The sequence below is a fragment of the Diadema setosum genome, chromosome 6, assembly GCF_964275005.1.
Source record: "Diadema setosum chromosome 6, eeDiaSeto1, whole genome shotgun sequence".
NCBI classification, from domain to species: Eukaryota; Metazoa; Echinodermata; class Echinoidea; order Diadematoida; family Diadematidae; genus Diadema; species Diadema setosum.
Genome location: NC_092690.1, coordinates 12,271,451 through 12,343,539, shown reverse-complemented (window position 1 = coordinate 12,343,539; position 72,089 = coordinate 12,271,451). Strand labels below are relative to the sequence as shown.

The 72,089-nt window shown below is 36.0% G+C and overlaps 1 protein-coding gene across 1 annotated transcript; it reads right to left on the bottom strand.

Annotated features, from left to right (window-relative positions):
* Positions 1 to 30,304: 30,304 nt before the first annotated feature.
* LOC140229532 (asparagine--tRNA ligase, cytoplasmic-like) lies at positions 30,305 to 44,007 on the bottom strand. The gene is made up of 14 exons (XM_072309781.1): positions 43,973 to 44,007; positions 43,285 to 43,372; positions 41,354 to 41,440; positions 40,612 to 40,664; positions 39,854 to 39,898; positions 38,352 to 38,388; positions 37,284 to 37,361; positions 35,624 to 35,745; positions 35,095 to 35,230; positions 34,237 to 34,350; positions 32,997 to 33,044; positions 32,230 to 32,313; positions 31,760 to 31,891; positions 30,305 to 30,436 (listed from the first exon to the last, which is right to left on the bottom strand). Exons 1-14 carry the CDS (start codon positions 44,005 to 44,007, stop codon positions 30,305 to 30,307), a joined length of 1,191 nt encoding a protein of 396 aa, XP_072165882.1.
* Positions 44,008 to 72,089: the final 28,082 nt, after the last annotated feature.

The following is a 72,089-nucleotide window of genomic DNA, read 5'->3' as shown; positions in this document are numbered from 1 at the left end:
AGGATATTTTATACTCTTTTATTTGTTATTGCCATTTTTTGTGCTATTTTGTGGCCTGTTTGATGTCGTTTGCTTTGATTTATTCACTGGTTTCGCCGTCCCTGATTCACCCGTTACTTCGTCACTTGAATGACACTTTTTTACGTATAGTCGCGTCAAACGATCAGCCTTATGTCAAGGATTATCTGTATTAAATTGTGATTATTTTACCCCTCCTTACCCGACCCTTCGTATATTAGGGCACCTGATCTACGAAATGTCGGGTAACGCGACCACCCGACGCGAGCGCGAACACCCGAAGGAACGAAGTAAGCCCTGCAGCACGATGTACAAAACACGAGGCAGCACAGCAGCGAGCACCGTACCGCGATTGATCTGAATGTAGCTATCTCACAGTGACCCGTGGTTGAATATGATACTTATACTTCAAACAACAGGAAGAATTCACGGCGCTAGTGTACTTTCGCACCTGCTTGTCAAACGACCTCCAAACAACCACAAACTCACCCTGGTTTTTCAGTAACCTAAAATACTTCCATCTGAGTCTCAAATTTAAGTCCACTCTTAGCGGTTACAAGTGTCGAACAATCGTTGGCAATTCTTGATCGCTATCGCTGGAATTGCTGCTCGGTGCACAAGCACAATTACGAATTGGTCTGACTGTAGCGACACAGCGGCTTTTTTTTTTTTTTCTATGGTGTCGTTGAAAAGCTAAAATGTATTTTTTCCTTGCAATCGGCCAAGTTTTCCGTTAGCGGTTGTAGATTTATGGCAGCGGTTGAGCATGTGCGCAAGTGTATGCTGCCACTTATATCATTCTCTTTCTTTTCTTCTTTTATTTTCAGGTAGAATCTATTCCCCCTTCCTAGCTTCTACCTAGAAATCATTTCTTTGTGATTTCTCTCTTCTCTATCTTTCTCAATTTCCTTATTGATCTACTTTCTGCCTGTTTTTTGTTTCCTTCATAGGTGGTTTTTCCCTCTAATTACAAGAGTCTTTCTTTTCTGTCCTCTCCAATCTTCTTCTTACATGTCGTTCTAATGATTCTTTTTTTCCCTTTATTTCCTCTTCAATATGTACAATTCTTTCTTGCCTTCATATTCATCTTTGCTTTCATCCAGATTTGGTTCATCTTTTTTGTTGTATTCAGTTTGTGTATCGTTATAGTAATGGCTTTCCTCTTTTCTTTTCAAAGTTATCCATCTCTCCCTTGTTTTCCTTTATGATGCATGTTTCTCTTCTTTCTTCCCTTCCATCATCTTCTATTGAATGCTTTATTTTACAAACTTTTTGTTTCATTGTTTGTTTTGTGGGGTTTAACTGCTTGAAAACAGTGTATCTTTTCTTTTATTTCCTTTCCCCCTTTTCTTAGCCTTTCTCTTATATTCTTCACCCTTGTCTTATCACCACATTTTCACAATCTTCTTTCATTCACACCAATAATTAACATACACACGCACATACACACACACTTTCCTGTCTTTGTTAATCTTTTATTTTTCTTTCTTTTTCATAAAAACAATATACAAATTATTTCATTGCAAAATAACAATAATTATGCTAATTTATATCAACATAAATCCTACATTGTCAATATCAAATACAAAATTTTTGATTTACCTTGAATCAACATCACAGTAAATTAACGTATATCAAGAATTTTGTACATTTATATATAACACAACACACACACACACAAACACACACACAATATAACCAACCCCAATCCTAAATCGCTACTAATATTCCGCGACTCGGTAGAAGCCAAGAGAAAAATGGAAATAACATTTTCTCTTTAAAGACACCATAGAAGAACTTCACTGTGAGATAGCTACATTCAGATCAATCGCGGTACTCGCTGCTGTGCTGTCGTATGTTTTGTACATCGTGCTGCGCTGTCTGCTCCTGTGCAACGCAGTTATCGCTGAGCGAGTAGCTGCGATCGAGATTATTCCGAGAAGTAGATAAATGACAAAATGGTGAAAATTCCATTTCTACTGGACTTGAATCTCGCTCAGATGCAAGTATTTAGGTTACTGAATAACTAAGGTGAGTTTTTGCATGTTTGGAGGTCATTTGACAAACAGGTGCGAAAGTACATTAGCGGCGAATTCACTAGCTTCTCTTTGTTTAGCAAATAACAACACACCACTTACATGAACTACATGTACAACTAAGTGCATCACACAGGTCTGTAAAACTAGACTAGTATTTAGATTTGTAATTTTTGCGAAGTTCGCAAAAATTAGTCAAATCTTAACGGTCAATTTAACTATACAAATAAAGACCCACTTGAGTTCAAAATTTACAGGTTTCCAAATAGTGTTTTCTTCAATACCTAAGTGTTCTCGCCAATTTTTCAAAAATTTGCATGCAAAAGGGATTTACTGTCTTTAGGGCGTTGTCATTATTGTAATGATTTGCTGATTGCTACTTTATCTCTTATTAAAGAATCAATACGTGATCCCATGGTGATCCATTCTTATTCAGCCAAGCAATTTCCATGTGTCTCTATAGAGTTGGTGGTCCTACCCGAGACCAGGTTCACAGTTCAGCTAGGAGGAGAAGTCGCAATTCCGTGCAGATTTAATGAGACAACAGCAAATGTTCGGTGGATGAAAAACGGACGTCAAATAGACGACGGCGATCGCTACCAGTCTTTACGAGAATACTACACTCTTTTAATTCGTCAAGTGACTGTGACGGACGGGGGGAAGTATGTTTGTGAATACTTTGACTCCATCAACAAAACTCGATATCAACTTGCAGCACACGTAACAGTGAGAGGTAAGAATTTCAGTGTTCTGTGATTTGTGTTTGTGATTATGTTTTATGTCACTGCCTCTTCCCTCTCTCTCTCTCTCTCGCAACATACAGTGTACAATACCCACACAGACACGCACACACTCAAAGACTCTCCGTCCGTTTATTGATATAACAGTTCTAATTCAAGGGTTTGTTCCTAGAATTAGAAAAAAAAAATCATGATAACCGTTTTATGCTAACAACACAAACATTTCATGTGATATTTTACATTAAAGAGATTAATGAGCTTATGTAGGACATGTCAGTCAGACCGCAGCACCCGATAATTCGCTCGTATTTATTCAACTCGTATGCAAGCCCGCTCGAGGCTCGCACGTAATGAGCTGCGTAAGGGGATTTTGTCCTTTGGCTTTCGGCAACAAAAATACACTTCATATTCACAAATTTTGTATCAAATTCAAAGAAAATATGTAAACTATCGTCACATGTTACTCAAATTATTGTAAATTAAAAAATATTATAGCGTAATTTGAGCTTGAAAAATTATGAAAAAAGTAATTCGTGCAGTACACGTTCAAGACATCAAAAAAACAAAAAGCAAATTCACCTTGCGTCTAAATGAAAATTCTTTATTTGGTAGTCCATCTCCTAATCTTTGTATCCATGCAAATTTCTTGACAATTTGTTGCGTAATCCGGTCAGGAACCAGTAAAAAATACATCGATGTCAGTGCTGATCAGCTTGAAACCGTGCAATCTCAAGAGTAAGCTCTCTCATTGGACAACGCTTGCATTCAGCGCTTGCATTACGTCTTACGCTGCTACATAACGGTTTCATGTCACTTGCGGTTTCTTGGCAAGCGTGTAGTTCAAGCGCAGAATGCAAGCACTGTCCAATGAGAGAACTCTTTCGCGCCACTGTACACTTTGTGTGGAGCATACTTCCGGCTTAGGAGTGAATTTTACAGACATTTCAAAACGGAAAAAACTAGTATATATCATGCTTGCGTCTCCTTGACTCCAATATATGATGAGCATTCAAGTTTCCTCTCTACGAAAAAGCCAAAATCAGAAACAACAGTTTCTTAATCCGGTCAGGAACCAAAAGCGAACTTTAGACGACAAAATCTTCCGTGAAAGCAGGTAAAATTTACGCAAATTCCACTGATTATATAGTCATGATAAGATCCGATGTTTTACGCAAATTTAGTATCAAAATAAAGATCAAAGTCTGGAGAACAGTTTACCGTGACTTGTAGCCATGACGAATGTATGTAAAAGTCACTACACTGTGAAAACCATAGCCCTATCAAAGTCTCACAAAATCTCGCACGACGAGACACCTTTCGAACGCAAAGATCGTCAACGAGAGTGCTGAAAAAATCTTGCCGGATCGGCTCATTAGCATACGTGCTGCGGACTGACTGATATATCTCCTGACACAATGAACTTCATAGAAGAGTCAAACAACGAACGATGAGGCAGCATTGACACTTGGCTCCCATTGGCCAGCCCCCCCTCCCCCCCTCTCTCTCTCTTAATTATAACGGATTATACATTGTCACATTCGCAACGAAGTATCACTGAAAAATCACAAACATTACCTAGTCAAAATCCAATGGTATCTTTACAATTATCAGTAATAGGTAGAGCGGTAAAGCCCTCAAAATCGGCGGAATTGTGCAAAATTTGACTAAAGCATGAAACTTTCACCAGTGTTAGTATATACCATAAGATTTATTTTAAGATCGGGAGGTAAGTCTGATTTGACCTTTGATGACCTCCAGAGGTCAATGAACTTTAGATACCAGAAATAAATTTGAAACATTTGTGAATGATATATGTGGTTATGATGAACTAAACATGGATCTATACTTCAGGGAATTCATTTTCTGCCTCCACAGAGCATGGATAGATTTGAACCTTTGACCTCTGATGACCTTTAGAGGTCAATGACCTCAAAATGTAAGAAAAATGATATTTTGCGTCATTCATTAATGATATACACAGTAATAATGTACTAAAACTTAATTTTCCTCAAGATGAAATTGTCTTCGTGTTCAACAGAGCCTTGACAGGTTTCTACCTTCAACCTCTGACGACCTTGAGAGGTCAAGGACATTAACAATGTAAGAAAATTGAAATTTTAATGCGTCACTCGTTACTGATACATGGTAATTATGTACTAACAACTCATTTTTGTAAGTGGAATTGCCTTAATGTTTCACAGAGTCTTTGTAGCCAGGTTTCTATCTTTGACCTCTGATGACCTCAAATGACCTCTGATGAGGTCAATGACCTCAAAATATCAGAATATTGATATTTGGTGCATTTGGTTGATGACAAACATGATTAAGATGTCATATTCATTCGTATTACAATTGAATTATTTTCCTACTCCACAGAGCAAGAGAAATTACTCACGTGTCTCTACCTTTGACCTCTGAGGGCTCTGACATTTCAATGACCTCAAAATATCATAATATTCATCTGTGATGTCATTGGTTAATGGGAAACATTGATAAGATAAACAAAACATGCAAATATATCTTTCTTACAATGAAATTGTCTTCATATTCTAAAGAGCAGACAGGCTTCTACCTTTGACCTCTAATGACCTTGAGAGGTCAATGACCTCAGAATATCGTAATATTGAGCTATGACATCATTGGTTAGTGATAAACATGGTAAAGATGTACAAAACAAGCGTATTTGTTTTACAGTGATATTGTCTTCCTATTCCAAGGCACACAGACGAATTTCTGCCTTTGACCTCTGATGATCTCGAGAGTTCTATGACCTCAAAATATCAGAATAGTTTGGTAATATTGATTAATGATAAACATGATGATATTCTAGAGCGCATTCATAGGCCCTGTTTAGTAACGAGCCATTACCTTTCACCTATGAAAATCGCACATGGTCAAAGACCTCAAATGAAATGTGAGGATATTAATATTGGTATTGCAATAGCTAACAGTTAATTGTTTATGATGTAGGGCTTACAAACCATGCATTTCTGTGACAAAAAAAAAAGGATGCTCTTACCGCAGAACTTTCCAGGTAATCATCTACATCGGCTGTGTGCACAAAGCAGGGGTGTGGATCTGTTTTCAGTCGGGAGGGGGGACTTGGAAAATATGTGTAATCATAAGTCCATGGTGCAAAGGAGTGGAACAGAGGGGGGGGGTATTGGTCGGGGATGGGATTTTTCCAGTTTTAGACCTGAAATCAGTGATTTAGTGGAGCTCTGCTTGATGTGTGCGTCATCACTTACACAAGCAAATATGTCACTTAATGGGGTGTTGGCGCATCTCACCACCCCCCCCCCTCCCCTGAATACGTGATGCATATGTTTTGTGAACCATTTTTGAAAATCATGGATCGCCAAAGTGTACCAAGTCGATATGGGGGGGGGGGACCCAGCAAGGACAGCGTTAGAGAAGGTAGGGTATTCCACTCCCATTCCAGAGAGCTCTTGTCTTTTGAGAAATGAGATTCAACGATCTGGCACCATAGAGGAATTATCTCGAAATTGGTATCAGAGCGGTATCGTAAGTCGGCCATCGATGGAGGGAGACGATTCAAGGGAAGGATGTGGGTGAAGGTATCCCCCTCTACATTATAGAGCTATTGCATACTTTTGTTTTCAATTTAATGATCTCGTGCCACTCTGGGTTGAACTACCCATTTGAAAAAGAAAAATATCCATCCCAAAATGTGTAGCCATAATCAATGCATTGTTGATGTAGCGAGAGGAGGGTATGAAAGGGGCTGTCCCCAACCCTTCCCGTGCGAGGGAACTTTTGAAACAGAAATTTAAAAAAAAATCCTATGTGTCAACACATTTCTGATTGAATATTTGGGGAAACTATCAGTAAAAGTAGTATGCACTTCTGAATCTAAGGGTAGAAACCGGGGCAGTTTTCTGTAAAAGAAAAGCATAAATTAAAACAAAACAAAACAAAACATGGTCCACATATCAGAATTTATTGGGGTGGGGGTCAGCTTTCCTACCACCACCCCACCCCTCCTCCAATCTGATGCCCTGGTATATGCATGTATTTTTTCCACTTGTTGAAAATAAGAGAGAATTGTAAGAAACAAAATTGTTCAGTGGTCGCTATCCAAGTCTAAGTAAATTGTTTATCAATTTCACCTGTTTACCTTGAGATGATGTACAAATTGTATGCATGGTATTTGCCTTGCACAATATTACATCTATTTCAATTTTAGTATTCTCGCTTATATTTTGATGTGAAAGTTGTTCACTTTGACATAATTTTATTTGTACATGTAGAAAATAATTTATAATACAAGATTGAAAATGAAATCGCACATTACTCAATGACTGATATGATGCACATAATGGGTATTTCTATAGCAATAAAAGTGAGCAACTCAAAGGGCGTGTACTCATTTAACATGAACAACAGCGATTTTCCTCTGAACTCTGCAATTAAAAAGAAATAAAAGGGAAAAAATGTCTTTGCGAGAAGGCCTACATTGTGTTCTTGCAAATGATGCCTGACATTTCTGGCCATTGGCCCTTTTTGAAGAATGCAGCAACAGAGCCACAACTTCCTGCGGAGTGGATATTGTTGAGTTCTTCATGCAGAACATCATCGCTGAATTTGCCTGTGGTGTACTTGCAGGGATTGCATATCTTCTCTGGAACATTCCAAGCTTCATGATGTTTGCTTGGGTGAATGGATCCCAGATGATTCGTGCATATTCCAGGACAGTCCTGAGCAGTGTGGAGTAGCAAAGCACCTGAACTTTATGATATCTTCGTCTGGAAAGAGTCTTTGGTTGAAGTACATGTATAGCCTTTTTAGACTGCTATGGCGATGTGATTCCAGCTGAGCCCCCTGTGTCAGTAGACTCCAAAATATTTTTATAATCCGCTTTTTCCATAGTTTGCCATAAATGCTAATCTATTTCCTCGGTAGGTCTCCGATCTGACCGATGGCAGTAGCTAGTTACAAAACACATGAATGCTTCATGTTGAATGCATGTCTTGGACCTCACAGTATCTTGAAGTTTTAAAGATGATCCAATGTCAAGGCGTGATTTGTACATGATTAAGCATTTACGATTAAACCAATGAAGCCAAACATCAATGTAGGTAAGCCTACACAAATTTTGATATTCTAAAAGGTCAGTGACCTCTCATTGTCACGAGAGGTCAAAGTTGGATATGATACACAGGGTAATGACCAATGTTCCATGGAATAACAAGATTCTTCTATTATAGCATAAATGCTAACAGCATAATGCATGATTGTACGCAGTGGCTGATCCAGAGGGGGCGCAAGAGGCGCACGCCCCCCTTTATGTATCGTTAAAAACAAAAGAAATAAAGAGGAAAGTGAAATGAAACCGAAATGAAACCCGGAAGTGACACCAGAAATATTAATTGCGCCCCCGCCCCCACCCCCCTTTACAGAATTCGTGGATCCGCCCCTGCATGGTGTATGAGGTTACCATTGACTAAAATTAAAATAATTCTGACATTTTGAGGTCAATGAAATGTCACAGCCCTCAGAGGTCAAAGGTGGAGACACGTGAGTAATTTCTCTTGCTCTGTGGAGTAGGAAAATAATTCAATTGTAATACAAATGAATATGACATCTTAATCATGTTTGTCATCAACCAAATGCACAAAATATCAATGTTCCGATATTTTTAGGTCATTGACCTCATCAGAGGTCATCTGAGGTCATCAGAGGTCAAATATAGAAACCTGGCTACAAAGACTCTGTGGAACTTTGAGGCAATTCCACTTACAAAAATGAGTTGTCAGTATATAATTACCATGTATCAGTAACGAGTGACGCATTAAAATATCAATTTTCTATCATTTTTAACGTCCTTGAACTCTCGAGGTCATCAGAGGTCGAAGGTAGAAACCTGAAAGTCTCTGTTGAACATGAAGACAATTTCACAAGTTTTAGTACATTATCTCTGTGTATATCGTTAATGAGTGATGCAAAATATCAATTTTCTTACATTTTGAGGTCATTGACCTCTAAAGGTCATCAGAGGTCAAAGGTTCAAACCTGTCCATGCTCTGCGTAGTCAGAAAATGGATTCCCTGAAGTATAGATGCATGTTTAGTGCATCAAAACCACAAATATCATTCACAAATATCTCAAAACATCGATATTCTGGTATCTAAAGTTCATTGACCTCTGGAGGTCATCAGAGGTCAATTCCGACTTACCTCCCGATCTTAAAATAAATTTTAGGGTATGTACTAACACTGGTGAAAGTTTCATGCTTTAGTCAAAGTTTGCACGATTCTCATGATTTTGAGGGCTTAACCGTTCTAATATACTGTGTATATCGTTAATGAGTGATGCAAAATATCAATTTTCTTACATTTTGAGGTCATTGACCTCTAAAGGTCATCATATGTCAAAGGTTCAAACCTGTCCATGCTCTGTGGAGTCAGAAAATGGATTCCCTGAAGTATGGTTGCATGTTCAGTGCATCATAACCACATATATCATTCACAACTGTCTCAAAACATCGATATTCTTGGATCCAAAGTTCATTGACCTCTGGAGGTCATCAGAGGTCAATTCCGACTTACCTACCGATCTTAAAATTAATATTTTAGCATGTACTACCAATGGTGAAAGTTTCATGCTTTAGTCAAATTTTGCACAATTCTTCGGCTTAACCGCTCTACTATAATAAAGTGCGTATGACAGGAATATCTTTATCTAGACTTGACAGAAATTCTGATTTCCATATCACCCATCTTTCCCCCAAGACTTGTCGGAGTAGTGTGAGTAAAGTCAGAGAGGATATTAAAGTCACATCTTGCTGCACAGATAAAGTCATCAATGATTTTTTTATAATCATATGCATAGGCTAATTATAATGGATTGTACATTGTCACATTCACAACAAAGTGTCACTTAAAAAAAAAAATTACCTAGTCAAAATCCAGTGTATCTCTACAATTAACAATGGCAAAGTGCATAGGAGATGACTATCTTAATGATTATATAATTATGAGAGGACGTCATATCGCTGTGTGTTTTGTTTTGCACGCCTAATGAGAATGAACAAAATGAAATGGCAAGACTCTATTAAAGTGATAATTACATCAGAATATATTTCATATGAGAAACTGATAATTTCATTTTATGTAATCTGATGCATATGTTAGGTCAGTTGTATCACAAAACATCCTACCGTAATTAAGTAACTGCAGAAATTTCGCAATAAAGCCTAAAATATAAGAACATAATTATCACTTTATTTCCTCGATAACCATTACTGTAGACGGTTTAGTCTAGAAACATCTTTATTATAACTATTGTTCACATTTTGTATATCTAACACTTACTTAACATTAATTATACTGCTTAAGATTTTTGCATTGGTTGTTTCCATCCATGACTCACATTTTAGAACTATATTAAAGCATTAAAGCTGGATTTTTGTTTCAGCTGCAAATGATAAATGATGCCTGAAATGTACTGCAAATAAAAGTACGATTTTACCGATAATTTTTGTACACCCTACACATATCAGATGTACAAACCGGGAAAAATAGTCAAAAAAGTGTCATCCACACACTGCTAGGAGTGCTGTGTCACTCACTCTTGATCATTAGCAAAGTTCTAATCACACCATGGGTTGTTACTGAGTATGTAAACCACGTTGTGTTCAGTTTAAATTTTCCTAGTATTAACGCAGGGTCGTAATTTATTACACTGGATATTTAAAACCCATTGAAATAAATGGTAGAAAACAAAAGAATGGCTCCTTTTGAGAAAAGTTGAAGTTCAGGCGCTACTTAAAAGTAGAGTACTACATGATTGTCGCTGTGAACCGATTTTCAAAATTACATTCATTAGAACATCATTCCATAATTATGACTATGTTAGTGTACCAAGCCTCCTCCCGAGTGCAGAAGTTCTTTATGGTATGGTTTCAAGCGCACACTTTCACAGGGGGATGGCAAAAAGTAGCTCTATACATTCAAAAGCAAAAGTTAAATGGACCTGCAAAAATCTTGCTAGAATACTTGTAGCGCATACAATGGTATAGTTGGATAAATATTGGTTTATTTCGTCAAGACAAGAATAGAACATAGGAGCCAAAGTGACTGAATTGAGTGCCATTAATAATCCAAATTTTGAAGTTTAAAATAAGTGATTACAAATCTGTTTATGAACAGTAGTCCACAAATCAGCCAAGTTGATCCAAAATGTATAATGCAATGCTTTATACCAGAAAATGACACAGTGATTTTTTTTTTTGTTATATGTAATATATGTATAATTGCTTTATATGTAAATATCGTCGGCGGTAATCCAAGCCGTCGTATGTGCATTTCTTTTTCTTGCGTACGAATGGCATTTCGAGATAATCGCATTTGTAGTTTACCCATTTTCTTTTCGATCATGATTGCTACGCTTATAGCATTTGCAATTACTTTTATAACACGTAAGTGTTTAATCCTTACTCTAACGTGTGATGTATTCGTCGAATTGAATTGTTAGAAATTATGCGAGAAAGCACAAGAGATCTACAGGTATTTTTTTGTTCGGTTTCCAAAGACCGTTGTGATGACGAATTGTACCATGCATATGACAGTTTTGTTGACTGCGGGCACTGAACTTGAGGTCAACAAACCGTCCTACACATCACTTTTAAAGATCATTTTATATTCGACGGTTCGTTGACCGCGCGCACTAGTTTGCGGTCATCCGAACCGTCGTGTGTTGGAGAGGACGGCGCGCCGCGGCGTATCGCTGTGTTTTAACACGCGCGCCTATGAGACAATGAGCAAAATGAAATGTCATGATATAAAAGTGATAATTACATAAAAAATTACATCAAGTTAAGAACTGAAAATATCACAATATGTATAAAAGAATGTCTACTGAAAATCTCAAAATCGAAACTTTGACTAAAATCGGGATATACAACGGTTCGGATGACTGCTGACGATATATATATATATATATATATATATATATATATATATGAAGAGTTTGTTTGCAAAAACCGATAAGTCCATATTTGTCAAATGGAGATATTTGCGATTAAAGGTCAAGAAAAATAAAGGGAATAATAAGAAATTTTTTGCTTCTTTTGACCATAACTTCAAAAATATACCTTTATATGTAGTGACCAATATATCATTTGAAAGGTATTATTTTGTACTTTATGACAGAGACCGTGCATCACAAAACGAACAAAAAGTCGCACACAATGATTTTGCGTAACGACTGAAAATAAGTGAATTGGGTCAACCTAGCCGATCTTGACTTTTTTATATTTTCTGAAAGAACAAGTCTTCTTTTACATTATGCTAAGATTTGAGGTCATAAAACGGGCAGGAAAGTGTGTTTTTTAGCTGTTTATCATGAACATTTTTGGTAGGAATAGTGTGATTAGATGCGTCTTTAGAATCCCTTTTTCTTTTCTGAAAAACCTTGTCCACACTCTTCACTTTCAACTCTAGAAACTTTTAAAAGAATTGCGCTACTGCTCTAAAAGTTGGCATTAATTATGGACAGAATGTGTTAATGAGGCATATTTAATTTCACTTTAATCTGATAATCTCTTCATTGTTGTTACACGGGTGGTTTACTTCCTGTCTTTTGTCCCATTCAATACACAGCCAGCACGGTTTGGTAAAGACTACGCGCGTGAACAGACACTTCAGAGCCTCTTTTCTCAGTTCACACTTTTCCTGACTTTGTGCTTTCTTTCCAATATTTAGATAGGTTAGGAGAGTCCATTTGATTTGAGTCATACATCATTTTAAAGCTTTAAGCCTTCTCTTTCAGAATATGGTCGTAACTAAAAATTCAGGTCTGGCGACTTTTTGATTGTTTTGTGGTGCAGGGTCACATATATATTGTATATTACATATATATATATATATATATATATATATATATACAGTATATATACATATGTATAATACACAGTGCATCATTTCTTTTATAATATCATATGTTTTATTACTATAGAAATATTCGACAGCATTTTTTTTTTTGTTAAACTCTTTTAATCGTGGCTTTCCATGGTATCAACAGGTACAGAGTTTACACCAACTGTCGGTAAGTTTGAATCAGGAAAATAAGGATAACTTTATTCTATATTCACGTCCTCTCTAGTAACCTTTACATTAATCATTAATAGAAGAAAAAAATGGTGTAGACTGGATGTAATTCGTTTATCAATTGCTGTTTTATATATTTTTTTCTCTGTTTATTTTCTATTTTCTATGCTTATTAAAAACAAAAATTGTCTGTGTCAAACACTTAGAATCATATCATGAAAGTATATTGTCTAGCTTGCTCCATATATGAAAAGAAAAAAAAAAGCGATTACAATTTCTTATTATTATGACGAATGCTACGCCAATGTCTACTTATCAACGACAATCAAAAGACCTGGCAACAATTGCAAGGCACTAAAATCCTAAAATAGTGAAATGAGTCAAGTTTATAAGCAATCTTTGTTTTTCTCTAATTTATTTTTCTGTAAGAGGATTATTCTTCTCAATGGTGCTAAAGTTTTACATCATAAGATCAATGGGAAGTCGTGTTGTTTTTTTTTTTTTCTGAAAGACATTTGTTAGAATAGTGTAATTAGGATTGCTAAGAAAAAAAAACAACCTTGTCATTTCTTTAAAAATAAAACCCTTTCCAGCTACGTCATATTCCACTCATTAATAACTTTTGAAAGCAGACAGCCGTCATTAATAGAATTTGCCTTATAAGTGTAATAATTTTCAGCTCAATTTGAGTATCCCTTCATTGTGGTTGCTAGTATTTTTTTTTTTGGGTCCTATTTATGGCATAGAACACCACTTGAAGAGATTAAGAGCTTGAATAAACCGTAAATCCCGAAACCTCCTATATCGGTAACAACTTTTCAGAGGATGTCCTTTTCTTCCATTACTTAGATAAGCAAAGAAAGTACATTTATTGTAAGTTGTATATCATTTTAGAGCTTAAAGTCTGCTCTTTCAAAATCTGTCCGTAACAAAAAAGAAAATCATGTGGTGACTTTTCGTTGGTTTTTTGATGTCTGTTCAAATTTAATGCTTTGCAATGAGTGAAGAAACAGCTTGGTTAATTTGACGTCTGAGAACAGTTAAAAGAGACTAAAGCTTTAAAATGATATGTAACTTGATTTAAAAGGACTCTCCTTACCAATCTAAATATTGGAAAAAAAATGTTCACACAAAGAGTTTACTGAGAAAAGAGACTCTGAAGTATAGTTTTTAAGTGCTAAATCTTACCAAGATGTGCTCTGCGTAATTTATGCCCCCCACCCCCCCCCCCAAAAAAAAAAAAAAAATAGAATGTAAAACTCAATGGCAACAACAATGAAGGGATTATCCGATTCAACTGAAAGTGAAGAGGTCTTTAAACACATTTTATCCATGAGTAACGTTAACCTTCAAAGCAGCAGCATAATCCTTTTAAATGTTACTAGATTTGAAGGTGACGAGTTAAAATGACATTCGTTATAATTCTACTTTAACTAAGCAAGATCTTTCTTCCTCCTCCCCCTTCCCCCCCCCCCTCCCCACAAAAAAAAAAAAAAGATGATAGATGAAAATATAGGAAAATAATATATGATGTTTTCTTCTGGATTCTTTAAAATCTTAAAAAAATAGGTGTCCTTTCATTTCCTAATTTTTCAACCCCTGAAGTATTCACATCCCAAAATTAAAAGTATACCAAATGGCTTAAAAGGAACCTGAAGGGATCCCTTCAATATTTGTTTTGCAGATTTGAGGTTTTGGGGTAAGCTGATTCCGTCACAGATGAAGGTTTATAATACGTTAGCAGGAAATGGATTTGTACACCTGATGTCGATGTCCTGTGTAATTACGCATTGTTTTTGATTTTGTTTTTAGAGAAACATACATTTGTTGTTATAAATGTATAAATAGGAAAGGGGCTTACCACTCTTGGTGTGCAAAAATGATGTCATTTATTATTATTATTATTATTATTATTATTATTATTATTATTATTATTATTATTATTATTATAATTACTACTACTATTAAAACCTTTTCACTATGGTTTTCCACGGTAATAGCAAATACAGAGAGCCAACCATGTACGCCGACAGAGTGTCAAAACTGCGGTAAGTTTGAAAAAAAAATGAGATCATTCTCTTCCTTACTTATATCCATGTCATATCTTGTTACTTTTACTACACATATTTGTACGGGAAAATTTGTTGACTGGTACTCATTTCAATATACTGCATGTCTCCATTTCTATTGTATTATCCTCGTGTAGTATTTTTTTTTTTCGTTATACATATTGAAAAACCAAAATCGTGTGTGTCAGGGGCCTAGCAAGTGCAGATGCTCTTGTGTATTACAGGGTCCATTAAACATTTTAGAAAAGAGAAATAAGTGGTTAATGCTGACTTTCGTTTTCTTATTACTATGGTTCACGAATGTCTGCTCTTCCCGATCATCACCAATCGCAGCAAAAATTGCAAAGAATGTTTTACTTTAGTTAAAGGTGGTTTCAACATGTTGATCAATTGCATGGTGTTTGATTTTTCGGTGTTTCGAACAGAGCTACAATTGTTTTTTCTCACTAAAATTGTATTCTTAAAGCAAGATATTGAGGGTCAGGCTCTGTTTTAAAACATTTTAGAAAACCCATTTGTCTATGTTAGTGTTTTTCTTTTCCTGCTATCACGGTATGTTGCATTACATGAGAATCTTAAAGAAATATCGACAAGTCAGCAGGAACTTCTGCACGTGGATATCGAAGAGACCCGGGCTCTACTTCTGATTCTAACACTATGAAAGTGTTTCAGAGAAGAAAAATAGGTGCTTTGTCCATTTGGAGGTCCTGTGTGTAAGAGAGTAAAAACTCATGCACGTAAAAAGATTCCGCTTCATTAATTCATCGCAAAGAGCAGGGTGCATAACCCGGTGACATAGTCCTGCCTCACATCTAGTTGAACCACATGGAAAACCAGCTATAGTGCAGCTCAATATGGGCTATCAAGCCACCTTCTCAGATGAAAAATGAAACACAACAAACAACTGAATCGCAGCTGGGAACCTCACATGAATGGACAGAAAAACAAATATCAGGGAACTTTCACGTGGTCCTATGATGAACTATTTTTTTTTCCATTGAAATTAAATTCAAAATCAATTAATCCAAACATTACTTCATTTTTTCGACCAGAACGTAAATACATAACAATCTTTGGTAACAGTAAATAAGGAAAGCAAAATTAGTTGAAGCACAGAAGTAAGAATAAAAAAAAAAAATAATGATAAAAAAAAAGACACTTGCGGTAGCCCACAGAAAAGAAAGAGTAACAAACATACACGCACACACACGCGAATGAAAATAAAACGAGACTGGGACAACAGCTACACTACAAGAGGCAATACTATGAGACAAGACTAACATAACAATAAGACAATAGAACAGACAAAACCGCGCAACAGAGACAGCGATCTTCGTCAGAAGTATGTAACAAAACAAAAATCTGACGCGTAAAAAGAAGAATGAAATAGAGAAATAATTGCGGGAATGAATTAAAGAGTGTCGAGTCGTAGCCCCAACAAGTGTATTAGGACGATAGAGCGAAAATATTGGTGGCAATATAGGTATTGCGGATTTTGCAGATGTTGCGGATGTTTTTGCTATTTAAACGCATTTGACTTTCAGAAATCAACCTTCCATTACGCATGTTACAAGACACCTATCGTTTCATATCTATTATTTGTCTATGTAAATATATATGTATATATATATATTTTTTTTTTTTGAGATACGTAATCACACATTTCGATAAGTTCGGGAGAGAGAAAATTCACATACCATGATTCGTTGCGGAAATAGCCAAAGCTCACCACCTAATCACTTAATACAGGAACAAGTGCAATATGTGAGAAAGCACGCCTAGCCGCCTCACCAGACGTTACTGTATTCAAGAAAGAAATACAGGCCACTAACGGAGGACAGAGAAAGTAGTAAATGAAAACAATGAGCAGGGAGAATTTCAATTCAAACGAGGCGAAAAGTGAAGGCGTGTACATCAAAAGTCAAAGCGTTGCTATAGCTGCCGACCAAAGGCATAGTGTGAAAATTTTCTATTCATGTTGTCTTCATGTGTGCCCCTGCATCACAAAACCAACAAAAAGTCGCCAGACACAGTTTTGTTGTTTTTTTTTTGTTTTTTTTACATGGTCTATTTAAGTGCTTAGTCTTCACCGAACCGCGCTGGCTGGGCGATGAATAGGACAAAAAACAGGGTGTAAACCACCACAGCAACAACAATAGAGAAATTAACGGATTAAGCTGAAATTAAAGATGCACTATTAATACACTCTGTCCATGATTGATGCCAATTTTCAAGGCAGCAGCTTTATTTCTTCAAAAGTTACCAGACTTAAAAGTGAAGAGTGTGCTAAGGAATATCAAGAAATTAACAGGCGCCTCCAGATCTCACTACTTTACAAAAAAAGGGGTTGTAGAAAAACTGCTGAAAATGCACTTCTCCATTCATTTTCTGATCACAAACTTAAGAATGATGTAGGAGAAGCGTAGTTCGTTTAAAAATATGAACAATCCAATATTGACTTGGTTGACCCGTTTCACCTTTTTTTGAGTCCTCACATAAAATCAAGAGGTGCCTTTTTTTGTGCGTTTTGTGGTGCACGGTGCATGTCAAAGAAATCGTGGATGATGGGTGTGAAACTATGGACCTTGCGATGGTTAAGACATATTATAGTCCGACCGCGCGGAGCTGTCGCGTTTTTACAGCGACTGGGCTGTGTATAGTTTGTATAGTGTGTATAGTTAGTTAAGACACTGTTGTTATTTCTACTGAATTGTGACATTTATTTTCTTTTTTTTTTGTCTGACAATGACTCAAAAGACGTGTTTTAATCCTTGTCCCCTCCCCAACAACCTATTTACAGCCGTCACTAAGGATTTATAAATCCATAGTTTTGTATGTCTTTGTTGTGCCACTCACTATAAAGGGTCACAAAGTGTAACAGAATCATTCGTAGATTGTGGATTTGCCATTGTTTATATCGACGTGCTGGGAATATGCAATATGAGTCAATTATCGATTCTATTTTGGTGATCTCTTTCTTAAGAATGTCAGCTTAACGCACACACACACACACACACACACACACACAGATACACACATTCACCATTTTATTTTGCTACTTGATGTACATTATATGTGACCCTGCACCTCAAAACAAACAAAAAGTCGCCAGACATGAATTTTTTAGTAAGACCATATTCTGAAAGAGCAGACTTTAAGCTTTAAAATGATGTATAACTCAAATCAAATGGACTCTTCTAACCTATCTAAATATTGGAAAGAAAGTACAAACCCAGGAAAGGTGTGAACTGAGAAAAGAGGCTCTGAAGTACAGTGTCTATTCAAGCGCTTAATCTTTAGCAAACCCTGCTGGCTGTGCGATGAATGGGACAAAATACAGGAAGTAAACCACCAGAGTAACAACAATGAAGAGATTATGAGATTAAACTGAAATTAAGCATGCCTCATTAACACATTCTGTCCATAGTTAATGCCAACTTTCAAAGCAGTAGCACTATCCTTTCAAAAGTTATTAGAGTTGAAAGTGAAGAGTGTGGACAATTTTTTTCAGAAATGAAAAAGGGATTCTAAAGACACACCTAATTACACTATTCTACAAAAAAAAAAAAAAAAAAAATGTTCGAGATAAACTGCTAAAAAAACACACTTTCCTGCCCGTTTTATGACACCAAATTTTAGCATAACGTAAAAGAAGACCTGCTCTTTCAGAAAATACGAACAAGTCAAGTTCGGCTAGGTTGACCCATTTCACTTATTTTAAGTCCTCACGCAAAATCAGTGTGTGCGACTTTATGTTCGTTTTGAGGTGCACGGTCACATGTAAATCTACAAATCCATTTTCATACATTTTGTTGTCTTTATGTGATGACTGGCCAAACTGAGATTCTCTTCGTCAGTTATTTGAAAAGCCTTCATGCTCATGGAAAACTCCCTTCTTTTACAGTTGTGTTTAAAATGATCGCCTCAGTAGCCGTTGCAGCCTTGGTTTCTTCCTGGGCCCTGTTCCTTTTTTATGTCTTGAGACTTCAGAGAAGGCAACATGCCATTAAAGGTAAGTTTCATTGATTTTGCAAAGCTTCAATGCCCACAGGAACAGTAATACAGCTACGCCTTTCGTCAAACTTTTATTTCAACTGCTGTACAAATTATCGTTTTAACTGTTGTAGAACACGAACACACGTAAAACATGGGAAAGCGGAAGTATGGAAGAAAATAGTAATATAACCGATGTAATAAACCAAGGTCTTCCTATTAATCTTAATTGTAATGTGCCTGACACCATGAACTTAACAATTAGTAAAAAGATCAGTGAGACTTCAATAATTAGGATTATTTTTTTTCTCTTCTGTTTTCAAACATTCTTCCACCCCGTCTCCCCCTTCACTTTTTCTTTTCTTTTTCGGTAAAAAAGGGTCCAATGTATAGTTAAAGTATTATCCAGAGAGGTATTCCTCTTTGTTAAGCTTTGTGTAAACAAGTGCAAAAATGTATTTTAATTCGTAATTTCTGATAAGGCTAATTATGTTCTACTTTTGTCCTCTCGTTTTAGACGGGTATGTGAGCTGATAAATAAAAACAAAAGCAAAAATACGCGTGTACATGAATTCTGAATTCCTTGAAATAATTTGTCAGCAGAAGAATATTATTTCAAACTGCCCGCTGATGGAATGTGCTTGATTGAACTGGTCAATATATCACAAAGTATCACAATAATGTGATTATGATATGAATTTACAAATTTATTGGATTGATTTTCTGTTTCTGCATTTTTTTTCTTTTTTTTTTCCTCTGAAAGGGCAAAGCATTTTGAGCAGAGATATACACCCTGTCAATGATCCAGGAACTGTAATTATGTAAGTATAAAGGTTACAAATGCTGGTACAATGACCCGTGAATGACTGTTGTGAGGAGTCTAATTCATTGCGTGATAAACGAAGTAAATTGATGACAGATTCATTCTCGCTATTCAATGATAAACATGTTAAAGAGCACAATGACACAGCCATGCATACTCACAAAGACACATCTAAAAACAAGCTGAAAGACATGCATTTTCGAAAAACGCTTTGACAACAGGGTCTGCACGAAGTCTCTTAAAATGGGCGGCATAATCTTCGAAGAGGTTAGCTGTTTATGCCTGCCGTCACTAAAAATTGCTGGTGACTTGTCGTTTCCTTTACTAATTAATTTGCACATCGATCTGCCAGTGAAACTTTGTTCTGTTTAGTGGTTTGTGGAATATACGCGATGTTCGTTTGTCCCCCTCAGCCTTTTTGTCAAATTGGTTTACTTAATGGCCTACGGTGACGACAGGGAAGTGACAGGATTGGCTAATTTGTTATTGAAGCAATGTAAGTATCCCTGTTCAAATGAGATCCCACAAAATGGAGCAAGAAGTGGGAAAGACGATAATAAACTTATTGCAATGCATATGCGTTTATGTTCTTAACAACTTCTTTTCTTCCTTTCCCTATCCCCCGTCTCCCCCCCCCCCCTCCCTCTTCTCTCTCTCTCTCTCTCTATCTATCTATCTCTCTTTCTTAATCACGAGCAGTTCCACCTTCGGATTTCGCGATTTAGAAACAAAAAATAACAAAGAAGAAACTATTGGAATGAAGAAGAAAAAACAACAGCAACAACAATGAATAAAAAGAAGCAGAAGAAGAGAGAAAAAAATACGATCGCTCACCTCCCGTACCCCATTTCAGCCGTCATCGCCAACCACCACCCTCCTTCCGCACAATCACCATGTAACCACATGTGACTGTTACCCAGGCAGAAGTGCTGGATCTGATGCATTATTTCCTGCCTTACATTTTTTTTAGCACTCCAGATGCCTAAAAGCAACAGCAGATGGAAATATAAATAAGCAATATATTTTTTTTTTTCAATCTTTGTGACGCATTTCACTCCCGCGCTTATAGCTACTCATTAGCTAAGCTCGTGTAGATTTGTTTGGGATTGTTCGCGTTTGCGCGTTTGAGTTTCAGTTTACTTTTATTTTTTTTCTTATTGTAGTTAAATATGGTGACAACATCCTCAGTCCATTACTGAACCACTTTGTAAAAATACCACTATCGGACTATTCAAGGAATCAAACCTTGAACCACCTGATTACATGATTGGTGTCACACCAATCTTATAATCAATCGATAGTTAAGACGAGTTCAATCAACTAAATTGCAGCAGGTAGCGCGTTAGTTTTTACCCCGAAAATGAATGAAACTAAAAATATTAAAAGATGGATATGAATTATCTGGGCAGTAGCTAACGTTATTCAATAAACCTTCTTTTTTTTTTCTTTAAACGAAGGCACAACGAAAATCTCAGTTCATAGTAAATATATTTTCTATGTAATTAATAAAGACATCAGAGTGGCATATAAAAAGGGGGAGAAGGGGCAATTATATTTCACCAGTAGACTTATACAAACATCCGACAGTCTTATATTTACGCAAGGATTCAAAATATGAAAAATGGGTCAACCCAGTCAGTCTTGATATCTTTATACTTTCAGAAAGGGCATTTCTTCTAAATCAATCTGAAGTTTTGGATTACAAAAATGGAAAATTGTGTTTTTAGAAGTTTTCGAGAGCGCTTTGGTGTGTCTTAGGGGCTCTTTTTCGTTTCTCAGAAACCCTTTACAACCTCTTTACTTTAATCTCATAACTTTTGAAAAGATGATGTTACTACTTTGGAAGTTGGTATTAATCATGGATAGAATGTGTTAGCAGAGCAGATTCAATTCTAGGTGAATCTGATGATTCATTGTGGTTGTTATGGAATATTCAGTCCTTTTTTTTTTCTCCAATTTATTGCAGAGGGTACGGTAAGGTCATGCTAAGAGTAAGAACAAGATTATACCCTACACTTCAGTGACCCTTTTCTCAGTACTTTTTCAGAGTGTGTTTTCTGTTTTGCCCAGTATCTAGATAAGTTAGTAGAGTTGATTAGAATTGAGACGTACATCATTCTAAAGCTTAGCGTATATTCTTTCAGAATCTGTCTTTATAAACAATATGTTGCCAGGGTTGCTTGATACTTCCTTCATCCAAAATAAGAATAATTGCAATACTAGACAGATGAATAGATTGTATATCCCAAATTTTAAGTATTGCATTTCAAGATATACTTTCAAATATACGGGACTGTTCTATGGAATGATTTGCCAAATGTAATAAAGCTGTTTAATAAACTGTCAATATTTAAAAGAAGATACAAATCATTCTTTATTCATAAATACATATTACAAATTATTTGAAGTTTTATTCAGTGTTACAAGCACCACACTTTGATGACTATTGCCTTCTCATATGTATTGTGTACTTTCTGTAGTATAGTTTTTTTTATGTGTATTGCATTAATGTAACTACTCTTTGCTGTAATATTTGGGATCAGCCATAGAAAGACCAACGGTCTCTGTTGATCCCCCACAAACTGAAATATCTGCTTCTATGTTTGTGTTTTTCTGATGTAAAATTATTGTAAGTTGGACTTTTTTTCTCCTGTAATTTTCCGATGTTCTACTGTGTATGTATCGTTCTTGTATTTTTTTAAAAATGCTTTTTATCAGGATGTGGAAAATAAATGAATGAATGAATGAATGAACTAAAAATCCATACCTGGCAACATTTTGTAGGTTTTTATGATCCAGGGTCATTGATATAATGTATACACTTACTATTTTTCATTATTTTTTATTTCTATCCGTGTTCATGTTACTGTTATTATCGCTATCATTTTTAGCGGCAACTGCTACAGAAAGAAGACCAGCATAAAGAAGTCAAACAAACAAAGAAAACGTTAAAATAACGGACCTCCCGAATAAGGACTTATAATCGTGAACATAGGGCTAGTCTTCAATACCTTTCTTGGGAACGGAAAAAAATAGAATTGTGTGCCAAATGATATAAGGCGAAGGAAGTCTAGTTATAATATCAGAAATGAGTTAATTGTGTACTTAATACATTCAACCCTAAAAACTGATTGATGCAGATGAATTTAAAACAAAACAAAAACATGAATAGAACATAAACGTAGTTTAACTCTTTGTGTGCCACGTTCGCACGTCCGACTCAGTCGACGGCGTGCCAACTTCGCATATTCTGCTCAACAAACAAAGCCGCCGAAACCGATCGATAAATCGCTAATCCCCCGGTACAATGAAAGCGTTTCTGGCACTTTTGTTCCTCTCACTTACGGCTTGCAGTCTATGTGGTGATTAACTATCAAGCGGTGTTCCTAACTAGATTTGCGTTTACATTCTAAGTTTCTTTCATGGTTTTATGTGCAAAAGTCATGCCTTTACAGTAATGTAGCAACTGGTCATTTAAAAGAAATATTGAAAATAGATTTGTCATACAATGTATATCGAAGCAAAGTTTGGCATTCCTCTAACACTTTGCTCACTATTATGTACAGCTTAACAGAAATTTGAAGAAGTTATACAAATTGGAAACACAGAATTCTTTCTCAAAGCATGACTACCTTCGTGTATCAGAATAACGTGGCACACAGGGGGTTTCCACCATGGCACATAAAGAGTTAAACATAACCCTATTTTCATGGTTCATTTGTTGTAATAACTCGAGAAGCTTTTATTACATGTGTCATACGTTTCAAAATTTTTTTCTAGCTTTTGTAAGTTTTTTTTTTTTTTTTTTTGGTTTTCGGTGTTAAAACACAAATATTCCATCTCATAATAGCAATGATCGAAGGAATCAGGATCGACTAGCACTTAAAGTACCTTCTGGTTCCTTCGCAACAACAATAGCCCTGATAGTACTGTTACTATTGTATTTTTTGCAACTTTTTGTGTAATTTTGTAATTCACATTTCAAGAACATGTATTATTTTGTTACGTGAAGCACCTTTATTCTATGTTATACGCTGTCTAGGCATGCCATAGAAGTTTTTCTCTATTTTCATGTAAGTAACTGATCCTTACCTTACTTCACCAAGCCTTTACCTGGCAACAGGGTGAATGCACGTTCAATAGCGTTGTATTTATACAGTGTATTACTGTACAGTGAACGAGGAGTCTTTCTATTTCTTTCTCTCCTGTTCTTTCTCACCATCTTCCATTATCGCTATCCCTTTTTTCTTTTGTTTTTTCTTTCTTTCTTAGCATCACCTGCGAACATGACCATGAATGTTTTGTTGTGTAAACCAGTTTGTTTTTGTTGTTGTAGATAAGCAAGTCGATAGTGGGTTAAAACTGTTTATTTCTTTCTTCTTCTTTTTTTCAAATACATTATAATTTATATGCACGCATGATGTCATAAAAAGAAACAATGCACTTTGTCATGGCAAAAAAATAGTAAATAATCATAACGATGGACAATGATTTGTTTACCTTTCATGTGCAAGATCAGGCAAAAATATTGATGAATCATGTGTATATTTCCGAAAGTGATCATAGTTGAATACTTGTACCATGCAGAAACAATAATGCAAATGAAATTTTTGAGAAGTAAACTAATTTAGGTACATGCATGAAGGTCACATGTATGTATTTTCATGCCGCCTTATGTAATAATGCTAGTGCAATGAAGTTGAACCAAAGATAATACACTTCATGAAATAGTCAAATCTCCCGAGTTTTCACGGCCGCTGGTGAAACGGAAACGGCCGACGCCCTTTAGTGTTAAGAGGAAAAAAAAAAAACAAACAAACAATGTAGACTCCAGCCATACACTGAAATAACGTGATTAAAGAATCAAATTTTGTACCTTTAATACTCTGTGAAAGTTAAACATTCAACTCTTTTGTGAATTACTCATTTTGTTTGACTCACTAATGCAAAAAGGTTGTAGAACTAATGGAAACAGAAATAGTGGATGACAAAGAACATTTTCTTTGAAATATACATTCAAGTGACTATGAATATTATGTACGTGAAACTTTTGCATGAAAAATAGTATATAGACATTATGAAAGCACCTGCAGCTAACCATTATTACTGAGTTGTAGGTCCAGGTAAAACCTAGTATAGACTTGCCAAGTCCTAGGCAAGCCTTAGCTTTGTCCTTTTCCATATTTATACATGCCCATTTGTTGGGCTATTGCTGTCTGAGAATCTAACTTGTAACAATCGTTATATAGTCGCGATATAAGAACAAATTAATAACATGCCAGGCCTAACATTGAATCAGTAGGCCTTACACCAAGATGTTGAATTTTCGAACAGGTCCTATTCCTGTCTGCAAGAATCTTTAGATTATTGAAGGAGGCAGACTTAACAAGAAGAAGAAGAAGAAGAAGAAGAAGAAGAAGAAGAAGAATGAGCAACTTTGTTACTGAAAATTCTCGATTTAATTAGTTTTCTCACCCTCATTTCACACATTTGAGTCTTCAATGTATACAGTATTATATGAAAGACAGACTTTGATACATTTAGTGGAATTCGATGCGTAGAGACAGCAAATACGGTAAAGAATTAAAACTATCAAAAATATTGAAATGATCGGAAGTACAACCCCTTTCTAGTTGACACATTATTGCCAAGCTGTTGGGTGTGGGTAGAGGTTGTACATATAAGACTTACTGATTTATTAGACAATGTTAAACAATTATTTGAAAAAAAAAAATGTTTACATTGTAAATCTCTTATTTTTGGCATAAATGTTAGAGAATATCGTACAGAACAACATATGTTGCTGACGATTAGCAGTAATAAATGCCGATTTTTTGTTTCAGTTTTGTTTCATTTTTCTTTTTCAATTCAAATGAATTTCTTTGGAATTTCTACATTACAAATGAAATACAAGCATTTCTGTTTATATTCAAGACAATAGAACATACAGTGTATATATTCGAACATAACTGAGATATACGTGTACAGATTGAAGAAAAGAATAAGAGAACATGTCAGTTGGGAACCACTCGGGATATATCAAATGATCTGACTGAATTATGGCGCATGTATTGGAGTGTGAATGCAGAAGGCTGTCGTCAAATAAACATTCAGCTTGAAGATTCGACAGCCTTAAATGGGAAGAAAAAAAAAGAAAATGGGCAAAACATTCATCATGTATACTTATCGAATAGAAAAGAAAAGAAAAATAGCAGAGTCATTCCGGCATTACATTGCAACATTGTTAAATCTAGAGACAAAAAGGCGGCTTCATTTTTGTTACTTGTCCGGGCACCCTAACACCATCCATACGTTTGGCAGATCTAGAAATCCACATCTAACATAAAAGGATGGAATACATTTCTTACTTTCCTGCATTTTTTTTTTTTGTTGGAAATCGTAATAATGATGAAACTGTTGGTGGTTTGGTGTAGCTACTGGTGCAGCTTAATGCATTTAGATTTACTCGTGATTGTTTACATAAATTTCTTTCTTTCTGGTCTTAGCCTGTCTTGGTCTCTCACAAACATATCGGGGAAGTACAGCTCGCCTGGAAACTTAAGACGCTTAACGCTGGTTGGAGCACTCCTCGGCAGCATTTCATTTTTCCACAGAGAGTTGGCCATCTATATAGTGTAGGACCTTTGGTTAAAGTTGTAAATTTTGTACTAGAAATGTGAGGTTCTTTGATGAAGTACATTATTATTTTTACTGTTGTTAAACATTGTTGTTAATTTTGTTGAATAAGATATACACTCATACTCAAATTCAAGTGGTACCCTGTTACCACAGCTTCGTTGTTCATTTTTGGTGTTCCTCAATAATTATTTCAAACCCATTTATGTTATTACAATATATTCTGAGTGCTGATGACACTAATGTATTTTGCGAAAATGCAGAATTTATTCGCTCTTAACAACTGCTAAAGAACGCTACCTATCTCTTGGAAAATAATATTGAAGATAAATGTGATACATTCTATCACTTAAATGCACTATCTACCATTTGCAGATTTAAACAAAATATACAGCGTTAGTGCTTCAAAAGACTTCCTAAATATAAGTTAGGGATAGAAACATTTGTTTTGTGTGTGTGTGTGTGGGGGGGGGGAGGGGATTAATGAATGCTATTTTTGTTATCATGAATATGAATAGAACTATACTTTTTAAATGTGACCGTGCACCTCAAAACGAACATAAAGTCGCACACACTGATTTTGCGTGAGGACTGAAAATAAGTGAAATGGGTCAACCTGGCCGAACTTGACTTTTTCATATTTTCTGAAAGAGCGGGTCTTCTTTTACATTATGCTAAAATTTGGTTTCATAAAACGGGCAGGAAAGTGTGTTTTTTTTTAGCAGTTTATCTCGAACATTTTTGGTAGAATAGTGTGATTAGGTGTGTCTTTACAATCCCTTTTTCATTTCTGAAAAACCTTGTCCACACTCTTCACTTTCAACTCTAATAACTTTTGAAAGGATAGTGCTACTGCTTTGAAAGTTGGCGTTGGTTATGGACAAAATGTGTTAATGAGGCAGGCTTAATTTCAGTGTAATGTGATAATCCCTTCATTGTTGTTACTGTGGTGGTTTACTTCCTGTTTTTTGTCCCAGTCATCACACAGCCAGCACGGTTTGGTAAAGATTAAGCGCTTGAGTAGACACTGTACTTCAGACCCTCTTTTCTCAGTTCACACTTTTCCTGAGTTTGTGCATTCTTTCCAATATTTAGATAGGTTAGGAGAGTCCATTTGATTTGAGTTATACATCATTTTAAAGCTTAAAGTCTGCTCTTTCAGAATATGGACTTAATTTAAAATTCATGTCTGGCGACTTTTTGTTTGTTTTGAGGTGCAGGGTCACAAATACAGCAATAATTTGCTGCTCTTAGACAATGTAGATGATTTCGTATTTCAGAAAAGAAGTTCAAGTTGAGATAAATTGATGGAAATATCAATTGCCTTTCACTAAAATCGCATGAGAATTCAATACATACGGCTGGCGTTGTATGGGTAGGCCCTAAAGGAGTGTATGTTTTGACGTTGTAGAATGTAGCTTACAGTTTTACACCATACTGGGGAATTCTACAAGTTCCCTGTCTTTTGCAATCCACTGTACTACGAGGATGTACATGTATTTTATACTAGGCATTTAAAGACAAGTAGAAAAGAAAAAAAAAGTATGCCCTTTTATTACATTTAGGGGTGATATACACTCCATTAGGGCCTACACATACAACGCAAGCCGTATGTATTGGATTCTCACACAATTTTAGTGAAAAACAATTGATATTTCAATCGATTCATCTCAACTGTCAGTACAACTTCCACTTGGCCAACATTGAATTTCTTGTCTGCATGAATGTATAGACACACATTTCAGCTCTGCATTTCTTTTCTTTTTCTAGGGGCGGGGGAGGAGGTGGGTTTTAAGACAGGGCAGTTTTCAATGCAAACAACTTTAATTTATCATGCCCGTGCTGAGTGTACTGTGTTCTAAGAAGTCACAGTAGAAACACCTCTCCTTTTGATTCAAAAAACCTTACACACATGGTGATAAGATAAGCAAACATCTGACTGCAAAGGGAGAAAAATGCAAACATCACAATGTTATGAGTAAACAGCTTTAGTTTAATTACATATTTATCAGGATATGTTTAAACAATCAAATGTACATTCAGTGCAACTTCAGTTTCAACATCGGTTTTAGATTCAGAATTCCCAATGTTTATGTTGTCACTGTGTTGCCCTAATCACTAGTGTTCCCCATTTTCACTCCATTTTCAAAGGGTTCAAGAATGCTACTTTATTAAGATTCGTTGGTTAAATGCTATTAAATGTAATCAATCACCACTCTCACGTCAAAGAGCTGAGAAAGTGAAGAAATTATGAAACCAAACGTGTTGTTTTCACATGCAGGTATATTCCATGTAAGGAAGACACATACACACACAAAAAAACACTCTTTTTTATACGTTATCATATCATAATGTGCATATTTTGTCAGTTTATGCCAGTTACAATTCAGCTACATACATAACACTGCATGAACGCTTTACATTCATATTACACTAACATCATATTGATTGAATGATTATCAACTGACTGATTGATCGATTCTATTCCACAAAATGAAAATATGTGAATCATTTCTTATTTAATAATGCAAAGAAATCATCACAAAAGTACATGAAATTGTGACTTGATGGACCTACTCAGCTGATTTTTCGATCAGAAATTTGTCCATCAATTATGAAACTTTATTTTCCAAAGCAGAGATCACAATCATATCCTTCATCGAAAATGACTTCATGACTTTGCAGGACATGATGTGTCTAAAATCAACATGCAATATATAATGAAATTAAAGAGAAGTTAGCATCATGGTAAACAATAATTATGTTTCTGTGCAGATCCAACATATAATCATTACGTGAACCGCGTAAAAACTAATTTAGTTTTTTATTGTTCAATATACCATCATTTTTGTTTTTTCGGCACTCCTCTTCTTGAAAAAACCGGTGCAGTAGTTTCATGTTTTCCACAACCTCCAAAATGTTTATTTATCATTCTAATAAAAAATCTTCTTGCCGTAATTATTCATACATAACGTTCAACCATTTCGCTGAGAAATCTCAGTGCTCATACAGATAATTATTACTACTTCCCAGTCTTACCTATTTACAAGCCATAATTGATGCACATGATGATGCCGTAATAGAAACATGTAAAGTCTTTTCTTGTGAAATCTAAAACAACAGCAACAACAACACGTAGGGCTATTCAATCTAGGAAGAAATATTTCTAGTGACTGCACCTGACGATTGGAAGTTTGTAACCTTCCCCTGCTTTAATAATGACACTGGTTCTCGAGAAACAAATGAAGACCTTAACACACTTTGACTACACCTTGAAGAATGCTACCAGCTCTTAAATCATCTTCTTAAACGAAAAAAAAAAAATGATAAAGAAGAACTGAAAGGTAAAGTTAAATACAACGTGCACCTACAATGTGATCATCATGCACTTGCAAGCGTTCTGCATACCCCATAGGGCTCTTCAGAAACAAGTGATATTCATTATATCACACTTTTGGTCTCAGTAAATCCTGCAAAACAAGTAATCCCCCCCCCCCCCCGCAATCATGTCAGGACGAACATTTTTTTTTTTTTTTTTTTTTTTTTTTTGGTAGAGCTTGCCGATATACAGCAAGCAATTCAGAATGGTAGGAGATGAATTTTGAACCCTTCAAAATACTACGCTTTTCTCTTTAAGTGAAATAAGGTTTGCAATTTACTGTCATCTAACGATGGAACACCTGAACATGTGTTTTTGTTTTTGTTTTTTCAAGTTCAACCTGATATTTTGTGAAGGTACTTATCGCTGCAAACGAAGAAGTAATAAAAAGAAATGGAAAAAAAAAAGCAAATGTTATCTTCAGTACAATTTGGTTAGTACTTATCATGCATACATACCATAAAATGTAAACAAATTATTCACTGATGTATGATTACTTTGTTATGGGTTCAGTAGTGAGGTTGGAATGTGGCTATTTCCTTATGGGGTACACCTCTCTACAAATCGTGGGTAAAGCGTGACATCCCGTATGTGGTGTCTGTTCAACATCCAGGTGAGGAACCTGTCGAGTCCCAGCCCATAGCCTCCATGGGGACAGCTTCCATACTTCCTCTGAACATAAAAACATGACAAGTTGAAACAATGCTATACAATGGGATCACATCAAAATCAATAATGTGGAACATGGGTAATATGTGTCCGTGCACCTCAAAACGAACATAAAGTCGCACAAATTGATTTTGCGTGAGGACTGAAAATAAGTGAAATGGGTCAACCTAGCCGAACTTGACGTGTTCATATTTTTTAAAAGAGCAGGTCTTCTTTTACGTTATGCAAAAAATTTGGTATCATAAAACGGGCAGGAAAGTGTGTGTTTTAGCTGTTTATCTCGAACATTTTTGGTAGAATAGTGTGATTAGATGTGTCTTTAGAATCCTTTTTCATTTCTGAAAAACCTTGTCCACACTCTTCTTTTTCAACTCTAATAACTTTTGAAAGGTCTAGTGCTACTGCTTTGAAAGTTAGCATTAATTATGGACAGAATGTGTTTATGAGGCATGCTTAATTTCAGTTTAATCTGCTAATCCCTTCATTGTTGTTACTCTGGTAATTTACTTCCTGTTTTTTTTTATTTTGTTTTGTTTTGTTTTGTTTTGTTTTGTTTTTTTTTGTTGTTTTTTGGTCCCATTCATCGCACAGCCAGCACGGTTTGGTAAAGAATAAGCGCTTGAATAGACACTGCACTTCAGAGCCTCTTTTCTCAGTTCACACTTTTCCTGAGTTTGTGATTTCTTTCCAATATTTATATAGGTTAGGAGAGTCCATTTGATTTGAGTTATACATCATTCTGAAGCTTAAAGTCTGCTCTTTCAGAATACATGTGTAGTCTTAAACAATTCATGTCTGGCGACTTTTTGTTTGTTTTGAGGTGCAGGGTCACATATGGTAATGGTTATATTAGAGAAGAAAAAATATCAACCAATCCAATGATCAGACACGGTTCAATCACTGAGAGTCTGAAAAAAACAACAACAACAAGAGTTGCACCTGTATAATGAACACCCAAAAAGCTTCATTTAGATAGATGCCAATCTAATTGTGACAATGATGGTAGTTGATGAAGTGATAGTAATGCAAGTTGAATGAAGTGTTTGCAATTATGTTGTATCAATCAATCCATAGTTCAACAATAAATTACATAGACATTTGGCCTTGAAGAAAAATCCCTCACAGTTTACCTTCAAACAAAACAAGAGAAAATAAACGTTAAGGGCCGCAAAATTCTGACCCATCACATGATATCACTTACGAATATAATTGCAAGTGGCATTTGTCTAGAATTATTGTAATTGTTGAGAAAAGTCTTTCAACACGCTACTCTAATCAGTAACATGACAACTGACAGGGTCATGAATGTTAGGGCAGAAGACTCACCTGGTCAGTGTACCAGTAGTAAGGACTGGGGTCAATGCCCTCTCGTTTGTAGGCTGCCATCAACTGATCATAGTCCCAGATCCTCATGGAACCTCCAACAATCTCACCCACATTGGGAATCAGAACATCAACCTGAAAGGGAAAGTACCAGTAATTCAGTGCTATTCTTTTGTGGTCACTTTTGTGCGATTGTTCATGTTCAATTTTGTTTTGACAATGGACAACTCAATAAAACGGATAACCCCGAAAAAAGAAATGCCTTCGGCGACACTTCTCCGAGGAGGAACAAAAGAAGTGATTCTGAAGGTTTAAAATGAAAGCAAACAACACTTCTGAAAAGAGCTGTCATGGTGCAGAATTTTGATTTGGACGTCAAGGTTTCGATAAAACTAACATTAAACAAGTAAATGCTGAAAAGTAGGTCTAAATATTGTATACTTAAAACCAATCCACCAATCCTTTACACTTACTGATTCTGTGAGACGCTGGTCTTCAGGACAACGTGGCATGTAGAAAGATTTGATGTTGGCTGGAAAGCGACACAGCAGGATCGGCTGCGGGTATGACAGATTCGAAATATTGTTTAACTGGCTGTAAATACTCATAATCATGTGAGGACATGTGTTAATCTGCTTACCTTAATTAAAGCCGTTGTCATTCTTCATTTCAATTCAGTTCAATTCAATTCAATTAAAAGTTTATTCATTTTTTTTTCGAAAAGAACATAAACATTCCCCTTTCTTTTGTAACAGAGAGTAGGGTTGCATAATCAGAACAAAGTAAATTGAGAAAAATATAATTGTGAAGCCTTGGAGTTTCAAATACGTTGTCATGAAAATTGACAGAATTGATATTAACGGTATAACAATACGTAAAACATCGAAACATGGAGAGACCCACTAAAAAGGCAAGGCTTGAAGAATGCTGGCCCCTCGGGTACATTTTAGATGGCCATTTGATGACCGCATGGATAGAGTCACACCCATTTGTCAGTAATGTTGTGATAATATCATATTATAGATATATTATGTCTTCATCACAGCCCCTAGACATACCACTAGAATGTAAGTACCATGTGAACCACTTTCACAAAATGGTCATTAACAGTCAACCCTGATCATAGCTTCTGCATTCTTCAATAATAGAACACGACTATGATAAGTTGGAATAGTTACGGAAGATCGGAGAAGAAATGAGATTAAAAACAAAAACAAAAAATCTAAAAAAACTCTCTTACCTCGTTGATTTGGTCTGTCATCTTCCTCTCTGGTGCTTCAGGAATATCCTAAGTTACATGGTCACAAGAAGAAAGAATGATTACACCATGTGTCAGCAGACAATATCAATGTTTCATGAAGATCAAATGAAAGCAAATGTGATCACTTTTCACATGTCACACAGGCCACAGTACCTTTACGAGTAACTGCAGACAACTTTTACTGTTCAAGTTTATCCTGACACCATCCACTGGCTAATTGCAAAACCCTGTATGTCTCTGCTCTGTTTACTGGTTCATCTCCTGTTCTTCTTTCCTTTGGACCCAACTTTCAACTAGTTAACTTCTCATTATACAAACATCCATTCCTATTACTCTGCTCACTTTTTGTAAAAACTGTCCTTTGATAGTGTTAAAGAAAGGTCCAGGACGGTGTTTAAATTTGCCATGTTCGCATTCCAGCCTCAGTCCACTGCGCGCCAATTTCGCATGTTTTAACCAGCCCGAACCAATAGATAATCGCCAAATGCTACAGTACAATGAAAGCGTTTCTTGCAATTTTCACAAACAGATTGGTTTTTATGATTGGCAAGCAAGCGGGGTTCAAAACTGGATTTGCGTTTTCCGTTCTAAGTTTTTGCCTCAGCTTTGTCTGAAAAAGTCATGCCTTTATAATAATGTAGTTACCGGTCATTTGAAAGATAAAAAAAGTGAATTTGTCTTACAATTCACGTCAAAGCAAAACGTGGCATTTTCTCTACAACTTTGCTCACAACGTAACCAGCCTAACAAAAAAAAAAAAACTATGTAAATTACATATAATAAAAGACAGAATGTTTTCCCAAAACATGACTATAGTATGGGTTCCTCAGAATAAAGTGGCACATAGTGGGTTTTTACCGTGTCAAATAAAGCGTTAAAGGGATGTTATAGTATTGGTTCAGCTAGGTATTCAGGTTCTAACTTTTTGCGAGATATTTGGAAACCATTAAGTTTTATCGAATGTTAAGGAGTCTACAGTATCAAGCATAATTATAGGCTTATTTCATGAAAATCGGTATTGAAATGGCTCAAATATCCAAAAATAGATTAAAATAAAGCGACCTTAATATTAGGTAGGTCCAAACTTTTTATCTCAATCGAAACTATACCATCCCATTAGCGTTCTTCCGACTAGTTTATGACATCATCACATTTTCACCCTGGGGCTGGAACCCCCTCTCGGAAATGTCTCTTGAATACAACCCACAATGCACCTCACCTCTCCAAACTCGTAGAAAGTTCCATCATCCTTCCTGATGTCATGCTCCTTGAGGTAGGTGATGGCATCTGTGTAGTTCATTCTCTTGAAGGGACGCTTGGGAGGCTTGAAGTCCTTTAGCACAATCATACATACATTTAAAAGTAGGGAGCAGTTTATATTTTTCGTGCCACTTCCGGGTTATAATGTGACAAAAAAACAAGAAATAAACACGTGAACAAAAAACAAAGGCTTACCTCACTTTTCTTTTGCTATTTCCGCGTTAAATCAACTGACAAGTACATCAAAAAGAAAAGAAAAAAAGACTCAACGGAGTTTTTTTTTTTTTTTTTTTTTTGGTACCTCTTAAGGGTTCTTAAAAAGTGGGGGCCCAAGTGGTAAGTCTCTATTTATTTCTATGCATTATTCCAACCCGACCCCCTTCTCGGTTGCGTCGGTCCTGGTACGTGACCAACAAATCATTTCGATCAAATGCAACAATGTTATCACCGTGAACTGAACAAGCTGGAAGTCCTTAAAACAATTAAACAAAGTGTACACCATGCGTCCCTATTTGTAAACAAAGTCTAGCAAATGTGACAATGTCATAATCGCGAACTGTGTATATTGTCCATCAGTACATAACAAGAAAATAAAAAAAAAATGCCTTTTTTTTTTCGCCCACTGACACAGCATTTGGAAAACAACTCAATGGTCTCACCTCACTCACCTTTGCTTTTGTTTATTCATACAGTATGGCTTTGCAACCACCCATACAGTAACAAATCATAAACACACAACAGATAAAAGCATATGAAATACTTAACAGAGAGAAGAGAGCGAGCAAGCTAAACAAATCAAACAGGAAGCAGTTCTTACAGGATGAAGTTCCTTGATGAGGTCAGCCACAGGCGAAGCCAGAGCACGGTCAACGACATCACACACGAGAAACTCCAGTCGGTCCAGAAGATCATTGAAGTTGATAAAAGGACACTCTCCCTCAACGTGGGTGTACCTTGAGCGAGGAAAAGCATCGACATCAATTCTTTAGACATCATAATTATTTTCTTCTGCTTTATTTAGGAATGTGAGGCAAAAAAAAAAAAAAATCTTCGTTTGTATGTTTTTCTAAATGACTTCTCAGTATTCCATGCCTTTTGAATCTTACATTTATCCTGAGCTATTTAGTTCTAAAGGGTATAACTGATGCTACCCTCCAGTTCCTGCAAGATGTAAAACAATCACTGAAACTCATTCTCAATACGAACTGCAATGTGGATCAGAAACTCTACAATGAAGTGGTATAGTTTTGTCCAGTGCCTCACTAAGAATAAATATAACATAAAAACAAAACAAAAAATATTGCCAAAACCATCTTCCTTCTCTTTTGGCAATATGTCTAACTTACTCTGCCAGATGCCTCCTGGTCCTAGACTCCTCTGCCCTGTAGGACTGTGCTATACAGAAGACATCCCCCATGGAGGGTAGGACAGTCTCTAGGTACAGCTGAGAGGACTGCGTCAGAAAGGCCTAAAAAAAAAGAAGGAAATAATGAATAGTGAAAGTTCGGTCTGCTGTCATCATAAAAATAACATTTTTTTTCGGATTATTTTTATTTATATATGGCAACTGGGAGGTACACAATGATAAATAATAAGCTTCCTTACATGAATATTGCCGTGGACTATGCAGAGGGGAAGTTGTTCAAAATAAATGTAATGAATCTATAGAAAAAAAAATACTCTTTTTCTTTCTTTTTTTTTTTTTTACAGACGACATTAATTAATGCTTTTGCTGTCTAATTTTCAAATAAAAAGGCAGAAACAAAATTGGTAAACATGTAGGCATATTTCCACTTGCTATTTTTAAATCTTAATTTTAATTTCAAAAATGCAAAGGTTTTATGTTCAACTTAAAGAACAGGGGCAATAATGTGAAATGGATGATATATACATATGTGACCCGCTACAACAAAGGGATCCGCAAGTCGGGGAGGACAATTTTCTGAAAATGGCATGACATTATACCCTTACTCTTCTACTTTAATTTGGTACATAGCAAAATTCATAAAAGTACTTGGTTGCAGAGATATCGATGATTCTAATAGCGCATGTCAAGTGGTTGAGGAAATCAGAGTTTTGAGAAGAACGCCTTCAAAGTTTTCCTTCCCACGCTATCATGACCAAGGAGAGGTGAGACAATTTCATCGCTTGACAGTGGAAGGTATGCTCTTAGCGACCTCAGCGATGTTGATTCAAGCTTAGCGCCAGCGGTCTACGCTCGACCAATCAGTAATCACGATGCCACATACTGACCAACAATATCACTCCCTCGTTGCAAGGGGCGGAGTCTCGCTGCGGCGCTAAATCCAACTGTTACGTTGAAAGTCGGAAAACCGTGGCCCAGAAAATGCTGATTTCTTGCCTTTCCTGTGATCATTTAGCGTCGAAATTTCGGCAGATGATAGACAAAACATCTGACTACAAAATTATGCCATAAACAGAAATCCGGTTGTTTTGACCAATTTTGATGATGTGACTTCAAACTCGATTTTTCTCACCTCAGCCGTCAGCGACTTTAGGATCCTTTTGTTGTAGCGGGTCACATAATCATATGGATAAAAGCTGACCAAATGTTACTTCACAAAATTCGTTCAAGGCTATCAGGGTACCATTCCATCAAAGTTGTCAGCTATGACAAGTTGTCAGTCTCTGACAATTACCATGGTAACAGTCATTGACCAGAGCATCTCAGCCAATCAAAAACAAGGATTTTGCTAAAATTGTCAGAGACTGAGAACTTGTCAGCGCTGACGAAATTGATGAAACACAACCCCCCCCCCCCCACAGGTTTACGTGTCCCTAGGTAGATTTGTCTTCGCTCGTCTAAACAGAAGTAACATATTCTTCAATCAACTGCTAAATTAAAACATGTCAGTTAGCTAAAAGTAGCATTTTAATACTGTAACAATAATCAACAACCAGCAAACCACAACTGTAGGCTACATTTGATATAACAACGATTGAAATAATGAAAAAAAGCATTCAACTTATTTATCAAATGCATACCTCTTCTCCAAAGAAGTTCAGCTTGAAGAGTGTTGAACCACCCTCCACTTGAGTTTGCACCATTGTTGGTGGTGTCACCTTTGGTAAGAGAGAAAAGGGAAGCGAGGATTATAACGGTGGTTTGGAATTACTATATTCCAGATTCATTCAGGCAATCATTCTGTAATTCCAAACGAGAGTTTCAAACAAAATGTTGTTTGAAAACACAATGCTACAAACCCAACTTTTAAGTACACATCTACATGAAATGTATATCTCGACAATAATACATGTGGTCTAATAATTTATTGTGGTGGGATGATACAAGATTAAATGCTTAAAGGCATAATTTACCATTTGCAGATGAAACGAAAACCCAGCATTAGCGCATTAAAATAGTTCTAAAATGTGAGTTAGGGATATAAACAATCACTGTGAAAATTTGAATCAGTAAAATTGATGCTAAATATTGTTAAATATACAAAATATGAGCAACAGTTATAATAAAAATGTTTCCAGACTAAGCAGTACACCGCTACGGTTTATTGAGAAAAATACTGAGATCTCCTTGCATCTTTATTGCAAAACTTTTATATGGGAGGGTGTTTTGTGGTAGAACAGACCTACACATATGCATGAGAGGCGATATCTTGAACATTTTTCAAATGACTGCTCCCAAAGGTGAACTGGACCTTTATTCGGGAATGAACACTAAACTAAATTTCTACAGAAGTGTATAATTATGGAATACGATAAATGATATCATCTATGGATGAACACTGCATCAAAAACCAATGATCAGTATATTTAGCAAAAGAGTCGATGAATGGTTATTCTCAGAGTATTCATATCGGTACTGATATTACTCCATTCTCGGCAGTTTTGATATAATAGTGTGGCAGACTTGCGTAAATACCAATGGGCAGTATATTCAGCTAAAGAGTCGATAGATTCTTAGAACATTATCTTAATAGCAGGGCTAATTAAAGCCTGCAAAGACACACGACACTCAATAAATCCACTCTAGATCCAGCTCTAATAGCATATGTGTGGCGAAAAATAGCGTAGTTATGTTTAGTGTATACTCACCTCATTGTAGCCATTTGCCTGGTAATGGTCCCTGAAGCTAGTGCAGAAAGAAAGATATAACATGCTTACAGTTTAATGCAGGTAGATAATGCATTGCGTATGAAATATAGCAACAGTTTATGATTGTAGGCAAGAAACAGTAACTGCTGTAATTTGTTTAACCATGATGTTGTCATACTTAATGAAACAAGGAAAAGTAGAAATTACGCGGTGCGTAATATATGTCCCCGCCGGAAGTAGCATTCAGTAAAATGTACAATATAGGTAAAAAGATGAAGGTCAAAGATCAAAGAAGTCAAAGGTCAAAATTCTGTGTAGAAGTTTTGAAGCCCTCACCTAGTGCCATCACATAAAGCAAACGGAATCAAAATCGGGTTAGAAATGGCGAAGGAGTAGCATTTTGTAGCCAATGTACAATATAGGTAAAAAATCAAGGTCAAAGGTCAAAGAAGTCAAAGGTCAAAATTCTGTGTAGAAGTTTTGAAGCCCTCACCTAGTGCCATCACTTAAAGCAAACGGAATTGAAATCGGGTTACAAATGGCGAAGGAGTAGCATTTTGTAGCAAAATGTACAATATTGGTCAAAGGTCAAGGTCAAAGGTCACAATTGAAATTCTGTATAGAAGTTTCAAAGCTCCCATGTAGTGCTATCATATAAAGCAAACAGAATCAAAATCGGGTAAGAAATGGCGAAGGAGTAGCATTTTGAACATTTTGATCACACACGGACGCACACACGGACGGACACACGGACACACGGGCGGACACACGGACACACGGACGGACACACACACGTACGGAGCCCGTTTCATAGTCCCCTGCTCGAACTCGTTCGGCGGGGACAAAAATGATATAGATATACAAGTCATATATTGAAAAGGAGAGAATAACTTTGGGGGGGGGGCTCTTACAAGGACATTAAAAGATAATAAATTATTAATCCATTAAGACGCGTTTATGAGAACAGTCCATATTCATCTCAAGTGCTCCTGTACTGTTCTGGATGCAGCATGACAGCACATTGCACAGATAGCACCAGTCTTATCTATACTTGCACGCAGTTAAAGGGTGTGTACAGTTCTGGTCAAGGTGAGAATTTAGCTTTTAACGTTTTGCGAGATATTCAGAAACCACTCTATGAGATGTCAAAGACCATGCAATCCTAATGGGTATCAAAAGTTTATTTGATGAAAATCGGTTTTGAAATGGCTGAGATATCCCAAAATAAGGTGAAACAAAGAGATCCTAATAAAGTTGTGGCCTGTCGTTTTTTATAATCATCACTTTTCTTGTGTGTGGATATCTCAGCCATTTCAAAACCAATTTTTATCAAATAAATGTTGAATCCTTCTTAAATTACATGCTCTTTCATATTTCATAAGAGGTTTCTCATTATCTCACTTAGGTTTGTTCAAAACACAAATCCCAACCTCAACCAGTACTGTACAGCCCCTTTAAACAGTTTCAGTATATCTTTAGAAAACTACCCGTAGTATACTTACCACTGAGTCACAACGGATCGTATGCGCATGATTTTTGACAGCTGCAAAAGATGAAAATAATAAAAACATATTACAAAAAAGCGCATCCAAAAGATGCAATCAAAATTTCTTGTGTATATTCATCATGACATTGTGTTGCATGATTTTTGGAAATACATATTTCGCTTTTCTTTACAAAGAAAAAAAGAGAAATTGAATAGTGAACATTATCCTGAAATATCAAAATAACTTGACCCGTTATTTCATTCTCTTTTATTCATGGATAAAAATACGGCATTACCCCAAAATTGAGTACACGTACATACTTGTGATAGGAGTCCTTGGAATCTATAGAGTTCAGAGACACATTTGATCTGAACAAAAAGAAATCCACGAGACTCCCATACTTCAGGAGTGAGAAATTTTCAAAAAGAGAGACGCCAGGTTGAATAAAGTTTCCATCCTTCCACCAAACAAAAGAAAGCTAATCTAATGTGAATGACGGGTATATGGTTTGCGCAAATTATTACAACAATGTTCTTGTTTCTAGTATTTTCTAGCATTCTAATATTCCTTTATTATTTTGCAAATCGTATATTAGGTTTATTTTACACTGTAATAAACCTCATGCTTTCAACTTTAGTATGGTATTTATATATTTCTGTTTGAAATAATAAAAAACAATATATGAATGAAAGAAGTAACGATTATATTTGGTTGACATTTGATCGATGTAATGACAGCCCGTTTATTATCTCATCTAATCAGTGGGTAAATAATTTGGGGGAAGCATCATGTGTCGCTGGTCGAGCTGGACATCCACATGCGACTCCTGAGTGACACACCCATCAGAGACACAAATCAAAATTAGTATGATCAATTTTATTTGGTAATGGATTTGACACTCACGAGTCAAAGGCCTACAGCCCACTACAGTTGTTCAATCCACAAGGTTGACACTAGGCAAATAAAGCCCATGAGTCCGACACACGGTATACATGGTAGGTGAACGAGTTCGACACTAGACAAACAAGACCTATCCGAGTCCGACAAGGAAAGAAATAGTTTTTGATTTTGCCCGCGGTTTGGTTTGGTTTGGTTAGACAAAAAAAAAAAAGTATTTTTATCCACATAAACTCTTGATTTTTACTTGTTTGTGTTTGTTTTAGGATCAAAATTAAAGAAAATATGAAACAAACTTCGAATTGTTTTGGGTTAAAACGCAATGTTAGACCAAACAGCCTATTTATCTCGTAATAAGCGGATTCTTGTTCTCGCTGTAACGGAATTCCCCTGTATCTGGGAGCAAACATGAACCAAACGAATTTCAATTTTTTCATTATATTGATCATTAACTTTTCTCCTTATAAATCTTCATTCATCTATTTGTCTTCCATTTTTATGTACTTTAAATCGGTATATCTCTGAGGATTACTTAAAAACAGTTTCATAATATCAGTGCACACATGAAACATTTGCTGGTTTGTGAGCATGAAAAAATGGAGAGAAAACGGAACTGACCTCGTTGACAAGCTTGTCTGCCCCTCCAGCGGGCGCAGCACTGACCATTGTCCAGTAGTCCACAATCAGCTCATGTCCACCAGGAGCCTGAAGAAGAGGCAAGCACAAACACAGACGCCATCAGCATCTCATAGGACCTACTTCAGATAATTCACTCCAGGAGAAAAAGTGGATTGTCTTTGGTCCCTCATTAATTGCCAGGACAGAGGGAAACATCGCAAAAGCATGCAGCGAGAAGAGTACAGTGTTTAGCACGGATGACATATGACATACAGTGAAGGAAATCATGAAAAAAGATAGACATAAGGAGAATAGGAGGCACCAAAGAAAGTCATACAAACTAACAGACGATGAGACAGAAAACAGGAGATGGACAGCCAGTTAGCACAGAGATAGCACGGAAAGAAAAAAAAAACAGACATTGGTAGAGACAGCGGATGAAGATGGATCAACGTACAGACCTTGAGAAAGAGATTAAGGGAGACAGACGGTATTATAATGAATAACAAAGAAAAACAGACAGAAAGAAAGACTAAAAATCACAGAAATAGGTAACAAAAAATGGTACAAATAGACAAATTGCAGAGAAGGAGACAGACAGTAAAATATACTTGTATTCAATTCAATTCAATAGTGTATCTATTTCCATCATCAAAAAGAAAATAATAAGTTGACATAATCCAAAGTGATACAATTTTTTTTTCATTTTTCTTACACTCGTCTGATAAAGGATTTTTTTTTTCAAATACAATATAAAGTATACGCACGAATGATATCATAAAAAGAAACAATGGACTTTGCCATGGCAAAAAAAAAGTAAATAATCACAATGATGCATAAGAAAGTCAAACAGATAGACCGAGAAAAAGATTGCAAAGAAAGACAGGTAAACGGACAGTGTGACAAATAGCAGTAACAGACAGACGTACAGACAGGCAGTGATAGAGGTAGCAAAGACAGACAGTGAAAGAGATAGCAAAAGCAGACAGATGCACAGACGGACAGACAGGGGGAAGAGAGAAAGAGAGAGAGAGAGAGAGAGAAGAGTGCTGATTTACAATGAAAGACTCCACAAACGAAGATTACAATCAGATGGTGTGAGATAAGGCAAGTAAATAAAAAAGCGCACCAAGAGAGATATATAAAGAGAAGATTAAAAAAAAAAAACATACACGGACAGGCAGAGGGATAGATAGTGATAGAAATAGCAAATGAAGATGCACAATAACAGACAGATAGACAGAGATATATCAAAGAGAGACGAACAGACAGACAAACGTTGAGAGAGATGACAGTAGAAGATAGACAGACGGAAAGACAGCTGGACAGACCGACAGATGTGTGGAGAGACATGAGAAGAAACAGCATTGAGACATGTACCATATGCCGCCCCCCCCCCCAAAAAAAAAAATAAAAAAAAATATATATATAAAAGATACAACGGGACCCTCCACAATGATAATTTTAAAACAGTGAGTCAATCCATATACAATTTTAGGGTTTAAAATTATCACTTATTACCCACATCTTAAAGGAAATTCCATCCGATTTGCTTCACTGGTCAAAGAGATATTATGATTTTTGTGGAGCACATCAGGAATCCCTTCCCTCCAAGTTCTGTCCTTGAATGTGTTGACACATAATATGCAGTTCCAAGAGCATTTAAGTGTGAAACTTGGAAGAAGCTGACCCAAGGCATGCTTAACATCAGTCCACATTTTGATGTGACCACTTAACAAAATTGAATGCTTTTGTTTTTGCGAAATGTAAATTAAGATTGATAATAATATTACACTTTTGGACCGTGGGTGGCATTGGGACAATTTAATCATCATATTGAAAGCTATCAATGCGAAAACAGATTGTATTTTTTTTTTGGGGGGGGGGGGTGGGGTGGGGGGGGGAGATACTCTCTTGTAAGATAGACTTACACTCTGTCCTTCACGAACCACCTCGAGAACTCCATACAATGTCACAGTGCTCTCCGTAGACAGGATCAGAGCTTCGTACGTCTGGCATTGTCAGAGGTAGACACAAACGTCAATACTTTGCATGACAGTAACTTGTCTCAACTCACCATGAGATGAGATTAGGTTTGACAACATGGACTACATGACCATATTTTATACCGTGAAGTAAACGTGTATCTTAGTATTCTCACCAGGAATTAAGGACGCATTTGTGATAAGGTGAGGGAGTTTGTTATGATTGATGATAAGGATTTTACACTCACAAGACAGTGAAAGGGAGAGTTTCTATTATTACCAACATAAACATAAATATACATATTATATACTTACTCAACAGAAAAAAAGCAAAAAGGTCAGCCTTCTTCAAATCAGCAAGGAGTGAGAGAGGAAAACACATAATTTGTAACATTACACGTGCTGAAACAAGTCTCAAAGTTTATTAAACACATTTTTCTTAAAGAAAAATGATTCCCTCAAAATTGACTATCAGACTCTTCAAAATAATACCCACATGCACTTATGCTTCTGCATGATGCAAAGCAGCTATACTGTAAATACGTTGACGGCAAAAAAAAAAAAAAAAAAAAAAAAAAAACTTGCTACACATAGACTACATATACAAACACACAATCCATCTTCAGTACTTACCAACTTATCACTGAGCACACACTGAAGGAACGTCATGTATATAGCAAAATTATATATGAATTGTTTATTGTGTGAAATAGATGGAGATGTCAGTAAAGGCAGAGACCTCTATCTATTTCAGATTTCTCTGACATCAGTGAGCTCAGCATTATGCCCCTGCGCAAGAATGTTGAATCTAAGCTTTGAATTAAAATCAGGGTGCAAATCGAACCATTCAAACTAATTATATGTAAATGTAAGAGGTAACATAGTTATTTGTATTTATTTTAAAGTCGTTTTGTGCAGGCCTAAATGTATTTACAAGTTTTCCTCGATCAGCAATAGGCTTGAAAACTCTTCACTGAAGTTACCATGTCGCCTCAACATGTGGACCCACGCACTGACTTTTTTTGATTTGATTCAAAGTTTATTTCATTTTCCGACAAAACATAAGTTACACTTCTTTTGACAACAGAGAAGGTAAACAGAACATTATGTATTGAAAAGAATGTACAACAATTGAGGACCTTATAGTAATTATACATTGTTGTAAAAAAGAAACAGAAGTGATCGAAATGAAGTACATGTATAACTTTACTTAAAGTGCGAAAAATGGAGAGACCCACTAAAAAGACAGAGCTTGTAGAATGTGGGCCCCTCTGGAAAAATAACATCAGTGGGAAGATTAATTGAAGCATCATAAAAACAAAAGGAAAAAAAAAGAAAAAAAGAAGAAGAAGAAGTCTGGAAGCCCACTGAGAATTAGATTCAAAGATAAATACATTTACTTTCATAGACGCGAACAAACATAGAAAAAGACTAGACAACGAAACAACTACTGAAGAAAAGGCTGTACGGGACAAAACGGAATGGACAAGACTAACAAACAGAAGACAAAATAGCAAACGAAAATGCACAACAGAGACAGCGATCTTCGACAGAAGCATGTCAAGAGAAACAGATGATAGTTGTGGAGAAAAAAAAAAGTGATATTGTAACGCCTGAAAGGAGAAAAGCAAGGAAATGAAGGGACGTATGAACAGGAGTAAGACAGAAATTCAAGTCTTTGACGCTTTGGGCGATAGCGTAGATGGCAGCAGACATCCACTAAAAAGAATACAATTTATTCTTCAAAGAGGAAAAAAGGTAATTAAGTCAGTATGTGAGAAAGAAGGCCAAATGGCTAGTTCAGTACTGTAGAGTCATACGATTGCAATAGAAAGGACTTCAGTCTCCTCTTGAAAGAATATATAGATGGGGCGTTTTTTATATCATCATTCAAAGAATTCCAATAATTTGGGCCTATATAAATAAGTGTATTTTTAGCAAGGATCGTGCGTAAAAGGGGTAAATGAAATTCATTGGAACGCCTAGTGGGATATTCATGAAATGATTGGTTTTTGAGGAACATAGAATCAAAAATAGATGGAAGCAAATTGTTGCAATAATTGTACATAAATTGGCCTAAATTATACAAAAACAGATCTTTAATTTCTAAGAGCTTGCTAGAGGCAAACAACGTATTTGTATGAGAACGTACAGGGGAATGGCAGATAACGCGGAGGGCTTTCTTTTGCAAGAGGGACACTCTTTCAAGTAAATTCTGATGCGTGTTGCCCCAAACTAAAACTCCATAATTCAAATGAGGCAATATTAACGACGAATATAACATATGTAATATTTTTTGTGGAATATGAAATTTCAATCTACATGTATTTATAACACCTATATTTAATACGCGATATTATGTTACAAATATTATCAACATGTGATTTCCAGGAAAGTTTATCATCCACAATGATGTGAGTTCCCCTGTTGGCTGCAGCATCCTTTATCTTAATCTTGACAGGTAACCGGGTGAAATACAATTCACATTACAGAAAAAAAAAATACATATTCCGATTATTCTTACGGCCATTCCATTCGTGTGCTGAGAATATTATGCACTGTTATTTGATTTGATTTATCTGAGTTGCTTTGAAAAACTGACACAGAAAGAAATACTGTTATCTTATTGAGTAAATAGTTCTGAATAACTTCATAGGGTATATGAGTGCTCGCAGGAAAATCAAATTTAAACGAAAATAAATAAATGTCTATCCAAAAAGTAGGAAGTGCAGTAAACTGTAAAAAATATTAAATGAAAGTTGGTATCTCACATTAATTTCTGACACTGACATACCTTAACCAGCATTCAGAACAAAATTTGAAATATCCTCCCTCACACACTTTCCATAACCAATTGTGACCCTGCATCACAAAACCAGCAAAAAGTCGCAAGACATGGATTTTTAGTTATAAGGGCAGATCCTGGAAAAGCAGGCTCTAAGCTTTTAAATGATGTATAACTTATTGCAAATGGCCTCCCCTAACCTATCTAAATATTGGAAAGAAAACACACACTCTAGAGTGAACTAAGAAAAGAGATTCTGAAGTACAGTGTCTATTCAAGCGCTTAATCCTCACCAAACTGTGCTAGCTGTGCAATGCATGGGGCAAAAAGCAAGGTGTAAACCACAGGAGCAGCTACAATGAAGAGATAATCAGATTAAGCTGAAATTGAATATACTTTATCAACACATTCTGTTCATAATTAATGCTAACTTTCAAAGCAGTAGCGTTATCCCTTCAAAAGTTACTAGATTTGAAAGTAAAGAGTATGCAAAGGATTGTCATGAAATGAAATGGGGCCTCTAAGACATACCTGATCTCACTACTATACAAAAAAGGCTGTAAAAAAAAAATGCTGAAAATGCACTTTCCTGTTCATTTTATGATCCCAAATTTAAGAATAATGTACAAGAAGGGCAGCTCTTTCAGAAAATACATTATGGAAAACTCAATATCGACTTGGTTGACCCGTTTGTTGCGACATAAATTGTCGCCCGTCACAAATTGTCGTCTGGCGACAATTTTTGATGCTTGTGCAGTTAACAATTTTTGACCCCGATGGCGACAATTTGTGATGGCAAAAACAATTGTTCGACATAAATTGTCGCCCCGTCAAAAATTGTCGCCGGCCATGCACTGTGAATTACGTGGTTGGGGTGGTTGCTCCGGTGCTTTGCTTCTGGGGGTTGGGTATGACTAGTAAGTTATGCGTATGTGTGTGTGTGTGTGTGTGTGTGTGTGTTGGGGGCTACATGGTATGTGCTGTGTATGATTTGTAGGTGCGTATATATGTGACTTGTGTATGCGTTGCGTATGTGTATGTGTGCGTGTGTGTGTGTGTGTGTATGTGTGTGTGTTTGGAGTATAATAACACAATATGTGGAAATTGTGCACGTGTGGTGGTTGTATAGTGGTAGTGGTTTGTTTGTCTGAGTGTATACGTGTGCCTGTATGTGTACGTGTGTATGTGGGTACGTGGCGTATGTGTATAGGGTGTGTGATGATGCTGTTTGTGGGCCCAGTTTTGTGCCTGCATGAGTGTATATCTGAGGGGTTTGGTGTACGTGGGCTACGTACGTATGTGTGTTGTGTGCGAGCGTTCGTGTGTCTACGTAAGCACGCAGGGGAGAAAAGGAACGAAACATTCAAGCGACACAATTCCCACCACACGCACAGCGCTCCATCACACACACACACACACACACATACACACGCACACGGACACTCATTATCATGTGCGCGCGCACATACACACTTCCTTGAAACCTTACTGTGACTTTTTACATGGCTTGTTTCAATGGATGTAGCCATTAGTAGACTTGCTAAGGGGGTAAACGCTGCACTTTTTAGTACAAATGTCCTACTTGGCACAGATGTTCCCTAGGGCAAATGAAAAATTTTCATCTAAAGAGACACTCTGTATCTATGCAAATGAGCCTTAATTTTGCATAATTTACGCAGAAATACATATAAAATCTATTTTTAAAAAAATATATGTGCATCCAGCAGAAATAACTAATTTGGTAAAAGTATTCTATAGAGTAAGTAGAAACAACTCCTGCAAAAAAAAATATTTTATACCTATGTAAATAAACATAGAATTTGCATAATTATGCAAGTTATTGTGCAAAAAATCTGCATTTTTGAAAGAATTTCTAATCGATTAAGCACTGGATCTTGTAGTACAAAGTTTGAACCTTGGATGGATGTCCCTTGGGTCAAAAGCAAATAAGTCATCTAAAGACACAAACTGTCTCTATGCAAATAACCTGTTATTTGCATAATACGGATATCAATACCTACACATAGATAATCAGAACAAACAAAATGCAATTATGTGACAAAATGTCTTAAATGGCTTTGAACTTGATATCCAAAAAGCTAATAGAATAAGACAATATTCTCACAACAACATTTTTTAGTTACTTAAATTGTTTCAATATTATTTAATTAACTTAGGTATTTTATACAGAAATTATGTAAATAAGTAAACAAGACGTGAAATTTCGAAACAAATCTCTGAAATAATTTTTGCTATCAATTTTCCCTCATTGCATAAATACTTTGCAGTGTGGGAAGAATAGCAATCGATAGTGACTCTCTTTTAATATGATTATGCAAATATAACAGTAGGGCCTACATAGGAAGAGATGCAAATCGGAACAATATTGCTTACAAAAGGATTGTTTTTCCCTTGCAAACAGTACACAACTGAGGTCATGGTTAGAAAATCACTACAAAAAAAAAAAACAAAAACACTACAATAGTGAAATTGTGAATTGTGATTTTCATTGTATTTTGTAGGCAACCAAGAGAATAAGAGGCTTTTTACATCAAATTGTGTGGATACAAGGGTATCTGCACACATTAAGAACTTACAAGCTTGAGTTAGATACAAAGTCTGTTTCTGGAAAAAAAAAAAAAAAACGTTCCGTCAGTATACTGTGAACTGCTATGGTATCAAACGTAATTTCTTATTCATTTTATTGTTTTATGAATTTCTTATGTATTTCTTTTTTTCGACTTTTTACTCATGTTTTCTACAAAATTTATGACAGAACCTTTTTCAAGCATAATTATGCTAAAATTAATTGAATTCAGCCTATGACAGTGAAAATAATCATATTATCTTTATGAACAAGGTGAGAAAACTCCATTTGCATAGACGTTATACACAAAATCAGGTTTTTGAGCAATTTTCGGTCTGACAGGCGTGTATAAAATGTCGTGCAGCGTCTAACAGTATGCGCGATTTTCGCGAAAATGGTGTCAAAAAATACGCGAGACTTGGAAGTAAAAAGTCAGCGAACGGCGCGGTCAAAAAACTTCGCGCGGCGGAATAGTCGCGAAAAATGTCGAGGGGGGTGATGATTCAACCCCCCCCCCCCGCCTTTTTAGGGTTAAGTAAACAAAATCTTAGTCTCTGACTTCAAATCAGTCAATTTCAACAATAAATCAAAGCCGAAATAACATGTTCATAGCCATAAAAAGAGTATATTAGATGGCCTTTACAATCACTAGGATGTGATTTGTCAAGAGATCGTCACATGCTACTGTTATATACGAGGATCGTAAATGTCATATTCTCCCTGGTTGTCATTATTTTCCCTTGAGATAATGTAACTCCCTGGCGGTCCAAAGAATGTTATATTCCACCACATACCAGCTAATACCTGCATAGACGATCATGACCTACATGATCTTGAAGCTTTTTCCAAGAGATGATTATGTCAACTGGTTTTGTGTAAAGATGTCAGAGGTTAAAATGTAATGAGATTACATTGCTGCTTGCTTAGCAAGTACACCTGTGTAAAACGTATGCATTTTTCTTTCTTTTTTTCTCTCTTTGGTTCTGCAGCTGCCCTAGGCCTCCACTCACTTCCTCATTCAATCTAATTTGAGGCTGTCATGTCATCATCCTTGATCGTTGTGATTTGTAATAAATTTCGAAAAAAAAATACTCCTCATCCCAATCACTTTAAATTCTCAATTTCTCTTCCCAACATAACAATTTTTTATTTGATAAATTAATGTAAGTTTGAAAATTGTCTGTAGATTCACGTTTAGTGTAAGCCCTTCTCAGGTTTTCAACCGTATTTTCGGTAAGCGCTATCAAGAATCAAGTTAGTGAGAAAGTATCCTTTTAACTTGAGGAAAGATAGTTTCTACAAGAAGGATAATGGAAATTGATATTTTTATGGCAACTCAAACAAAAAATCCTAATTATTCATCTTTTAACCTATCACGAGAGAGGGTATATCACTGAGCGGCAAACGTTTGCGAACGTAGCGAATTTGGGATTTCGCCAGGGTTCATAAAGGGTTGCAAAAGGTTCGTTAACTCTTTATGTGCCACGTTCGCACGTCCGGCTCAGTCGACGGCGTTCCAACTTCGCATATTCTGCTCAGCAAACAAAGCCGCCAAAACCGATCGATTAATCGCTAATCTCCCGCCGTACAATGAAAGCGTTTCTCGCGCTTTTGTTCCTCTCACATACGGCTTTCATTCTATGTGGTGATTTACTATCAAACGGTGTTCCCAACTAGATTTGCGTGTACATTCTTAGTTTATGTCACTATTTTATGTGCAAAAGTCATGCCTTTACAGTAATGTAGCAACTGGTTATTCAAAAGAAAAATTGAAAATAGAATTGTTATACATTGTATATAGAAGCAAAGTTTGGCATTCCTCTTTAACTTTGCTAACTATTATGTCCAGCTTAACAGAATTTTTTAGAAGTTATACAAATTGGAAAAATATAATTCCTTCTCAAAGCATGACTACCTTTGTGTCTCAGATAAACGTGGCACACAGGGGGTTTCCACCATGGCACATAAAGAGTTAAGGAGGTATCTCACTGAGCGGCGAACGTTTGCGAACGTAGCGAATTTGGGATTTCGCCAGGGTTCGTAAAGGGTTGCAAAAGGTTCGTTAACGGTCGCAAGAAAGTTCGCAAACGGTTTTTATTGTCGCAAACAGTTTTTCTTGTCGCAAAGAAATTTTGAACATGTTCAAAATTTCTTTGCGAAGCTTTGCGAATTTGTATTTTCGCTAACAGTTGCAAACATTCGCAAAACACTTGTAAGAATTCGCAAACGGTCGTAATACGGTGTCGCTAACATTTTTATTTGATTCGCTACTGCTAGCGAAAAAGTAACCATATGTTCTATATAAAAGCTTCTGAAACAGACAAGGTTCCACTCTAAGAAAGTTCTTGAAGCTCTTGACATCTCCATCATGTAGTTGCTGCACAAGCTTTTCATATGGACCAAAGTCTGTCCTCTGCAACAACCACTCTCTGACCCAAACAGTCTTTCTTTTCTTCTTCCTTTCTTGTTTTTCTTGACAAAGCACCTCTTCAAGGATAGCAACACCTTGAGCCTCTTCTTGGCAGAAATTTATTTCCATATACTGGAAATCCATTTTGAACGGTTGTCACAAGAAGTCTGAATTTAGTGGAAGGTTTTACGTTCGTTTTATCGGTCTGACTATACATAATCGCCTGGTACTTTTCTAGGTCCAAGAACATTCGCAAAATTGTCGCAAAGGATTTGCAAACAGTTGCTAATATTTACAAAACTGTCGCTAACATTTGCAAAATTGTCGCTAACATTTGCTAACATTCGCTAATAGTCGCCACCTGAGTTTCGCAAACACTTTCGCAAACATTCGCTGAAGTGTTGCTAATTGTCGCTAAACATCGCTAAAAGTCGGTAACTGTCGCAAATGGCAGAAACGAACTTTGATTTTTCGCAAACATTCGTCAGAAAAGTTGGCGAATCTCAAATTCGCTACGTTCGCAAACGTTCGCCGCTCAGTGAGATACCAGCTTTAACAGTTGCAAGAAAGTTCGCAAACGGTTTTTATTGTCGCAAGCAGTTTTTTTTTTGTCGCAAAAAAATTTTGAACATGTTCAAAATTTCTTTGCGAATTTGTATTTTCGCTAACAGTTTTAAACATTCGCAAAACACTCGTAAGAATTCGCAAACGGTCATAACACGTAACCATACAGTTCCTATATAAAATCTCTTGAAACAGGCAAGATTCCACTCTAATAAAGTCCTTGAAGCTCTTGACATTTCCATCATGTAATTGCTGCAAAAGCTTTTCATATTGACCAAAGTCTGTCCTCTGCAACAACAACTCTCTGAACCAAACAGTCTTTCTTTTCTTCTTCCTTACTTGTTTTTCTTCATCTTCTTTCTCTTAAGCTGCACGATAGCTGTAGCAGCAGCCAGGCAAAGCAGCTCTTCAAGGATAGCAGCACGTTGAGCCTCTTTTTGGCAGAAATTCATTTCCATGTTCTGGAAATCCATCTTGAACGGTGGTCACAAGAATGCAGTGGAAGTTTGTACGTTCGTTTTATCGGTCTGACTATATCGCCTGGTACTTTTCCAGGTCCCAAAACATTCGCAAATTGTCGCAAGGGATGTGCAAATTGTTGCTGATATTTGCAACACTGTCGCTAACTGTTGCAAATTTGTCGCTAACATTTCCTAACAGTCGCTAATAGTCGCCACCTGTGTTTCGCAAACATTTCGCAAACATTCGCTCAAGTGTTGCTAATTGTCGCTAAACATCGCTAAAAGTCGCTAACTGTCGCTAATGGCAAAATCGAACCTTGATTTTTGGCAAACATTCGTCAGAAATGTTGGCGAATCTCAAATTCGCTACGTTCGCAAACGTTCGCCGCTCAGTGAGATACCAGCTTAAGGGATCGTATAGTTTTGGTTGAGACCTAATTTCAGGTTTCTAACTTGTTTGGTCAGATAATGAGAAACCTCTTATGAAAAAAGAGCATGTAATTCTATGAGCAATTCAACTTTTATTTGAAGAAAATTGGTTTTGAAATGGTTGAGATATCCAAAAAAGAGCGATTCTAATAAAGTGTGGGACCCACACTTTATTACAATCGCTTTGTTTTACTTTGTTTTTGAATGTTTCAGTCATTCCAAACCCGATTTTCATCAAATAAACTTTGAATTCCTCTTAAAATGATCTGCTCTGTACTCTATCATTAGTGTTTTCTTGGTGTCTCGCAAAAAGTTAACAGCCCAATTCTCATCTCCACCAATACTGTACCATCCCTTTAAATTTTCAGCAAACAAACAGCAAATGAAAGAGTAAGTTAAACCAGGTAAATCAACATTAAAATATGATGTTGTGTCAGGGATTTTCGTTAACACAAATGGAATAAAAAGAATAGGGGTGGGGTGCGTGCCCCCCTTTTTTATTTTATACAAATTTAGACAAATTTAAATATTTTTTTAGGTTGTTTCAGTATTCCACTGTAGTGCAATAATTTATTCCCATTTGGCTTGCCATAGCTTTAGCCCTTTGTTGAGTTGGCATTCCCAAGCTGCAGAGCATCGCCCTTCTCGCTTTGCTTCCATCCCATTGTCTTTTGCTTTGTACGTCTGCGTGCCCGTTTTAGTTAGTATGTGTGTCATGTCAATATTGAATCCGCGACCAACTGCAATGAACATTTTCCGCAGCAACCACTTCTGGTGAATCACTGAGCGAAACGTCGACAGTATATTTCGTGAGGAAGTAAGTGTAGACCTATAATTTACTACTCTACTTCTTCAAAAGTAAATATCTTTTAAAAACGCTGAAGGGAGTAATAGACCTATATTGATGATGTTCTTTTTTTTTTCGTTTTAATAGAAATATTCTCCTGAGTGTGTTATATGCATGGTTCGTGACAGACTGGCAATTTCAAAATTGAACTTTTCCTCATTTCTCGGACATTTGGCTTTGCATTACCGAATAAACGGTGATCAGGTAATTAGCATGTGCATTCAAAATTGAGAGATTTTGTCAGCTATTCAACTGAGAAAGCTTATGGTTGTTATGTAAAAAGGGGAAAAAACTATGCTGTCGGACCCTGTTTCAGTCTGACTTTGCCAGTTTTGTTTTTTTCTTATGGCTTAAAAGTCAACTGAAAGAGCAATGAGCCAACAAAACAACATACAATATTGCCAATATCGATATTGTTTGTCGTTTAAATCCTGAAATGCGAGGTTGCTGTAGGATTATTCCGTGTTTTGCACGGAACTGGTGCCGGAAAAGGTTTTCGTTTCGTGCGTAACTTATTGTCATTACGGATCAGTTTACACCAGGAACATATCCTTACTCGAAAAATTGGATATAGTCTGCGCAGTCCCATGTTTAGGTGGTCAATATAATCCTACGAAAAGGGGGGGGGGGGGGCTACAATTATGAGGAATTCAGTAAATTCATCCCATGCCTAGCTTCTCTACTTCACCCACTAACATTGTTACTGTTTGTATGTAGGCCCTACACAGAAAAACACGGAGCAACCAATGCACAAAACAGATTAGTATAGAATCTGTTTGGAATGCATACAGAGCTAGGAACGCGCCATCAGACGGTTTCTCTAATAAATTTTCAGAAAGATAGGGGACATGTTCACGCACAGTCAATGTGAATGTCGGCGCCTATACTGCGTGGGAGAGTATCTGTATGTTAGTACTGTATTGATAGTAGACTTGCTAAGGGGGTAAACGCTGCATTTTTTTTGTACAAATGTCCTACTTTTTTTTTCTTTTACAAATTTATTTATTTCTGTCTTCATTATCAAACGTAACATACAAAATCATATTACAAATCAAGTTTTGTTTAACAAAACAACAACAACAACAACAACAACAACAACAACAACAACAATAAAAGATGGGTATCTAACTCTTCAACAATTGAACAATATCCTAAAGATACAGTCAGCTCTCGTTACAATAAACTCCTTGGGCCCAGCGAAACCACCGTGATCTTGTCACTTTTGAAACCTTGCCATATCCAGGGCGCAAATACCTCTGAATAGGAAAATTTTCAAACCCTGGGACCCCCCAAAAAAACTACCCCATCACGTCGGGGTTCTGCCATATGGATATTCTTTAAAACGAGAGTCGACTGTATGTTCTTCTACAATGACCTATAAAATATGTTCTACAGGGGACCATTTCTTATAATGAAAATTTAATTTGTTTGTTCGTTTTGCAATGTTGGATTCTATATATCGGATATTAACAATAAATGCTGTCAATCCATGAAATTTCACACCTGTATCTTTGCATCTCTGAATATATATGTACCTTTTGTATAACAACATTAAATGATTCAATAAATTCCTGTGGGGCCCTTTCCAGTCTTTGATGAATCCAAACATTACTCTAATTCTTGTACAATCCTCTAATTTGACATGAAAGATCGTACCAATTTCGTCCACAAATTTTTGAAGTAATTCTTTGGCAGCTTTACAATCAAAAAACAAATGTACAGGGGTCTCAGCACATGACTTACAAAGCGTACACAACTCTGATTCTGATATTTTAATCTTAAACAATCTTTCATTTGTGTAAAGTATATTATGCGACAACTTGAACTGAAATTCTCTCAATTTTACTTCAATTGTACATGTAAATGGCAACATATATATTTGTGTCCAATCTTCTGGTTGAATTCCATACTTGCCAGCGAAAACTGTTTCGCAAACAGGTCTTGATTTAATCTCTTTTAAAAATTCCTCATATATTGGTTTTGATTTCACATCTTGTAACTGTGAGATAATAAGATCCTTTTGTTTTTGAGTCACTTCTTCTTTCCAAAACATCTCCAATAGGAGTGTATCAAAGGAACATTTATATTTTTGAACAGAGTATACAATTGCTATATACATCATATTATATTTGCTTGGCACTCCTTTCCTTAACCAAAATTCAAAATCAATGAGCCGTCCATCAATACTAAATATTTGATATATATAACATAAACCTGCTTCAAAAAACGGCCTGTAGAATATTGAGTGCTTATCAATCAAAATATTCTGGTTATTCCATACTGGTTGTTGTAAGATGCCTGCTTAGCTATTTTCATCACCAATAAAATCCTCATGTATGTTTGTCTTTAACCATATTCGTAGAATATTCTCATAGAATGGAGGGATACCCCTCTTATCAATAGTTTCAAGGGAATAATTACTTTGGAACACTAGAATTCCACCAAGCCTTTTTAAGAAATAATCTCCCAATAGCACCCATTGATGGTTGCGATTTCCATAATATCTTTTACCCCACTTAATTAACTGCGTATCAATCATACATTGTAAATTTGGGAATTTGAGACCACCCTCAGCATATTGTGCATACATAGTTGACCTTGAAATCTTATCTGGGCCATTCCATAAAAAGGAAAGCATTAACTTCTCTACTTCTTTCACAAAATCTTGAGGAATTTCAATATTTGACATCAAATAAATTATCTTAGACATAATAAATGTTTTCAAAATTTGAATTTTACCAATTAACGTTAAATTACGATTTTTCCAAATAGAAAATGTTCTCTTAATCTCACCCAATCGATCATCAAAGATTCTTCGGATTGCTTCTTTTTTGTCATATGAAAACCAGATTCCAAGAATTCTAAGACCATTGTCTGACCACTTTATCATCTGTGGCTTTTCTTTCGATAGTCTATCATTTCCTATCCACATTCCTTCTGATTTGCTTCGGTTGAGGCAAAGGCCTGATATATCAGAAAATTCTTGAAAGCTTTCTAATAATACTGATAATGATTCTGTATCCTTACAAAAACATGTTATATCATCAGCGTAAGCTGTATATTTAATCTGTTTTCCGAGCATCTCCATTCCAATGATATTTGGATTATTTAACAATCTCATTAAATATATCTCGAGCCCTAATGTCCTACTTGGCACAGATGTTCCCTGGGGCAATTGAAAATTTTCGTCAAAAGAGACACTCTGTATCTATGCAAATAAGCCTTAATTTGCATAATTTATGCAGAAATACATATAAAAATTATAAAAAGAATATATGTGCATGCAGAAACACCTAATTTGTTAAAAGTATTCTATAGAGTAAGTGGAAACAATTCTTGCAAAAATTGATTTCATACCTATGTAAATAAACATAAAATTTGCATATTCCTGAAGTTATTTTGCAAAAATCTACATTTTTGAAAGAATTTCTCAACTATTATGCACTGGATCTTGTAGCACAAAGTTTGAACCTGGGATGGATGTTCCTTGGGCCAAAAGTAAATGATTCATCTGAACAGACAAACTCTCTCAATGCAAACAACCTGTTATTTGCATAATATGCATATCAATACCTACCCATCTACAGATAATCAGAACAAACAAAAAGCCTTAATGTGACAATGTCTTAAATCGCTTTGAACTTAATATCCAAAAAGCTAATAGAATAAGACAATATTCTCACAACAACACTTTTCAGATGCTTAAATTGTTTCCATATTGTTAATTAACTTAGGCACTTTATGCACAAATTATGTAAATAAGTACACCAGACGTGAAATTTCAAAACATATTGATCTTGGAAATCGCTTTGAACTTAATATCCAAAAAGCTAATAGAATAAGACAATATTCTCACAACAACACTTTTCAGTTGCTTAAATTGTTTCCATATTATTTAATTAACTTAGGCATTTTATGCATACATTATGTAAATAAGTACACCAGACGTGAAATTTCAAAACATATTGATCTTTGAAAAGATTTTTGCTATCAATTTTCCCTCATTGCATAAATGCTTTATAGGATGGGAAAAATAGCAACCGATAGTGACACTCTAATATGATTATGCAAATCTAACAGTAGGGCCTACATAGCATTATGAACAGATGCAAATCGGAACAATATTGCTTACAAAAGGACTGTTTTTCCCTTGCAAACGGTACACAACTGAGGTCATGGTTAGAAAATCATTACAAAAAACACTACCATAGTGAAAGTGGGAATTCTGATTTTCATTGTATTTTGTAGGCAATCAAGTGAATAAGAGGCTTTTTACATCAAACTGATTATAAATTTGTGGAAATTATGTGGATGCGAGGGTATCTGCACACATTAGGAACTTACAAGCTTAAGTTGTTTCTGAAAAAAAAAATGTTAACTCAGTATACTATGAGCTACTATGGCATGGAAACTATGCTAGGAAATTTATACACAATAACATTTTGATAAGGCAATAATATGCAAAACTTGTCATATGAACAATTAAGGAGATATTATACTTTAAGTCAAATAATCTCAGTCTCTGACTTAAAATCAGTCAATTTCAACCATAAATCAAAGCAGAAATGATATGTTCATAGCCATAAAAGAGTAAATTCGATGGCTTTTACAATTACTAGGATGCGATTTGTCAACAGATCGTCACAGGCTACAGTTTGCGAGAATCGTAAATGTCATATTCTCCCTGGTTGTGATTGTTTTCCCTTGGGATAATGTAACTCCCTGGCGGTCCAAAGAATGTTATATTCCACCACATGTCAGCTAATACCTGTATAGATGATCATGACCTACATGATCTTGAAGCTTTTTCCAAAAAATAACTGTGTTAACTGGTTTAGTGTAAAGATGTCAGAGGTTAAATTAAAAGAAATACACAGGTAAAAATGTAAAAGGTAAGTCAGAGTTTATACATGTGTGCATCAAAATTAACTTCCATGCGACCCATACATTAAATGTAATGATGGTGATGACTAAACCATGTCAATGAATTTCATGTCCTTTCCTACTTATCAAGAGGAAACAAAAACACATGAGAGGGGAGGGCTTAACATTTTTTTCGATAATCAACAAAGGTATCACTGTCAGGTAGAACATGCATAAATATGTACTAAGTTTCATGATACCTTGATTCACATTCAAGATATGAAAGCAAAAATGAAATATAGCACTTTGATCAGAGCTTTGACATTTTTCCAGGAAATTTCCCAAATAATATCCATTAGGTAATACATGTATATATCAAGTTTCAAGTTAAATCATACAAGCATTGCAAAAACATGAGGGAAATAGTGAAATTTGAGAGCCCAATTGACCTTGATCTTTGACCCCTGACCTTTCACAAAATGACTTCTAAATTCCCTAGAAAATCCCTGCCAGTACCAAATTCCATGAAGACACCTTGAACCATTTGCGAGATACAAAGAAAAATAAGTGAAATTTTAACATTTTCACCTGAATTTTCGACCTTAGACCTCTTGACCTGAAACTGTCTGGAGAGTCTTATTTTGGTAGTACATTGTATGCAGTCAGTAAGTTTAAAGAAAGTACTTTCAGATGTTGCATAGATGTTGGTAAAATAATGAAATTTTAGCATTGACCTTGAACTTTTTTACCTTTAACCCCTTGCCGATTTTACTTAAAAACTGCTTAATCACTTGCCCCATCATACATCATCTTTAGACCGGGTTTGGTGAAATTTGCATTATCCAGTCTTGAGTTATCGCGTAAACTGATACAATTTCATTAGTCGACCTTGACCATTGACTTCTGGTACATTCCGGTATTAATATGCACAGTATGCTAATTAGGTGGTATTTGCATGGACAAATAGTGTTTTGATATTACAAACTATTTCCTTTTGGCTAAAGGAAATGTATACTACTTCCGTAGTTTTCATTAGAAAATGCAATTCTTTGACTGTAAGAAAAACTTTCAAAATAATGTGTTTACTGTACTTTCTTTAGTAATTACGTTAATTAGCTGGTAATGATGGTTCAATTATTCAAATTCTTTTCTCATTTTGTTTCATAAAGTGTTTCGAACGGGTTATATTTATCTAGAATGAGATTTAAGGGAGTTTTATTAAAGCTTCATTAAGGCGTTTTGTTTGTTCTGATTATCTATAGATGTGTAGGTATTGGTATGCATATTATGCAAATAACAGGTTGTTTGCATAGAGACAGTTTGTCTCTTCAGATGAATCATTCACTTTTGACCCAAGGAGCATCCATCCCAGGTTCAAACTTTCTACTACAAGATCCAGTGCTTAATAGTTCAGAAATTCTTTCAAAAATGCAGATTTTTTCACAATAATTTGCATAATTATGCAAATTTCATGTTTATTTACACATGTATGGAATCAATTTTTGCTGGAATTGTTTCCACATACTTTATAAAATACTTCTACCAAATTAGGTATTTCTGCTGGATGCACATATATTTTAAAGTAATTTTATATGTATTTTTGCATAAATTATACAAATTAAGGCTTATTTGCATGGATACAGATTGTCTCTTTAGATGAAAAAAAAAATCCAATTGTACAGAGGAACTTGTGTGCCAAAAAAGACATTTGAACTATAAAATGCAGCGATCACATCTTTTTTTCGCCCTTAGCAAGCGTACTATGTAGGAACCACACCTTGCATATAGTGAGGAGCAGACAAGGCAAACATTAGACAGTAAGTGTGCATTATCTTGTTAGGCAGTAAGTGTATAATTTGCGACTATATGTGACCCTGCACCTCAAAACAAACAAAAAGTCGCCAGACATGAATTTTTAGTTAAGACCACATCCTGAAAGAGCAGACTTTAAGCTTTAAAAGGATGTATAACTCAAATCAAATGGACTCTCCTAACCTATCTAAATATTGGAAAGAAAGCACAAACTCAGGAAAAGTGTGAACTGAGAAAAGAGGCTCTGAAGTACAGTGTCTATTCAAGCGCTTAATCTTTACCAAACCGTGCTGGCTGTGCGATGAATGGGACAAAAAACAGGAAGTAAACCACCAGAGTAATAACAATGAAGGGATTATCAGATTAATCTGAAATTAAGCATACCTCATTAACACATTCTGTCCAGTATCAATGCCAACTTTCAATGCAGTAGCACTATCTTTTCAAAAGTTATTAGAGTTGAAAGCGAAGAGTGTGGACAAGGTTTTTCAGAAATGAAAAAGGGATTCTAAAGACACAACTAATCACACTATTCTACCAAAAATGCTCGAGATAAACTGCTAAAAAAACACAATTTCCTGCCCATTTTATGGTACCAAATTTTAGCATAATGTAAAAGAAGACCAGCTCTTTCAGAAAATATGAAAAAGTCAAGTTCGGCTAGGTTGACCCATTTCACCTATTTTCAGTCCTCATGCAAAATCAGTGTGTGCGACTTTATGTTCGTTTTGAGGTGCACGGTCACATATGTATTATGACAAGTTGGTAGTAAAAGTCTGTGTAAAAGTTGTGATGAGCGATACCCCTCCTTTCGAATGACGTATATAATTGGTACTCTGTCATATGTTTACTGACATGGATGCGTTTGATAGACTTGACAATTTCACACTGGAATCTCGATCTCGCTAATCTGTCCCTGATAGTCCAGGCTAGAGGTCGCATGACCTTGTTTTGGATATATATAATATTATATATATATATATATATATATATATATATATATATATATATATATAGATATATATTTTAGGGTTTCTTGTCAATTTGATGGTGATGATTCCGTATCTCTTTGTTGCCTCTCGCGTAACCCTGACCATTTTCTGAGAAATGCAAAATCCAAGATTGCCACTAAATATGCTAATTTCGCCACGATAATCACAATAATGTGCATTTATGACAGATTATTTAATCAAACTTTGCCCATATTTGTTCCTTGAGGTACACCATCTGCATATGTATGCGAATTTTGATCTCATGTATGTACATGAAGTATTTAAAGCTCGTTTTCAATAGAAAATGGCCGCCACTCCTAAACTCATGTACCATATGAATTAAAAATATATATGTATGCATTAAAATATAGAACATATTTAGTGTATTTTTAAGTGTTTTTAGTGTTGTTTGCTTATTTTGGCTTTCAAGAAAGAATATAAGTGTACTAAATAAACATCATGCATGAATAGAACAGAGAGGCCAATCACATTCTGCATACATATTAAATTTCAACAAATGAAGAGCTCTGTTGCAAAAGGTAATACATCCATTTTTCATCAAAATTCATTTTTGGTCTTGATGTAATCATTTTTAGGACTTCTTTACACTTGTACAAAGAAAAGCTGAATTTCCAACCAGAAAGCATTTAAAACTTAAATTCAAAAATCACTTCGGTTTCAAAAGGTACTAAATTTCATTTTGGTTCGGTTTCAAAAGGTATACTACATCTACTCCAATGTCATCATCGGGAAATTGACCAATCAGAGAGCAGTATTCACTTGACCCTCTACCATTGTCCACTGACCGAAACTGTAAACAATAGAAGTTGGCTTTTGGCTTTTGGCTTTCTGTTTAAATCGCCATCCAAATCTGACAAATATCTTTAAAAAAAAAATTCTTCTAATTACAAATTTTATTAAGCGTCACAAAGGTAATACCAAATATGTGTTTAGCACACTATTACTTATAGACAATCTTGATTTTACCAGCTTTTAGATTACCAGATTTTTTTCCTACTTGATAAGAAAATTTCAGAATGAAATTCATGAAACTAATTTAAACAAATCATTGAGAAAATACAGCACATTCAAATGCTGCTTTTCCACCGTTTTCCTTGAAAGTACCATTGAAAAGAAGTATGAAGAAAAAGAGATAATGAATAGAAGAAGGGAGAATTCACAGGGAGAAAATAGGCAAAGTATTAATACAAAAAATAATAACAAAAGAAATCATGAGATAACTCCCGTGAGAGAAGAAAAAGGGGGAGAAAAAAAAAAGAAAGGAAAGGAAAGGAAATGGCAAACAAAGCCTGCACGTCGGAAAGAAAGGGGGCTAGGAAAAAAATAATGCGTACGGTATGTTTTAACTGTCCCTGTGCCTGGTTGGGTAATCCTGTATAGGGGCGGTGTGTCTCTGTGGCCCCTCCTCTACTATAACCTTTTATGCATAATGGATCCCCCCCCCCCCCCCGCCCAGAAAAAAAAAAAAAATGTCGATGGATCCAGAACATTGAAGCATGCGAAATTTGTTTGAATGCTTATGACCAACGACAATCAGTCATTCAAAATATTGGTCAGCAAGGGAGAAGTGAGGCGTTAGCTGTGCACATTGGTTTGTTAATCTGGCTGCTAAATAGAGCAGGACATTGCCAATTACCTAGGCCCGCTTGACCTCACATCCCATCCCAATCAACACCATCGCTGGGAAAAAAAAATAACCCGTGACACATCTCATGACATCAAACGGAATCTATCTCTGGTATCTATCTCTTTCGGTTTCAAAAGGTACTACATCCCCTTTGGTTTTCAAAAGGTATTACATCCACAAAAATATAAAAATTTTTAATTCATTAAAAATAAATGTATGGTCCTGGATTTTCTTAGAGAGTGGTTTCAGTGATGTATCACATAGCAGTACAATAGGGGAAATATCATTCCAATCTGAGGTTGCTACATATGATGATAAAAAAAAAAAATCAATTTTTCTCCGAACTTGAAATTATGGTTGTAGCACCATTTGAAACCGAACTCTGCATATGTGACCGTGCATCACAAAACAAACAAATAGTCGCAAGCACTGATTTTGTGTGAGGACTGAAAATAGGTGAAAATGGTCAACCTAGCCAATCTTGACTTTTTCATATTTTCTGAAATGGACATGTCTTCTTCTACATTATGCTAAAATCTGGGATCAGAAAAAAAAATGGAAAGTGTGTTTTTTTTTTTTTTGTGCAGTTTATATCGAAAACTTTTGTTTTTAGAATAGTGTGATTCGGTGTGTCTTTAGAGTCCCCTTTTCATTTCTTTAAAACCCTGTACGGACTCTTCACTTTAAACTCTAATAACTTTAGAAAGGATGATGGTACTGCTTTGAAAGTTGGCATCAATCATGGACAAAATGTGTTCATAAAGGCTGCTTAATTTCACTTCAATTTGATAATCCCTTCAATGTTGTTACTCCAGTGGATTACATCCTGTTTTTGTCCAATTCATCGCACACCTAGCATGGCTTGGTAAAGATTAAACGTTTTAATGATCCCTGTGCTTCAAAGCCTCTTTTCTTATTTCGCACTTTTCCTGAGTATGTGCTCTCTTTCCAATAATGAGATAGGTTAGGAGAGTCCATTTGATTTGAGTTATGTAATCATTTTACAAATTATAGTCTGCTCTTTCAGAATATGCTCGTAACTACAAATCCACGTCTGGAGACTTTTTGTTGCTTTGGTGATGCAGGGTCACATTATTATACTAACACAACAACTTTAAAGCCTAAATGCATGACATTTAGTTAACGGTGCACCTTCTCAGTCGTTCCCTCACAGACATGGTGTCCCCAAAGGGGTCTGTGGTTGGTTCTTTGCTATTTCTTTTATACACAGCCCCTCTGTCTTCGGTAATCAACTCTCATGAAGACATCCTACATGTAATGTATGCCAACGATACTCAGATTTACATAATCATACAACCAAATACCCAAGTCGAAGCAATCTGCAAACTTAGTAGATGTGTTGAGGATACTAATAAACAAATGGTCTCGTGATAATCATTTGTAATCATACTGCTGTAATCATAATCATAAACTGTAATCATACTGCTTTTTTTGATGTACTGAATTCCGTATTGAATTCTGAGTCTTTGCATAATAAACATTGTTTTTTAATGGGGGATTTCAATCTTGATTTACTGCAGTATCACGAAAAGCCCTGTTGCCAGGATTTTGTGGACACTATGTTTTCATATGCTTTTACGCCGTGTATAACTAAACCTACCAGAATATTTGATTCAGCGTATACAATTATTGATAATATATTCACTAATATTCATTATCCAACTGATCAAGGTATAATAGTTTCGGATATGTCTGATCATTTCCCAGTGTTTGCTACCAGTCCATTTATACTAAATCGTTTTAAGCCTGCAACTTGGGAAATGAATTCTACAGCTCGTGTTATGTCTGAACAAAATATTATAACATTTAAGGAAAGCCTGCTAAATATTGCTTGGTCAGTGGTTCTCAATGCGAATGAGCCTAATGATGCATATGATAAGTTTGTTGATCTGATCGCTCCTCTTTTCTCTTTTCATTTTCCAATAAGATCACAATCTAGATCAAATTATAAAAAGATACCACGATCCCCCTGGATATCGAAATCTTTGTTGAGGTCTATCAATAGGAAAAATAAGCTTTTTTATATATTCAAGTCTCACAAAACTGATGCTGCTAAAAGCAAATATACTAGTTATCGTAATGTTCTTACTTCTGTGTTGCGTGAGGCAAAAAGGAAATATTTTTCTTCACTGTTTCTTCTCCATGAGAAGGACATTAAATCCACGTGGAAAGTTATTAATAATGTTCTTCAGAAGAAACGAAATAAATCGGATATTCATAAGATTTGTTTAAATGACATCGAGTTAAGAGATGATAATGAAATCTCAGAAGCGTTTAACTCATATTTTGTGAAGGTTGGATCTAATTTAGCTGATGTTATTCCGGAAACGGATATACCGTTTTCTACGTATTTAAGTCATTGCAATAATCAATCTTTGTTTTTTATGCCTGTATTACAATCCGAAACTGTTGACATTGTAAATAATCTTAAAGCCAAAAAAAGTACTGGTTATGATGGAATTTCTAATTATCTTCTGAAATATGTTGTACATGAGATTGTTGTACCTCTCGCCCATATATTTAATTTGTCATTACTGAACGGTGTAGTGCCTACTAGGATGAAAATCACTAAAGTTATCCCGATATATAAAAAGGGCCGAGAGGACGAACTGGGAAATTATCGACCAATATCGTTATTAACTTCTTTTTCTAAATTACTTGAAAAGATTGTGTACACACGTGTATTCCGATTCTTAAACGACTGTAATGTAATAGATGATAATCAATTTGGATTTCGTACAAAGCATTCCACAATTCATGCTATTTTACTAATACTAGAGAAAATTATCAAAGCGATCGATGCCAAGTGTCACACAGTAGGTATCTTTCTTGACTACTCCAAGGCCTTTGACACAATCAACCATGAAATATTATTATACAAATTACATCACTATGGGATTCGTGGAAGGGCCTTGGAGTGGTTTAGAAGTTACCTTACTGGAAGAACTCAATTTGTTAGTTTGAATGGTCATGTGTCCAGCTCACAGCCTATAACTTGTGGGGTACCGCAAGGATCCCTTTTAGGTCCTTTATTGTTTATTCTTTATATGAATGACTTTCGCAGTTCGTCCTCTCTGCTCTATTTTCTACTTTTTGCCGATGACACCAGCATTTTTTATTCAAATCGAAACCCTCATGTGTTACTGAATACCATTAATACTGAATAAAAATCAGTATCTAAGTGGATTCCGGCTAATAAATTGTCATTGAATTTGACCAAGACAAAATTTATGGTTTTTAGCAATGTAATCAATATTTTACCGGGTAAGTTGGTTGTTAACGACGTGGAATTGAACCAGGTGGAATATATAAAATTCCTTGGTCTTTATATTGATTGTAAGTTGACATGGAAAGTTCAAGTTGATTCTTTGCGTAAATTACTATCAAAAAATGTAGGTGTTATGTATAAGTTAAATTAGTATTTTCCTAAACATGTTCTCCATTCATTGTATTCTACTCTATTTTTGCCTTATATAGGTTATGGAATCCTGGCATGGGGAAACTGCTGTACAACTAGACTCAATTCTTTATTACTGATACAGAAAAGAGCTGTACGGATAATTAACTTCGCCACATTTTTGGAACATACTAATGTCTTATTCTTTTCCAGTAGAACACTTAAGATCCAGGATTTATATCATTTCAATATCGGGTCATTTATGTATCAGTTAAACTCAGGTGGTCTCCCTAATGTGTTTTCTTCGATGTTTGTCAAAAATACTGAAGTTCATTCTCACCCTACTAGACAAAAAGATTCTTTTCATCTTTCTCCTGTACGGACCGTATCTGCTTTAAAAACAATAACCACTACAGGACCTAAATTTTGGAATGAGTTGGATAGAGAAATAATCCAATCCCGGTCTCTCTATTCATTTAAGCAAAAACTTAAACTAGTTTTTTCTGAATTCATATCTATAGCTATTCTTCAATCCTCCTCGACATTCTCTGATCATACTTCACATTACTGACATTATCGATTATGTAACATGTGCCTCGCTCGTGATTTCTGTATTATCTCCTGAACTTCCTTTGTACACATTTGGTATCTCTGCTATTGTACACTGCATCTGACTTGTACCTCGCTCGGGTGATCACGCAACTCTCAAGAAGTCTTGTGCCGCGGACATTGTTTTGTTTGTTTTCTTTGTTTTTTTTTTCTTTTTCTTTTTACTTTTTGGCGTTTATATTTCTCCAATTCACAAATTGTCATTCCTTTAATTACATATACCAATAAGAAATAATCTCACATCCGCATTTGGGAATGTACACCCTACAAGCAATGCTTCTATGTAGATTCCTCATATTTCACATGTTTTATTGTCTTATAAGCTGTACTTGACAATTCATCCAGGCTTTTGTATTGTGATGTTTATGTTTTATGTATTTCTTGAAATGTGGAATATGGAACAATAAAAAAAGCCAAAAAAAAAAACAACAACAAAAATTTGAAATTGAATTGTGTCAAATCAGAATCTTTATATGTTCATTCTCAGTTCAGGCTGGGTGGTTCTCTCACAGAATTTTCCCTCGAAGATAGTACGTACTATCCCCACCTCTCAGTCCGTCATAGATCTTGGAGTTTTGTAGGTAAGCATCTGAACTTTCAACAACACATTAAGAACTCATGTCGTTCTGCTGCTTAGGGAATTTGTAAAATTGGTAAAATCCGTAAGTTATTGGATCAGTATTCCACTGAACGTCTCACTCAAGCATTTGCTTCTTCCCATCTTGACTACTGCAATTCCGTTCTTGTTGGTCTCCCTGCTTCGAGTATTGCACCACTTCAAAGAATTCAAAATACAGCTGCTAGGCTTGTGACCCTTACAAAAAGATCTGACCACATTACTCCTGTTCTCCAGTCCCTCCATTGGCTACCCATACATCAACGTATCACCTTCAAAATCCTCCTTATTGTTTACAAGATATGTAATAATCTTGCTCTATCTTATCTTAAAGACTTAATTTCTTTCCGCTCCTCCACTTCAACCCGTTTTCTTCATTCTTTCTCCAGTCTCCAACTATCACATGGTCCCCGCACCTGTACCCGCTACGGTGATAGGGCTTTTTCTGTTATTTCCCCGTTTCTTTGGAATAAACTCCCTCTGTATATTCGTAATGCTGAACATGTTGATAAGTTCAAGTAAGTGTTAAAAACGTATCTGTTTACTCAACTTTAATTCTGTTGTTGTTGTTGCTGTTGTTATATTATAATATGTTCATGTACATAATGCTGTATTTTATTTTCAATGTCATACTTCTTTCTTCCCGTTCGATCAGTGCCGATGCGCTTAGAAACATCAGTATTTAGCGCTATATAAATGTTATTCATTGTCATTATTCATTATTAAAATTTGTCAAACAATTTGTAGGTATGGACTATGCCTTATACAAATGGCTTCACAGGTGAAGTGTGTGACAACTAGTCTGAAAGCAAACTTACACTTAATCTAAATACTATGGCATGAAATTCCGACACCCCTACAAATAGTGCTTTACCTGTGGATATGCTGTGCTATTTTATACGTGCATAATGTAAAGTACCAGTGCAGGAAAGTAGTGGCATGAAGCTTGAAGGCTAGATTGATATCTATTCTTCAAATTACAAATTGTACTGAATGTCAAAAAGGTAATACTAAATGTGTGTTTAGTATTCTAGTTACTCATCGACCGTCTTGAGTTTATCAGCTTTTAGATTTTTTTCTTACCTCATAAGAAAATTCAAGAATTAAATTCATGCAACTAATTTGATTAAATCATTGAAAAAAAATACAGCATATTCACATGCTGATTTTCCACTTTTTTCCCTTTGCAGTACCATTGAAAAGAACTATGAAGAAAAAAAAAAGAAAATGAAGAGATGAAGGGAGAATTGACAGAGAGAAAATATAGCCTGAATATTAATACAAAGAAGAATAACAAAAGAAATCACGAGATAAAGCCTGTGAGAGAAAAAAAAAAGAGAAAAGGAAAAAGAGAAATTACCTGGTGAGAATGAAAAAAAAAATGAAGAAAACAGAAAATGAAAGGGATGGTGTAGAAAGGAAATGAGAAACAACGCCTGTCAGAAAGAAAGGGGGCTGTGATAGGGAATTATAATGGGTACTGTTTCTTTTAACTGTCCCTGTGCCTTGTTGGGTAATCCTGTGTAAGGGGGTTTTGTCTCTTTGACGTCTCCTCTATGCATAATGGATACCCCCCCCAAAAAAAAAAAACAAACAAACAAACAAACAAACAAACAACAACAACAACAACAACAAAACAACAACAACAACAACAATAACATGATAATAACGCCAAAAAAAAAAATGGTTTGTTTGCCTTTCGCGACCGACCAAAAATCACGGAAATTTCGGGTCGCGTTTTTTTTTTTTTTTTTTTTTTTTTTTGCTCTTTCAAGTTTATTTTTTTCCACAAATTTCATCTTCTACAAATTTGTGAATGGTTTTAAACCCAAAATTATCCATTTTAAACTAGAGAAAGAATAAAAAAAAAAGTCTAAAAGTGTTTGTTTTTTTCATCTCATCGACCCGTCGTAATTGTGTTCGGGCCGCGCGGGTCCACAGGCTACGTTTTATAGCATGCATTGCTTGCTACAATGTAGCTACCTTTTTGGCTCACATGCGTGCACGCGCACGAAATCCAATCAATGCATGTATAATAGCCGGGTTCACACGTACACCAATTAGCGGGATACAAATCTCGAGATTTGCATCGCGATCGTCATCCCGAGTTTTTTGCACTTGTGGACAGAAAAAACCCGAAAATTAGCGGGATAAGCATCGCGATGCTAATCCCAAGAAATCTTGCCCTGGTTCGCCAATTAGCGGGATAATTGGCGCCGCGCTGGTACGTGTAAACGGTCGGGATTAGAATCTCGAGTTTTGACATCCCATCATGCAACGCGCACATCACAACAGCGAGGCCTCTGCGAAAAGGTCTTTCACCTCTTTGGAGCACAACAACAAAGCGCGCAAACCACACCACTGACGCGTAAAAGACAATGGACAAAGGTAAGTGCGCGCAGGCAGTGATAGAGAAGGGTGCTGCGTGACCCAGTTTGCTGGCTTTGCTGTTATCTCTATCGGCAATTAGCGGGATAATTCGGTACGTGTGGACGCTCGCCAAATTAGCGGGATACCGATCGCGATCGCTATCCCGCTAATTTGGTACGTGTGGACGCGGGCAAAAAAACTCGGGATGAGCATCGCGATCGTCATCCCGCTAATTTGTACGTGTGAACCCGGCTAATAATGCACTTAGTACAGGGCTGCACACTGGCGACCAGTTATTCGCGCTAGCTTGCGCATTGGCGCTGCTCACGCACTGCCATGCCATGCAATACAATGCTCATGCAAAGCATGTACAGTGTAACTGCTTTTCGTTTGCTTGCGATCGGCGGTCATGCCAGACAAGAAGCATTGATAGAATTAGAAGCGCACGCATTTCTGGGTCATTTTACTCACGATCCGATCCCGGCTTCGCAGCAGCGTGGCAGTTGACATGTTAGAACTAATTTACTTGTGTCGATTTTTAGAAAAGTAAAAACATATTCGATATTCAGCGATACAGTAAATGGATCTGATTGCGTTCAGTTTCATTTTACACAGTCATTTCACAAATGAACATTTTCATTCGTTCAGAATGATCTCACAATGAAGATAGGCGCAAAAAGGATCACGAAATCGGCCCTTCCGTGTATTTTTTAAGAACGCATGCACAAAATGTGAAGAGATAATACTAGGGAGAAAAAAAAAATCATGAAATCATTGCAGTCCCGCTTACATATTTGAGGTAGAAATCGTCCCAAAAAGGATCATGAATTCGGCCGGCCGCGTCGTACACCTTTCAAAAGCTCATGTACGAAATGCGAAGAGATTATAGAGGAGAAAAAACAAATAAAGGACACATTTGGTACGTGCATCAAAAAAGATTACAGCCGAATAAAAATTCATGAAATCAACGCAATCCCGTTGAAATTTGAGGAAATAATAGGCGCAAAAAGGATCTTGAATTCAGTCCTGCATGCCGTGTTGGTTATCAAAACGCATGCACAAATGCGACGAGATTATCGGGAGAAAAATAAAAAACACATTTTTACCCTTCTGGTGCGTGCATTACAAAAGATTACATCCGAAGTAATTAATGAAATCGACACAAACCCGCTGATATTTGAGGTAGAAATAGGCGCAAAAAGGAACGCGAATTCGGCCGTGTCGTATACCTTTTTAAGAACGCACATGTACGAAATGGGAAGAGATTAGCGGGAGAAAAAAAAAAGGACACATTTTCATCCCCTTTTGGCGCTTGCATCATACAGCCGAGTAGTAATTCATGAAAATTTCGCAATCCCGTTGAAATTTGAGTAAACAATAATAGGCGCAAAAAGAATCTCGAATTCGGCCCTGAATGCAGTGTATATTTTTGAAAACGCATGCACAAATGCGAAGAGATTATCGGGAGAAAAATAAAGAACGCATTTTCAACCCTTCTGGTGCATGTATCACAAAATATTACAGCCGAAATAATTAACGAAATATCGAAATCCCGCTGATATTTGATGTAGAAATAGGCGCTAAAAGGATCGTAAATTCGGCCGTGTCGTATACGCCTGTACGAAATGCGAAGAGATTATAGGGAGAAAAATACAGGACACATTTTCAACCCCTTTTGGCCCGTGCATCATAAAGATTACAGCCGAATAATAATTCATAAAATCATCGCAATCTCGTTGAAGTTTGAGGAAACAATAGGCGCTAAAAGAATCATGATTTTTGGCCGTGTCGTATATCTTTTAAGAACGCATTTACGGAATGCGAAGAGATTATGGGGAGAAAAATAAAGAACGCATTTTCAACCATTCTAGCTGGTGCGTGCATCACAAAAGATTACATCCGAAGTAATTTATGAAATCGTCACAATCCCGCTGACATTTGAGGTAGAAATAGGCGCAAAAAAAGTATCATGAATTCGGCCGTGTGGTACATCTTTTAAGAACGCACTTACGAAATTCGAAGAGTTTATCGGGAAAAAATTAAGGACGCATTTTCAACCCCTTTTGGCGCGTGCATCGTAAAATATTACAGCCGAAGTAATTTATGAAATCGTCACAATCCAGCTAATATTTGAGGTGGAAATGGGCGCAAAAAGGATTGCGAATTCGGCCCTGCATGTCGTGTACCTTTCAAGAACGCATGCACAAATGCGAAGAGATTATCGGGAGAAAAATAAAGAACCCCTTGTATCGCGTGCATCAGAAAATATCACAGCTAAATTAATTCATTAAATCATCGCAACCCAACTGACCACCAAGAGCAGGTTACGCAGCAAGTTCG

Excerpts from the sequence above, each read along its gene's own strand:
- LOC140229532 (XM_072309781.1), bottom strand. The coding sequence starts at position 44,007 with ATGACGTTCCTTCAGTGTGTGCTCAGTGATAAGTT. Across the intron at positions 40,665-41,353 it reads CAGACAAGCTTGTCAACGAG|GAGTCGCATGTGGATGTCCA; the intron begins GTCAGTTCCGTT and ends TGTGTCACTCAG. Across the intron at positions 34,351-35,094 it reads TCATCAAGGAACTTCATCCT|GACTTCAAGCCTCCCAAGCG; the intron begins GTAAGAACTGCT and ends ATTGTGCTAAAG.